At 34.2% G+C, this 72089-nt stretch overlaps 5 protein-coding genes across 13 annotated transcripts; 3 read left to right on the top strand and 2 right to left on the bottom strand.

The window, feature by feature from the left end:
- Positions 1–20248: 20248 nt before the first annotated feature.
- LOC140797924 (wound-induced basic protein-like) lies at positions 20249–26532 on the bottom strand. Its single transcript, XM_073151627.1, has 2 exons — positions 26364–26532; positions 20249–20579 (listed from the first exon to the last, which is right to left on the bottom strand). The coding sequence occupies exons 1-2, from the start codon at positions 26432–26434 to the stop codon at positions 20507–20509; spliced, it is 144 nt and encodes a 47-aa protein (XP_073007728.1). The 5' UTR covers positions 26435–26532; the 3' UTR covers positions 20249–20506.
- A 7898-nt stretch (positions 26533–34430) lies between these two features.
- On the top strand, positions 34431–44413 carry LOC140798052 (ethylene-responsive transcription factor-like protein At4g13040). 2 transcript variants are annotated; one of them, XM_073151777.1, is made up of 7 exons: positions 34431–34718; positions 37758–37813; positions 38205–38335; positions 41402–41486; positions 42479–42659; positions 43797–43918; positions 44013–44413. In XM_073151777.1, exons 2-7 carry the CDS (start codon positions 37771–37773, stop codon positions 44144–44146), a joined length of 696 nt encoding a protein of 231 aa, XP_073007878.1. In that variant the 5' UTR covers positions 34431–34718; positions 37758–37770; the 3' UTR covers positions 44147–44413. The 2 variants fall into 2 exon arrangements, with proteins under 2 accessions (XP_073007878.1, XP_073007877.1); XM_073151776.1 differs by having other exon boundaries at positions 34442–34718; positions 41402–41504.
- Positions 44414–58133: 13720 nt separating this feature from the next.
- LOC140797813 (15-cis-zeta-carotene isomerase, chloroplastic) lies at positions 58134–62364 on the top strand. Its single transcript, XM_073151484.1, has 4 exons — positions 58134–58654; positions 61381–61527; positions 61636–61845; positions 62001–62364. Exons 1-4 carry the CDS (start codon positions 58226–58228, stop codon positions 62334–62336), a joined length of 1122 nt encoding a protein of 373 aa, XP_073007585.1. The 5' UTR covers positions 58134–58225; the 3' UTR covers positions 62337–62364.
- A 118-nt stretch (positions 62365–62482) lies between these two features.
- Positions 62483–64133, bottom strand: LOC140797812 (nod factor hydrolase protein 1-like). Of its 2 annotated transcripts, none has more exons than XM_073151482.1 (2): positions 62841–64133; positions 62483–62757 (listed from the first exon to the last, which is right to left on the bottom strand). In XM_073151482.1, exons 1-2 carry the CDS (start codon positions 63982–63984, stop codon positions 62540–62542), a joined length of 1362 nt encoding a protein of 453 aa, XP_073007583.1. In that variant the 5' UTR covers positions 63985–64133; the 3' UTR covers positions 62483–62539. The 2 variants fall into 2 exon arrangements, with proteins under 2 accessions (XP_073007583.1, XP_073007584.1); XM_073151483.1 differs by having other exon boundaries at positions 62483–62751.
- A 561-nt stretch (positions 64134–64694) lies between these two features.
- On the top strand, positions 64695–71519 carry LOC140797810 (major pollen allergen Ole e 10-like). Of its 7 annotated transcripts, none has more exons than XR_012110717.1 (4): positions 64695–64815; positions 64903–65252; positions 68770–68803; positions 71092–71194. XR_012110717.1 is itself a non-coding variant. In XM_073151477.1 (4 exons), the coding sequence occupies exons 1-4, from the start codon at positions 66828–66830 to the stop codon at positions 71378–71380; spliced, it is 666 nt and encodes a 221-aa protein (XP_073007578.1). In that variant the 5' UTR covers positions 65898–66827; the 3' UTR covers positions 71381–71519. The 7 variants fall into 7 exon arrangements, 4 of the variants coding, with proteins under 4 accessions (XP_073007578.1, XP_073007581.1, XP_073007579.1 ...); XR_012110720.1 differs by having other exon boundaries at positions 64903–65171; positions 71092–71190; XM_073151477.1 differs by lacking the exons at positions 64695–64815; positions 64903–65252 and adding exons at positions 65898–67148; positions 68618–68647 and having other exon boundaries at positions 71100–71519.
- Positions 71520–72089: the final 570 nt, after the last annotated feature.

The following is a 72089-nucleotide window of genomic DNA, read 5'->3' as shown; positions in this document are numbered from 1 at the left end:
GCTATGAAATATGAAAGATTAGTAGTTATGCCCAATGGTTTATGGCACTATTCTAAAAATTAGGTTATGGCACGCAATAATATCTTAAGATTTTTGACCTAATCTAGGGGTCAAATGATAAATTTCCATATGGTAGAGCAAATAACATATTAGGTGTATCTTCGTATTATTGAGAAAAAGTATATGACACAAATATAATAATACACTTTAAGAAAAATCAACGCAAATAAATAAAGGCATTTACCTGGTGCGATATAGCCTCGTGTTCCAGCAACCATTGTCCAATTGGATGAGTCACGCTTCAAAATTCTAGCTATTCCAAAGTCTGACACACAAGCCCTGAATTCCAAATCAAGTAAAACATTGTTGCTTGTGATATCTCGATGAACTATGGGAGGAGAACAATCGTGATGCAGGTAAGATAAAGCATGAGCAACATCTCTAATAACATTCAACCTTTTGGTCCATTCTAACTCAACGGCATATGCATCATGTGTAAGAATGGCTGCTAAACTTCCTCTCTCCAAGTACTCACAAATAATAAGCCTATGTTGATCAGTTGAACAATAGCCATAAAGCTTCATAATATTTTGATGTCGGGTTTCAGATAGTGCTTGTATCTCATGAAGAAAGAGTTGGTTGTCTATCAATCTTTCTTCTTCCGTTTGATGAATTTTCTTCACAGCAATAATTTTTCCTGTTGGTAGTGTAACTTCTCCTACTCTCACTCCTCTTGGTAAAGTAATTTTGTAAACACTTCCATATGCACCTGTGCCAATGCAAAACTTTTCATCAAAATTCTCTGTTATTTCAATGATATCCTTATATAAATATTTTCCATCAATGTTTCCTAACAAGAACCCATTTTTACCAATCTCACTTGTATTATTTTTAGAGCTTTTCTTCCTCTTCGATAAGAATAAAGCAAAGCCAACGAAAAGAAGCACGGATCCAAGAATAGGAAGAACAACTAACAGAATAGTGTGACTTCGTTTACTCCTTGAACTTCTGCTTGAAATGCTTGAACTACATGGAGCCAAGCCAGGCACCTCGCCGCAAAGATCTTTATTATGGGTGAACCACTCCATTGGAGCTTTCTTAAAAACTTGGCTAGCAGGAAGAGGCCCCTCCAATTCATTATAGGATAAGTCTATCTTTGTTAAGCTAACCATATCTTGAAAAGATGTTGGGATAGATCCGCTCAATGCATTGTGTGAGAGATTCAAATCTTGTAGCATAACTAATTCACTTAGTTGTGATGGTATGCTTCCAGAAAATGAATTATGACTAAAATCTAGTAACTCTTGTAGGTTGACTAGACCTCCAATTTGAATGGGGATGCTTCCATTTAAATGGTTGTTGCTTAACTTTAAAAACAGAAGTTTATGACAACCCCCAAATTTGTCATGAATTGATCCACTCAAGTTGTTAGCTGATAGATCCAAAATCTCTATGTTGAGTAGGCTTCCAAGTTCTTGAGGTATCTCACCAGAGAGAAAGTTATTACTTAGACTCAGGTTGAACAATTGAGACAACTTGCCTAGTTCTCTTGGAATCTCACCTTCTAGGTTATTAGATGAAAGATCAAGCACCTGTAGCTGAAATAATTTCCCAATACTCGAAGGTATTTGTCCATTGAGCTCATTGTTGGAGATTCTTAAGCTCGTCAAATTGTAACATTCTCCCCAATGATGCGAAAGCGTACCAGAGAGCCTGTTGAAGCTCAAATCCATGTATACCAAATTGGGATACACTCCGAAATCAGAGATATCACCCTTAAACTGATTTCTAGCAAGTCGATTCCTGACAAAGCTTGTCATATTTGAGAGTCCTTGAGGTAAAGTGCCACTTAAATGATTGTCAGATAGTACAAGGTATTGGATGTTGCTCAAATTACCAAGACTCGAGGGAATTGGGCCTGTCATGCTATTGGTGGCGACTTCTAATGAAATCAGATTTGACAGCTTCCCAATTTCACGAGGGATGACACCACTCAACTTGTTATCATTTAGGCACACAAATTCAAGCATGGTCATGTTCCCTAGACTTCTCGGGATGAGACCTGTTAGTTGGTTCTCATAGAGCTCTAAATGCTTCAAGTGTACTAGATTCCTTATTTTATTAGGAATGGAACCAGAGAGCTGATTACCCCAAAGGTATAAGCTATTGAGCTTGGTTAAGTTCCCAAGACATGAAGGTATTGGACCTGCTAAGCTATTGTTGTTGACTCCCAAATCAACCATATTTTTTAGTTGTCCTAATTCATGAGGGATGACGCCAGTGAACTTGTTATCACCTAGGTGCATGGTTTCAAGCACGGTCAAGTTTCCTAAACATCTCGGAATAGAACCGATTAATTGGTTATCAAAGAACTCTAAGTTCATCAAGTTCACTAGATTTCCTATTCCATGAGGAATGGAACCAGAGAGCTGATTACCTGAAAGGTTTAAGATAGTGAGCTTGGTCAAGTTCCCAAGACATGAAGGTATTGGACCTGATAAGTTGTTTATAGAGATATTTATTTTAAGGAGATTTGCCAACTTTCCTATTTCAGGAGGAATAGAACCAGAGAGTTGATTACTCCCAAGGTTTAAGAGAGTGAGCTTCGTCAAATTCCCTAGACTTGAAGGTATGGGACCTATTAGGCTATTGTTATTTAGAAATAATTCATTCAAGTTGGAGAGATGTCCTATTTCATGCAGAATGGAGCCACTCAAGATGTTAAAAGACAAGTGCAAGCTTAATAGACTCTGCAGGCCTCCTAATTCATTCGGGATGGGACCTGAAAGATTATTCTGAGATAGGTCTAGGATTCTAAGATTGGTCAAGTTATTGAGGGGAGGGGGTATGGAAGTTGGAATTGATCCATGCAATTGGTTGAGGGTGAGGTTGATACTTGTTAAGGTCGTCAACGCCGAGAAGTCGAGGATGTCCAATGTCCCTACAAGACCCATCTCCGGTAGAGATATCGTGGTGATCATGCTCGGCCCTGAATGCATGGCACTACTGCATGTGATGCCAGTCCAATTGCATGGACTAATCTTAAGATTCCATGAGGCTATGGCTTCATGGCTCTTAAGGCTTGTTCTCCAATGGAGGAGGGCTCTCCCTTGTGAATCAAGTGATGCCAATTTCGCAACACTCGACAGAACTGGGAGTAGCAGTAAAACTGACAAGAGGAATGTTAGGGTAGACAACAAGGAATTCATGGCTAAATCTTATTGAAAGGCCAAAGACAAGAGGTTATTTTGTTGTTGTAGAAACTAAAAGAGTTCTGGGGTTTATATAGAAACTTTTGCCTCGACTCACTTAGAGCATTGCCCAACCCTAATCGAAAAGATTTTTCTTGCTCACATTGTGATGAGTAATAACCATAATCTTCAGATTCAATACTTCTTCAACACGATGTTTTGATGGTGAAGTGCTGTGAAATTCTCTAGTTTTGCCAAGTGAATTTCTGTGAACTCCACCACACACTTAAGAGAAGACTTGTGTTGAGTCCCTGCCCAATTTCCCCACAACTTAGGGGGTATCGAGAGAGACTCAAAGTCATCTCTCTACTCCAGACCTTGCAATTCCACACACTTGCAGTGTAATTACTTTTTATTGTAGAATGCTAGTTTGTCATTTCCCAAAAGGAAATAATATATATATTTTTTATAAGAAGGATATACTTAAAAAGACTATGCATTTAAGATATTCACATCAATAGGGAGAAAAACTTAATGTTATTTATTCATGGTACATATATTTCCAAAGATTCAGGATAAAGTTAACTAATATATTTGAATCGGCATAACCTTCCTTTTGAAAGTGTAGAATGTTCAATATTTGTTATTAATAATATAAGAAATATTGTGATAGTTGTATGTTAATCCAAATCCTCTTGTTCTTTAATATGGACTACCATTAGAAAGTATTTTTGACATGTTTCAAATAATGTATAACGATAGAAAGTTAGATTGACTACGACTAATAAAATTGAACTGAAAGGATAACATTTTCAAAAGAATTTAATACTTTTAATGAAAACTATTATATTTTCAAATGTAATAACAACTTTGATGTTTGAATTTTCTTTTTTGTTTCAGTTATGTAAGAAATAAATAAAAAATATCAGAATACTAAGGAAAAATTGTGAATGCTTAGGTATAGGAAATTTTGGAAAAGATATAAATCCCAATTATAAAGATTTAAAAGTCAAAGTCAAAGTCATAGTCAATATGACCGACAAAGCCAAACACAAAGTCTACAATTCAAAACCCAAATCAATCCGTCTATGAAAATCAAATATTATTAGAACTAGAAAAATCGAATAGATATAAGTAGAAGAAAGAAAATTGATTACAGGAAGGAAACGTAACATATTTCTTTTTAACGGGGAAAACCTCTTTTAGAAATGGGAAGATTAGTTTTAAAGGCTTATACTAGGGTGGCAATCGGGTCGGATTAAGCAGGTTCGATTCGAATCAACTTTACCCAAACACAAATACGACTTGATTAATAAATGTGTTGTATTTGGTAGACACGAACATGGTCCAATTATTAAACATGTAACACGGCATAACTCGTGTAAACCGTTTAATACACGGGTCATATTAATACGACACGATGACACGAGATGATGACAAGTTTAACAAAAAAAATTACAGAATACTAAGAAAAAATTGTGAATGCTTAGGTATACGAAATTTTGGAAAAGATATAAATCCAAATTTGAGTAGATTAACATAAATATAAAAATTTAAAAGTAGAAGTCGAAGTCATAGTGAAAGTCAAAGTCAAAGTCAAAGTCGAACTCAATATGACCTACAAAGCTAAACTCAAAGTCTACAATTCAAAACCCAAATCGATCCGTATGAAAATAAAATATTATTCGAACTTGAAAAGTCGAATACAACTTAGTATCAAAATCAAGTAGAAGAAAGAAAACTGATTACAAGAAAGAAATGTAATATTCATTTACAATGACTCCTCCCTTATTAGGTTGAGGTCCCTCTCTTGCTCGAACTCTTTCTCGATTAATTACTGTTTGAAACTAGATTGCTTCTACATCTAGTTTGTATCTAAGCTATGAATTATGTTAGAATTTTATAAATTTGAGTTTTCTATTAATGACTTAAATATAGATTTGGATAACTAAAATAAAGAAAATTAATATTCTAGACATACAATTAAGCCATACTGTGAGTGATCTTTAATTGGGATTATGAGCACTTTTTTTATGTGTATGATACGAACCAGATTTTGAACGATCCATAATAATATTTTATTGGAAGTTGATCTAATAGCTTTAGTTTCACGTGATTCTAAGGTCGTATTAAAAATATAAATTAAACCAGTGGAGAAAGATCAAAATTAGATAAATTGGTAATTATTAGACGTTGCGGTAGTCATCGGAGGGTGGCGGACGGCCAAGGGTAGTGCAGGGCGGTCGTAAGGTATGGTGGCTCCTAGAGGTGATGGTGGCTATGAGTTGGAGGTAGAATTAGTGTTCTAATTTAGATATACTCCTAGAAGAATAAATGGTTATAATTAATTTACTTATACTCTTGTATTATCTTACTCTTACTCCTATGATAAACTCAAGATTAAAATAATTTTTTAATGCTTGAATGCTTGGATAATTCAACAAAGGAGCTCAGCCCCACTATATACAGAAGTCGGGTATAATGAGTCATACTCAGACTAGCTCTAAAGGCTTATACTAGGGTGGCAATCGGGTCGAGTTATGCAGGTTCGAGTCGAATCAACTTTACCCTAACACAAACACGACTTGATTAATAAATGGGTTGCATTTTGTAGACACGAACATGACCCAATTATTAAACAGGTAACACGACATAACTCGTGTAACCCGTTTAATACACGGGTCATATTAATACGACGCGATAACACGAGATGATGACAAGTTTAACATGACACGAATAACTCAGTAATATTAACCTTACATAAATTTTAATATTTATTAATTTATTATATATAAATAGTATATTATACAAACAAAATAATAGATTTACAACTCAAAAATCATACAACATAAAAATTACAACTCTAATAATTTATCATAACACAAATCTATACAACAAAGTTTAAAATTTAGAATAAAGTTCTAACTCTTAAACCTAAATCCATACAAAAAATTATATAGAACAAAGTTTAGAACAATTAGAACATATACATACAACAAATTTTCATTCCAACTCTCAAATCTAACAATCTCATGCCAATTAGAATAAAGGTTAAAGTTTACAATTCATTTCAAATTATAAATAGCTTGAAATAATTAAATAACAACATTAAGCCCTTCATTTTATTGTCCAAAGCTCACGAACTTGTCAAAAAGAATAAAAGAGAATATAAATAATTAAGACACAAGATATAGAGAAAGAAAAAGTTGAGATTCTCGTTCCATTAAATTAAATTAAACTAAAATTAAGTGAGATGGACTTGACAAAATAGATCTAACAAGAAATTAAAAAGTAATACAACAAAATAAGTAATTAAGCAATAATCAGTAATTAAACACTTCAAATCAATTAAAAAGATCATACACATTTCACTTATCCTCTGTAGGGTGCTATGTTCAATAAATTCCATGGACTGAAGGTACCTAAAGAAGAGGGTTCAACTTTTACACTCGCATGGCAGATGTGGCCCAACTTTTCACTGAAACCAAAGACACCCATCCGAGCATGAATAAATGCATATAGATATGCAAGTGGAAATGAATTTCATAAAGTTGATACTTCCCCTCTATAGTTTATATATGACAGAGGTTGGAAATTAGTTCAGCATATACATTTATGATCGAGGGTAAAACGATTTATGGATAAAATGCCGCTATAGGATTAGTAAGATATTTGACAAAATAATTCTTAGGGAAACAATATTCATCAATTCTTCTTAAAACGGAGATTGCAAAGTTACAACAAATTCTAGTAGAGCAGATTCTAACATATTGCAAGAAACATGCTAACATATTACAAAGTTACGGTAGATTCTAGTACGCTTACAGTAAAATATGCTAATAAGTAGATCTAACAATGTAGTAAAACATTGGAATGTATAATGCTACTAGCAAATGTAGTAAAACGTTGCAGTAAATCAGTAATTAAGCAAATCTAACAAAACAATTAAGATCTAAAACATTGTAGTAAAATTAATTAGTGAAAAATGTAGTCAGCATAACATAGAATATCTCAAAGGCATCCTAAAAGCATGCAAGAATTTCTTCCCAAGGAAGAATTTTTTTCATACTTGATGTACCATTCTAGTTAAAATTCTCAATTCTGCCAATAGAGTTTGATCTACAACCTAGAACTTGAACTCTATAAAAACAACAAAACCAATTAAGTATCTAATAAGGCCAGCATACCAGCTCTTCTTGATGGACTCAGCCCCTTCTAGGTGGAGTTGAAGAAGGGAAGGATGCTGGATTGGGAGGAGGCGATGACCGTGTGGAGGAGTGGGAAGATCCAACGGCATGAGGAGATTCAACGGGCGTCTAACATGAGGAGCGAAGAGATCTAAGGGTTTCTTTTGATGGGTGAGGACGATAATGGCATAAGGAGATCCGGTGGCGTGAGGAGATCCGACGGGCGACGATGGCGTGAAGAGTGATGAGATTTGATGAGCAACGATGGCGTAAGGAGTGAGGAGATTTGAGGATTTCTTTTAATGGGTGAGGGCGACGACGTCATTATTCGTGATGTTACTAAGTAGCACGAGGAGATCCGACGACGAGATGGGTGAGGGCAACGATGGCGCAATGAGAGTGTGAGTGCCCTTGGGGGCTTAGGTCTTAGAGTTAGAAATTAGAAATATATATACCTTATATTTGTAGAATGGAGGGTCAATGGTATAAATCCGAATATGACCTGATTAATAATTAAGTCAGGCGGGTTGATCAATTTATGGCCTGAACTTGATTAGGCTAAATCCAAACCCGATTAACAATTGAGTAATTGTGTTGGGTTATCAGGTTGGGTCAATTTTTACTACCCCTACCTTATACAACTTGAACTAAACCTACCTTAGAGGCTTACATTACTTAAAAACTTGCCTTAAAAACTTACAAACTTAATTGGGCTTATTTTAGAGGCCTATATGACTTAATTAGATTTACCTTTTGAGGCTTATATGACTTAACTAGATTTATTGTAAGGGCTTACGTAAGAGATAAGCATAAACCAATTAAAAGATAAATAGACTCAATCCGTCAAGCCTAATGTCCTCATAATGCTATCCGATCTGACCAGGTTCGTATCCACCACGCTTCCGACATATATATGTTTGCAAAATAGACAAGAAAACCAATGTAAGTCAGTCATAAACTTGTGTTTTCCATAAAATCATCGAACGCATGAAATCTCATACAAACTCCCATGATAAGTTAGACTCAATAAGCCCAGCTATTTGAACACTTGCAAGGGTCGTTCAAACACCTGAATGTCATTTCTGCTCTCGAGCAAACGAATTCAAGTGTCTGTGGGGGTTATTCGAACGCTCGAATGGCTGAGTGAACAACTGAATGCAGGATTATCGTTCTTATGTCTTTTGGTATTTTTTTTCATATTACTTTAACCGTCATAACAACATTTGAGCACTTTAATAATTATTTTAAAATTGTTTCGAATACTTTAACTTTAAAATCAATCTTTCAGTTTAATATTCTAACCACACATCTTCTAACTTGTGCATATGTTCATATATAAAATCTAAATACATTACATAAATAAAAATTATATTTTAAAACACAATTTACTAATGATACAAGTATAAATGAAACCTAATAAATCTCAATTCCATATACCCGGGAGATGTAACTCCAGAAAAAAAAAAAGAGACATTTTCTAATCCTCCTATTGTTATGGGTGTAAACTATCTGAGCTGGAAGTGAGCTAAGGTCAGCTTGACACAAGACAAGACTTTGGTTTGCAGATCAATCAGAGAGTTTATAATTTATGAGATTTTCTGAATATGATCTTACTCTATGTCAGGAACATTGTCTGTAAGCTTTCATTAAGTTTGCTCTTATAGATTAAAAGTAATAATTCTTTCAAACTTACTACTCCAGAATTTATGCCTTAAATTTATTATCAGACATAGGAAAATATCCAAACGCATGTATCTACCTAGGTCTTTTTAATCTTTGGGATTTTGTAAAAATGATTCTTCTCTATATCAAGAACATGTCTATCAAATTTCATTTAAGGTTGGACTTATAGATTAAAAGTTATAAGTCTCTTATAAATCTGCTACTTTAGCAATTCTGCTGCAGACCTTTATTATCAGATATATGGAGAGATCTTTATATGCAAATCGGTCTAGACATTGATAATTTATAAAATTTTGTAAAATTGAATGAAGAAATTGCAAATCAATATATCCGTCCACCAAATAAGGTCTAATTTATTATTGTCCTAACAAAAACACTAAATATAGCTTCACTGAACTCCCATACTCCGATTGATTGTATGCTTGTTGTTAACTAATAAGCGTTTTTAAAAACGCTAATCAGTTCAGCATTTTTATCATTAGGTAATTCTTTTCTTTAGTTGCTGAAAGATTAAATTAAAGAGATTTATATACATAAAACTCTGAATTAATTAGCATTTTTGTTTAGAGATAAAATACTGATTTAGCGTTTTTATTTGAGCTACAGTAAATTAGACCATATTTAATTATAAGTTTTAGGGAGTAATTTATTTCGATAAAAATAAATTGGAATAGAGCTAGTTTGGTCAAAAACTCACTTTCAACACCGAGAGTCAGTCGAGATAATCTAAAGCCATAATAATAATAAAATTTGTAGATATTTAAGTTATCTTTCTAAATAACTGGAAAACCTAAATTGGATATGAAGTAACACTATAAATACTATACTATTATTCGGTAAGCTAATAGAGCTGCCTAACTCGAGATCTACCTCGCTTCAAGAGTGTTGAGAAGAAAAAGGAGGCATTTAAAACATGCTTTAGGGTTTCAATAAGATCTCTAAACAACTAAAAACCTAATTAGGGGTCCAAATTAAGTTAGGCTCTAATTATTCCTAAAAAGTTTAAATTAATCTCTAATAATTTGGTTAGATCTTTCCTTTATTAGGCTTGACCTGACCAAAATAGATAGATTTTGATGCACCTTTTCAATTCTTACATAAACAAAGAGTTAGTCAATAAATTAGAATATAAATAATTACATTCTAAATCATACTCAAAACTTGTAATCCCTATATAATTTTTTTAGATTTTTACATGTATACCTTTGAAAAAAAAATCTTTTATTTGCTTGTACGACTATCTAACGTTTATATTTGCATGAATATCTAGCCAGTTACTCTTTAAGTTAAATCTCAATAATTTAATAGAAAAAATAAAAAATTATATTTAACTAAGAGAAATTTATGAAAATTATAATAAGGATATTTTAATATTTCTATATCTGATATTTCTTTTAATTTCAAGGTTAATTAATTCAAGGGATATTATGCAATAAAAGAAAGCTTTAAAGAGTAAGCATGCAAAACCAAAAAAAAAACCAAGTGGCTGTTTGGTTGGAGGTTTCATAAATACTGCATTAATAGATACAATACTTAATTTCATGGTTCTCCTTCTTTGAGTTCTCCTTCTTTTTTCGCAAACGACAGTCCTGAGCACGATGCCCTTGCTTATCACAAATATAATATTTGCCCTTGAACTTCTTTGCATTGCCACTTTTAGAGCCTTCGCCGGTATGCTTCCTTTTCTTTTCCTTTGTGGACTCCACAACATTTGCCTTTGACACGTACTAGCTTCCAATTTTCTTTTCAGCAGTACGATTGTCTTCTTCAATCCTCAATCTGACAATAAGTTCTTCAAGTGTCATTTCCTTGCACTTGTGTTTTAGGTAATTTTTGAAATCCCTCCAAGACGGTGGCAGTTTTTCTATAATAGCCTCCACTTGGAATGATTCATTAATCACCATCCCTTCAGCATGAATCTCATGAATTATCACTTGAAGATCTTGCACTGGTTAATCAACTGGTTTAGTGTCAACCATCTTGTATTCAAGAAATTTACTGACTACAAATTTCTTTGCACTGGCATCTTCTGTCTTGTACTTCTTGTCTAAAGATTCCCATAATTCCTTAAACGTTTTTACTGAACTATATACGTTATACAACGAGTTGTCCAATCCATTGAGGATATAATTTCGGCAAAGAAAGTCGGCATGCTTCCACGCATCCACTACAGCAACTACTTGACTATCAGTTTCCTCTTTTCGGAGTTTAGGCACATCTTCATGTAAGAATTTAGCCAAATTCAAGGTAGTCAGATAAAAGAGCATTTTCTGTTGCCAGCTCTTAAATTCTGCACCACAAAACTTCTTAGGCTTTTCTCCATGAACTGTAGGTACTGGAGCAGTGATAGGGGAAATAGTACTCTTTACTATTTCAGCCATCTAAAAGAATGAAAAAAAATAAAAATCCGATCAGAAGAAAAGAACACTAATTGTAATTAGAGTAACAACTAAAGAGTTGGTCTTAAGATTGTTGGCGGTAACAATCTGATTCCAAAGAGTCACAAAAAAAACTGATCAAAATAAATAAATTAAATAAACTTACAGAATATAAAATTCTGAATAGTCGAGTGTAGTGTTGGACACTAGTCCACCCGCCCTCCACCGATTGCTTCTGGAACAGTGGACATCGGTCTCCCAGACTGACGGCCTATTTATAGACCAATTAACAGTTACACTGTGAAGGGATGCACCATTTCGGGTCGGGTTCAACCAACTAATTGGTTAATCACTGGTTTAGTGTCAACCATCTTGTATTCAAGAAATTTACCGACTACAAATTTCTTTGCACCGGCATCTTCTGTCTTGTACTTCTTGTCTAAAGATTCTCATAATTCCTTAAACGTTTTTACTGAACTATACACGTTATACAACGAGTTGTCCAATCCATTAAGGATATAATTTCGGCAAAGGAAGTCGGCATGCTTCCACGCATCCACTACAACAACTACTTGCCTATCAGTTTCCTCTTTTCGGAGTTTAGGCACATCTTCATGTAAGAATTTAGCCAAATTCAAGATGGTCAAATAAAAGAGCATTTTCTGTTGCCATCTCTTAAATTCTACACCACTGAACTTCTCAAGCTTTTCTCCATGAACTGTAGGTACTGGAGCAGTGATAGGGGAAATAGTACTCTTTACTATTTCAGCCATCTAAAAGAATGAAAAAAAATAAAAATCCGATCAGAAGAAAAGAACACTAATTGTAATTAGAGTAACAACTAAAGAGTTGGTCTTAAGATTGTTGGTGGTAACAAACTGATTCCAAAGAGTCACAAAAAAACTGATCAAAATAAATAAATTAAATAAACTTACAGAATATAAAATTCTGAATAGTCGAGTGTAGTGTTGGACACTAGTCCAATTCGCCCTCCACCGATTGCTTCTGGAACAGTGGACATCGGTCTCCCAGACTGACGGCCTATTTATAGACCAGTAATTTACTTTGTGAAGGATGCACCATTTCGGGTCGGGTTCAACCAACTAACTGACTGGTTAATCACTGGTTTAGTGTCAACCATCTTGTATTCAAGAAATTTACCGACTACAAATTTCTTTGCACCGGCATCTTCTGTCTTGTACTTCTTGTCTAAAGATTCTCATAATTCCTTAAACATTTTTACTGAACTATACACGTTATACAACCAGTTGTCCAGTCCATTGAGGATATAATTTCGGCAAAGGAAGTCGGCATGCTTCCACGCATCTACTACAGCAACTACTTGCCTACCAGTTTCCTCTTTTCGGAGTTTAGGCACATCTTCATGTAAGAATTTAGCCAAATTCAAGGTAGTCAGATAAAAGAGCATTTTCTGTTGCCATCTCTTAAATTTTGCACCACAGAATTTCTCAGGCTTTTCTCCATGAACTGTAGGTACTGGAGCAGTGATAGGGGAAATAGTACTCTTTACTATTTCAGCCATCTAAAAGAATGAAAAAAAATAAAAATCCGATCAAAAGAACACTAATTGTAATTAGAGTAACAACTAAAGAGTTGGTCTTAAGATTGTTGGTGGTAACAAACTGATTCCAAAGAGTCACAAAAAAACTGATCAAAATAAATAAATTAAATAAACTTACAGAATATAAAATTCTGAATAGTCGAGTGTAGTGTTGGACACTAGTCCAATTCGCCCTCCACCGATTGCTTCTGGAACAGTGGACATCGGTCTCCCAGACTGACGGCCTATTTATAGACCAATTAACAGTTACACTGTGAAGGGATGCACCATTTCGGGTCGGGTTCAACCAACTAACTGACTGGTTAATCACTGGTTTAGTGTCAACCATCTTGTATTCAAGAAATTTACCGACTACAAATTTCTTTGCACCGGCATCTTCTGTCTTGTACTTCTTGTCTAAAGATTCTCATAATTCCTTAAACATTTTTACTGAACTATACACGTTATACAACCAGTTGTCCAGTCCATTGAGGATATAATTTCGGCAAAGGAAGTCGGCATGCTTCCACGCATCTACTACAGCAACTACTTGCCTACCAGTTTCCTCTTTTCGGAGTTTAGGCACATCTTCATGTAAGAATTTAGCCAAATTCAAGGTAGTCAGATAAAAGAGCATTTTCTGTTGCCATCTCTTAAATTTTGCACCACAGAATTTCTCAGGCTTTTCTCCATGAACTGTAGGTACTGGAGCAGTGATAGGGGAAATAGTACTCTTTACTATTTCAGCCATCTAAAAGAATGAAAAAAAATAAAAATCCGATCAAAAGAAAAGAACACTAATTGTAATTAGAGTAACAACTAAAGAGTTGGTCTTAAGATTGTTGGCGGTAACAATCTGATTCCAAAGAGTCAAAAAAAAAACTGATCAAAATAAATAAATTAAATAAACTTATTAATTGTGAAGGAATGAACCATTTCGGGTCGGGTTCAACCAACTAACTGATTAATTGTTCATTGAAGGGACACACAATTTCGACCCCGAATTGGACTTGACTCGTGCATGCGAACCGAACCGGGCCCTTTTGGGGCCCAAAGCCCATAAGAAGTTTGTTACTTATATACCATACTAATAATTCTCAAATATCCAATATGGTACTAAACTCAATTTTTTTTATTTTCCATTTCCATGATATCCACTTTAGAGCCAATTTTCATTCACTTCTCTTCATGGATTTGACTAAGTGAATATATGACAATAAAGTACTTTTTGAGCTAAATTAATTCCACCATTAAATTATCATTAATAATGTGTGGGCCCTACTTAAAACTTAGCTCAAAATTAATAAAAAAATTCATGTCAAATACATGAAATTACCAACAATATCTATGGTAAGTCATTATCTCCTTAAATTACTCTCAAATCAAGCTATCATATAATATGATGTTATCAAGAATAGACTCAAAAAGAAATTCATCTCAATTCTATGCATCACTCTTTCGTTTAATTGTTGTACATATCATCTACATTTTGGAACTGGGTTTACAGTTGAACTCCTATTAACATATAATGATGCTACTATTGATTAGACTCATTTAATAGATTATATTCTAACTCATTATCAAATTGTCTCATGTCCTTTTGGAATGTTATTCTAGAATTAGATTCGCCAGCTGGTTGTAGACCAAGTAGCGCACCTTGCTGCTGCAAAAGACAAAGAGCATGTAATAATAGTTCTCTTAAGATGCTTTGCCATAGACAAAATAAAATGAGGGGTTAAATACATTTTATTTTACTGCTTTCTAGTTACACCTAAAATTATTTTACCCATTTATATTTTAAAAAGTTTCGGATCGTTAATTTTTCTGTTAAATTTAGCTGACCGCCATGACTATTTTAGTCATTTAACGGTATTATCTTATAAATATGCGTGTCTTATCTAATAAACACGATGTAGATATTTTGATCATTTTGGCGGTGTTCAGTTGAGTTTAGCAGAAAGACTAATGGTTGATTTGAGATATTTTGAAGTACAGAGACGTAAAGTAATTTTACGCATAAGTATAGAATGGTAAAATATATTTATCCCTAAAGAGAAAATTTTAAACGACATCCTATATTTTTATTATTTTTAAAAGTATTGGCATAACTAACTACTATTAGTCCTAATATATAATTTATATAACTCTACTGATTAAATTACCTAAATACCCTTTAAAGTTTTCTATATTAACTAAAACATCTTCCTATATCTAATTCACCCTACAACAAAAGAGGTGGCAGGGTCAAATTCTAAGGAAACACTACCTGACAAAATTAAATTTAAGAGTTAAATATATTTTACCATATTGTACTTATGTCTAAAATCACTTTACTCTGATGTGCTTAAAAAAGTCTCAAATCAATTTATGTATTTATGATTAAAGTGAGACCGTTAGTTTTTCTATTAAATTTAATCGAGTACCGTGACTATTTTAATAATTCTGCTGCATTATATCAAAATATGCATTTCTTCTTTAACAAGCACGATATTGGTATTTTAGTCATTTTGATGGTATTCAGTTAAGTTTAACGAAAAAAATAACGTTTTCACTTTAATCCTAAGTATAGAGTCTAGTTTGAAATTTTTTAAAGTATAGGAGAGTAAAATAATTTTAGAGATAAGTACAATAAGTAATATATATTTAATCCTAAATTTAATATAGTCAACTCGCCACTAAGTCTCAGTGAACCCGTGAACTTAGACCACTAAGTGGGTTCTGATTTGTTCTTAAAACGGAAATGTAATTATAAGTGTAAAATTATAAGAGTATTTTAGTCCTAAATATGAAATTATTATATTTTTAAAATTATAAGTGTAATTAAGATATGAAATTGCTCAGTCATATGGTTTGATGAACTTAAACCTAAATATTAGTCAGAAAGGCTAAATAATGGAACAAATACAACCTTTTATATTTTATTTTATTTTTAGCTTTTAGAATTAGAGATATTTGCATATAACATTTGGTCTTTTAGAGAAATTATAGTTTATACCCTATATTTTTACTATTTATAATTTGAGTGAATATATGTAGAAAACACATGCTGTTAGATCTATTAGTTAAATTTAATCAAACATCTAGATTAAATTAACTATACTAAAAATTGTAAAAATATCCTCAACTAAGTCATATTAAGAGCATTTTAGGTATTTTACTCATTTTTAAAATAAAGATATTTTAATTATTTTAAAAATAAAATATTTCTATAATGAAATATTCTTATGATATTAATTCAAATTTAACCCAAGGTATTTTCTGTATATATTTACTAAATTATGGGTTCGATTTATAAATAATAAAAATATGTAATTTTGTTTTTAAAAAAAAGGCAGAGTGTGTATATGCAAATTTCCCTTAGAATTATTTAGGACTCAGTAATTCAATGATCCGATCTCTAATCGCATTAATATCTGATTTATTTCTGATAATTGAAAAAAAAAAAAGAGTAGTTTTACAAAAGTCTGCTTGGCTTAGAGCCTCAGAAATCAGTTGAAGAACATTTCCTTTTTTGTACTTTGAACTACCATGGCCTAATCAGAGGTTGCCAAGTATTAGTGTGCAGCAACATCATGCATCTCAAGCTTCAGGCGACCTCCTCCCTGCAAAAGCCAGCATCATGATAATGTTGTGTTTTCCTTGAGCTCATTCGTACTCCTGACTAAGGTGGTCATGAGTTCAACTCTAACCCCAAATAATATTATGGAGAAATTGTTTGGCTTGAAGCAGGTCTCGATGGCGTTTGGTTCGAAGCAATTGTTCGGCGACGCATATAGCTTGAAGCCTACACTAGACAGCTAAAAGCTCGGTGGAGCCTAAAGTGCTTTTGTATCTAGAGAGGGTTGGCCCATTGTCCAACCCATATCTAGCCTTCAGGCTCATGAATGATCAAAAAAAAAAAATTTATATAAAAAAGAATGAGAGATGTGTGGTAGAAGAATCACCTTGCAATAAAATCACATGTTCCCAAAAATGAAGACATGGAGAAAGAGTGAGGAAAACAAAAGCAAGCGAAACTGGAGGAAATCACAATGGCTACTTCTTTCTGTAGCACAAATCATCACAAATTAAGACATCATCCAAAGCTGCTAAGTTTTTTATATGCATAGAGGAAAAAATAGAATCCTACTTCATGAGGTGATAATATTATTTATAAAGAAATAAAAGCATAAATAGTAACTTAACAGTCAAATCTTTAGTTTCCCCGGTTGGTGGTCTCTAATGTAAAGGAGATTTGGCGAGCTTTAATGATTAAGAAAAAGAGAATTTTGACTACTCATTTGTCAACAAAGGTCTTGTACCAACTAAAGCATGATAAGGATGAAAACTAAACTTAAAAGATTCACTTTTTGATTCAGTTTTTGATACATATGCATCTCTATCAACAAGAATTCTTTCAAATTATAACTTCCAACTCAGTTAGACCTACATGATAAATGACTCATCTACAGCCACAAATTTAATATTATTAATAAACACTAACAAGCATCAAAATAGCTTGTTACATATTGGAATAACTCCCGAAAGATCTACACCAAGTAGCTATTATTAAACAGTGAGTATTTTTCATTAACAAGAACAAGGTAGTAACTAAAACCTTTTATAGACATAGGATCACAAACTTACACCTCCAAACTTCTCTGTTTCATGCTCAAATTGACTGAAACCTCCTCTCATCTCTATCTATGCCATGAACTGAAGTCTTCATCCCTTTCTGCTACTGCGGCGGCGGCCGACCTGCGAAAACATTCTCATCCCTTTCAAGACCTTAGTGATCTTTGTCAGATTAGGCCTCCCAACACCAAAGCTCATCTTGTTTGTAGATAACCTCAATGCTTGTAAGCAACACAACTCTCCAACTTCACCTTCTTCTTCCTCTTCTTCTACTGCTTCTTCTCTAGTATGATCACCTCTCTTCTCCGCCTTATCCTTCCTCTTAGAATTGCATGCATTGCTGCCATTGATCTCATAGGCCTCCCATAGCATGTCCATCTCCTCCGCCCCCTCGACTGCCGTCTGCTCCTCGCAGAGCTGAGCCGTCATTCGCTCCTCGTAGAGCTTGCATGCCAGTGTCCTCTTCCACTCCTTCTCCTTCCTCATTGATCCATCCCTGTAAAGCCCCCCGGAGGCGCTCCGCATGTGCTCTCGCCTCCTTATCGAAGTATTCATCACTCTACTCTCTCCAGCATTAGCGTCTTGATCAACTTGGCGCTCCTCAGAGTTCAAAGCCACCATGGTTTTGCTCTGCTCTACTGAATGCATGCAGAGCTCATCAACCATGGAGACCAACTGGTCTAGAAGCCAAAGAGTGGTGGTGTTCTTGTCTTGTTCAGGCTTGGGGTTAAGGATGTCAAACACAATTGTGCATGTCTTGCCCAAGAACTCAGGTGGTTTGGGAGGGTGGTCATCGAGGTAAGGGGAGATGGTTAGGAGGGCAAGGAGGAGGAGGAGGGAGGTGGAGAGGAGGAGAGGGTAGAGGAAAGAGGCCAAGGAGAGGAGGTAAGGGGAGAAGAAGAGGAGGTAGGCAAGGTGGAGGGGGTGGGAGATCAAGAAGGAGAAGAAAGAGAAGGTGTCATCTAAGAGAAAGGATAGGAGAGGGGTGTCAGAGTTGCACAGCTGGGTCATGTCTTCTTCTTCTTCTTCTTCTTCTTCTCAGATCCTCAACATGCTTTGGTGTGGAGTGTGTGGGGAATGGGGGTGGAAAGATAAGGGAGGGGAAGAAGAGAAAGGAAGGGAGAAAGGGGAGGGTAATTAATTGGCACTCTTTGTGTGACTTCCTTTCTTTCTATAGAGAGAAGTGAGGAGGAAAATGAAACGTGAATTGCTTGCAAAAGAAGCGTGATTTGTGGGGGAGAGGATGAATCAAACAACTTTTCCAGAAGGCCAATGTTTTGTGTACTACTACTACTACCTTTTTTTTTCATCTTTTGGTTTTCTTTACCCTTTCTTCGCCCTATAATTTTTGTATAATTTTGCTATACATTATATCAATTAACGCATAGATTGAGGAAACATGGGTGACTAAGCATGCAAGGGAATAGAAGGCATGGAAGTGACATTAGGAAACCATGGTGACAATGTGATTTAAACCACTCAATTACGAGTGCCCTTCATTGGTAGTAGCTTTACTTTTTCTTTCTTTGTAACCCTACATGTTCCTGCCTTTGATTTGATTGGGTCTGTTAGATCCCCAACTCCACAACTACCACCTTTCATTCTCAATCTAGAACTCGGTACTTCATGACAAAAGAAGGCATCCCAATGTACAAGACGACCACCTGTAATTTGTAGTTAACTAATTATCTTAAGCAAATAGGCCAACAGAATATTGCTCTAATGATTAACGGAGCTCATCATGGTACAAATTCCGATTGGCACCGATTCAACTGGAACACCGTTAAGTTTCCACTTCTCTCAAAAGATTATCTCAAGCAATTAGACCCCATCATCCTTGATAGTGAGGGTTTCAGTTTCAGGATAGGGGCATGAGTCCACGACCAAAAATAAAAGAGAAGATAGATAATCCAGAGATCTCTGTCCTTTTTCTGTCAAAATAATACACTTTCTGTAGTAAAAAGTTTCTGTAGAGAATAGTGGGGGGATAAACATGCAATTGTGGGAAAGCATCACCAACCTAATAATTGAGTACGACGGCTAAGAACACAAGAAAAGCGACAATAACTTGCACAATCTCACCTCCACAATGCAGGGCAGTGATAATTTTGCATTGTCGTAGACTTATCAGAGATCAAAGTAATTTTGTGCAGTAAGACTGACAAGTTTCCTCCGATTGCGCTTGAATTCTGCAATCAGAATGGCAATAAATGCTGTGTCAAAAAAAAAAAATTACAGCTGCTGAGATTTGAGAGTAAATCCTTCCCAGTAAAACATGTGGGGCTAACTTGCTCTTGATGGATGTAAATCAATGGCTTTTGGCAGTAATAGTTGTACATGGAAAGGCACCGACAAGGACACAGAATAATGTGAGAAAGGTCAGAGAGCCGAGTGATTGGTACCTGCAAGAGTGAAGAGACTTTGGATTCCATGCAGCATATGAAAGTAGTCAAGCTTTCATATCCTCATACTGTGAGAGAAGCTGGGGGCTCCCACCATCCAAATCCACCCCTTTTTACTAAACAAAGATGGTGGAATCAACCCAAATGCATGGAGGGGCCCAAACCTCTGCTACCAACCAAGAACAGATGCCTCAAAAGACTAGCATTCATTCTTCTGTTTTCTTGTGACGTATTTTCATGGGAAAATCAAATTCTTATTTTAGCTTATGGGGATAGGATGATCAACTAAAACAGCAGAACAATAATATGCCAATAGACTTTCAAGTCTATATCCACATCAGACATCCACCGTGCATCACAGTTCGATATTGAGTGGCAATGCTAACTGGCTGTCATAATCAAACTGATACTAGAATACTAGATTAATCAAGAACAAGAGGTTACAAGAACATCAGGTGCAAGCATTAGGTCCTATGGAATGATCAAGTTGTCACTCTGTCATAACAGGCTTGTTCTCACTGGACTTGGGCCTCTGCTCCTTAGGCTTTTGTTCTTCAGATTTCCTATATTCAGCAAAAATTATGCACCAGCAATATAAGTGGAGTTGGCAATGGAAGACAGTAACAACATTAGCATGTTTTAGAGCTACAAAACAACGGCAACTATTACTTACAGCAATCTTAACTTCATTACCGCATCAAACTCAGACACTAACTTCCATACTCATCTTTAGAAATGCAGCAACTAACATATTCAACATGATCCAAAACCCAAGGAGACCCACCTAAATAATTGTTCTTGAAATTGTAAATAGCATACTTCGTATATGCTCAAGATCCATCAATGTTTGGTGTACTTACCATGGCCAAGGTGCAGCTCTGTGACAGTGGCCTGCTGGCCACCTCAAATAAATATGCATTCAAATTGCTCCAGCCTGTCCTTTCTTTGACCCAAAGCTAGGTTATGTAGTTACCTCATAATTATATTCTATATTGAATTCTGTGTATCTATTATCTAGAAAGCTCTTGGCAAAGAAATAAAGGAAGAGTTATCCTCAGGATTCAGAACAACTTTTCTAATATATGCCCCAAATCTCAGCATTTTCTGTAACTAACTATGGCCAAGGGCCAGCACTATAACAGCCACTTGACAGCACAGCAGTAAGGCAATCAATGGACTTTTTAACAGATAGAAGGTTGGCCTTTAATATCTAAGTTCTGCAACAAATTTGATCATAAAACCTGATAGGGATAAATGAGTAATTTATAAATGTAATGTAAGTTCTAGGTTCAGATTCGAGACACTTGTTAGAAACTTAACAGAAACACAGGTAACAGAGAAAAGGAATAATAAGTTGACAAAGTGGAAGTAGACAGGAAATGGAAACAAGAAAATGAATGGTTCTGAGGACTGACTTGCACATCGTTTTCTATCAACTCTACTAAGCAAACTAAAAAACTAAGTCAACCCTACTTCCTATGTGGGTGCAGCAACACCCAGTGAAAAAGGTCCGCGGTATGTAGGCAGTCAAGGGCATAGTGCATACATCATATGGGTGGACGACTTTAGTCAATAGTGATCTGCAACAAAAGCCAACTCAATAATCTTGCCAGATTTGGCCTTGATCTATGAGTCTTGGACTTAATTTGCAATAAGTTTCGACCATTACTGTTCTGACTCGAGCAGACCTTCAAACCATAAGTTGAAACCAGAAAAGATTCCCACCTTTCCAGGTCTGATACTCTCTAAAGCTCGGATATGGGAAAAACAGTCGCTCATCCATATCTGATACATATTGTAAATGGATATGGGCCAGATATGCCTTCTAATGCATATCTGGAATATCCAGGATAAAAATAAATCAATTGTAATACCGGATATGGGTAGGATACGGCTGGATGTGCTCAGGATATGGCTGGATACATTTCGGACATATTTTTAATTTTGTTGGTTAAACAATTGGCCAGTGAGTGAGGGAAGAAAGAATAGGGCACAATTAACTGTGAAATTCTAATTCCTAAACCTACCATGGCGTAGCTTCCTCCCGTCCTCAACGAAAGTCCTCCCTTGAAGCCGGTGCCCTTGCTTCCTCCTCTCAATGACATTCCTCCAACGACATCAGTGACGCCTTTCTTCCTCTCTCGGCAACCCTTATTTATTCCCTCAACGCCACTCTTTCTCTCTCGGCGATGCCTACTTCCTCCATCAATGTCGATGGGCTTCTTAGAAGGTATCAATCCCTCCTCCACTTCTCCCTCCTCCTCTCTTCCCATGGCTTCCACTCCCTTGACATCCCTTTCTTATCCTCTCCACTACCAAACCACCATCAGTATCAATCCCACGCTGGCAGATTTCTTAGAAGCATTTTTCTTGTTTTTTAAGAATTGCATCAGTCCCTTATCTATTTTGTTTTCTTCTTGTGTATCTATCCCTCCGTTTATGTTAAATTATTGTTAAAATACTTAGTGGAATGCTTAGTAGAAAGGTTGTCTTAAACACAGCTAGAATGCTTAGTAGAATACTTATGTTTGCCTCTGGTTTATGTCCCATATGTCCTTTCATCCTCAATATCTATGTTATCTTTTACTGTTGGCATATATATAATTATATATGTATAGATTGTCATTAGAATATAAATATATATTTTTTATTAATTTATCTATTCCCATCTCCCAGACATATCATACTTTTTTTAGGATTTGCCATATCCCCATATCCACATTGTATCCATATTCCATATCTGTATCCGTGCTTCCTTGTTTATACTCCTCTAGTAAACTCGTCCCACGATACCCCTCGCTCCTACAGTCTACCTCAATCTTATCGACACTAACATGCATCAACCTTCCTCTTGTCACAATTAGTACCAATAATGTCATCCTAGCTACTAATGCTATCATACTCAGTAATTACTGATTTTTATCTTTTCACCTCTGACTTAATTGTGTGCCCTCTAATCATCTAGCAACTCTCGCTATTAGGAGCCATCAACATGGATGAGGCACTGTTGGGGGCTATTCTTGACTGTTTGCTGCTATGTAGCCACTTTTGTGGGATGCAGGTGATAAGGTAAAGCTTGAGATAGCAAAGGCAGTCTCAATAAAGCTTGAGATAGCAAAGGTAGTGATAAGGTAAAGCTTGAGATAGCAAAGGTGTTTGCTCCTGTCTTATGGGTTGTCTCAATAAAAATCATATCGCCAACAAAAGTTAAGAGTTAAAAATTAAGGGGGGGGGGGGGGGGATATATAAAGTTATAAACTATATAGATCACTTGAAAAAGGATGAGCAGCATAACAGAGCTGTGACTTGGTTTTCAATTTTTCATCACTATCTAGTAGGTAAACTGTCAGGATGGGGCTTTCAATGTTCCCCAATTAGTAAATCCAACAAGGCAGCCAAACTAGATATTTTATTCTGTCCTCTTCAAGGCCCTGTTTGACAATGACAAAAATTAGGAGATAAATTTCCTCCTCATCCAAAAAGATTAGTACTAAACACTCAAGGGCCAGACCTGAGAATAAGAAATTATACCAAAAAGGGGGCAATAGGCTTGACCGTCTATTACTATAATTTTAGTGCAATACAACTAGTGAAGATCCCTGAGGTTTCAAATACTCGTCCTTGGATATGGATACTGAACCAGTAGTCAATGGCTAAATCCATGATATATGTTGGGGCTTGCCATCCTTCAGGAGCATCCAAGTTAAAATTGGGGATTCTATTTGACAACATAGAATTATAGTTGGAGTACTAAATCATATATATACCTTAAGGATCTTTTAGGACGTCAACGTCATAATAAACAAAGAATGAGAATTAAGGACATCAAAGTCTTGGATTGTAATTAGTTCATAATCTACACTTCTCCTAACTTCTATGACACTGATCCTAGGGCAATAACAAGATCTATCAACAAATAGATTTTTGAAGAGAAATAATAGATAGGGGCAAAAAGTACTGCATCAAGCACTCAAGAAAAGAAAAGAAAAAAGTTGACATTTATACTGCATATTACAAAACAAAAGCAGAAAATAAAGCTGAAGAACAAAACCAAATCAGATCTTTTGCTTACATGGCTTCCTGACTCATACCAAAACATAATGTCTCTTACTATAAGACTATTTTGTATTCAACTCCTAGGCCTTTACAAGAAAAGAAAACTTAGATACCAACAAAGACCTCCATAAACAGAAACCTAAAATTTCCTAGAAAAGAAAAAATCCTAGTAGTTTTAGAAATACCAAATACAAGAATAAAGTAAATAAAACCTAAAAAATCAAATTTCACTCAAAACAGTATTCTACAGTCCAAAAGTAAATAACTAGATGAGTTCTAAAAATGCGCCAAAATTTCTAATTGACTCAATTAAATTAGTAAACCTAATAACCTAACCGGCACTTTGATATCTTCTAACAACATGAGGGTGTTCGTCATTGATCTGATGGCGCTGACACTTACAAAAACCATCAATTGGCTTGCACCATGCAAAGATTTCTCATGGACCATGTCAGCAGAACTCTCAAGAGTTACTATACTAAAAAAGGCTGACAAAATTCTACTCGCTAAAAGGCTGAGTTATCTAAACATTCCCATTTGCTATCAGCTTGAGAAGGTAAAACTTTTTTTTTACCTTTTTTCAGTTTTCTTATCATAAAATTCAGAATAAAGGGAAGATTTAACATGGTGCTTATGTGAAGTGGCTACCATGCTTACCATTGAGCTACTGCCCATTCTCTGAGCAGCTACACCTATTTTTAAACTCTTTTGAATACTTTGTTACTACAGATTTTGAAATTCCTTGATCAACTAAAACCATGTCTTTCAAGGTAACAAAGCTTGTTCTTTTGACTCAATATACTTAAAAAAGATGGTCCTTGTGCTTCAACAAACATCAATTCTTGACTTAATAAAACAGACATTTGGCAATTATACCTTGATTGAAGTAATTAATACTTGATTCCTTATGATACCCCTGGCCTCATAATAGGGATTATTTCTTGCATCGTGATTTCAATAATAATTAAAAAAGAATTTGTTAGTTCTTAAGCATGCTCTTTTTCAATCTTAAATTTTTTGCAGATGCCTTGCCTACTGCTCCATGCATTCCTCCATTGCTTTACCACAGGCATGTTGGTATTGCACTGAAGTAAACTTGATGATTTTTTTTTATCTTTGGAGCATAGATAATGGATAATCATGCAATGCTTTTGTTATCTTTAAAAAGTAAATATTGGAGCTGAAATAAGACATGTTGGACTGGAAGAATAAAGAAAGAAAAGAAAAGAAAGAATAAGGGAAAGAAGAGAAGAGAAGATGCAAACCAAAAAGGTTAGTATGTAACTTCTTTTGTCTCTTTGAAAGTTTGAATTTGGCCGTGAAATCTCTAGAATAATTTTTTTTTTTAAAACAGACTGCCCTAAATGATTGGAGAACCCATTTCACATGCATATTGTATGGCACCTGACATGCCACGTATGATGCAAGGTGATATAAGGAAAACAGAATGTCAAAAGAAATTATCCACGAGGAAAAAATTGTTTCGTACCATACCTAGATATTAACTAATGGAATTTACAATGGGATATGCTGCAAGAATCACTCATCAGTAAATGAAATTCAAAATTCATGAAACTAACTCAAAATGGAGAGACTTTATTGTAGCACGCAATTAACAAACTTACTCCTCACTTTGCTTGAAATTTACAAATGCAGTAAATTACTGACCATGACTAAGTTACTCTATCGAGGAACGGAGGCACACAAATATCCACCAGCTTAAAAAAAAAAAAAGCACAGCATCACAATATCTTAACAACTGAAAAGGTCTTGTACAAGTAGCTTGTGTATAAGAATAAAGAACACCACTAATGATAAGCATTATCTTTATATCTTTCTAAGTCCATAACATATTAGAAATCTCTATACCCCCACATCAAGTGGACAACATTGCAGTCGCAAACCATACTCTATTGATAGAATTTAGCCTTTTTAACAGATAATAACATTTATATGAATAAGCAATTTTATTTGAGAAACAAAGAAAGAAAGAGCCAAGTGTTCAGATCTATGAGATGATTATATCGCTCTTAGATGGTGCATTAATTATGCCAAGTCAAATGTTACCAATCAAGTAATAGATTTCAGGAAAGAAATGAAAAAAAAAATTCATGAAATCCAAAAACACAACCCAAATCGCATAACAGAATCACAGCATTACAGTCATGAGAATAACCAGCACCTGATTCCATATTTTAGCACGAAACTAAACTAACACGACCATCCATATGACTTTGTTCGGATCAAACGGCAAGAAGTAAGCAAATAATTTGTCAGGACGACAAACGTACCGCTTATCGGAGGCGCCACCCTTCTGGCTGAGGAAGGAGCGGAAGAGAGGGGAGTTCACGTCGTAGATCATCGCGTCTGCCGCTAGGGTTTCTACTCGAAAGAGAACCGAAAGTTTAACTACGCGATCATATTTGACATCCTAGCCCTCCTAATTTTGAGTTATAATTAAACCCCGAGGTTCTAACTTCCAACCAGTAAACAGTTATAAAGTGTTTCTAGCGAAGACTTTATTATATAATTTAATAGTATAACAGGGAAATTTATATTTTAAAACCCTATCTTTTGATTATTATATTTAACACCCTTATAATAAAAATATGAGAACTTATAAGACTTGACCTCGTTCATTTTTAATAGACCCCTTACCGAAATTGACTACCCTCAAATTTATTTACCAAATCAGATTTAATTTATTGTAGCCCTAACAAAAATGTTGAACTCTACTCAGCTCAGCATTTTGATATAAATCGATTCAAATCGGATCACATCAAGGGGAAATTAGGCTTAATGGATTAAGTCTAGTTAATTTGGTTTAGTTAGAGCTTTAGTAGGTTAGGATTTTATTTAATTAGCTAAATCTAACTCTGTACAAAATATTCTCAGAATATTCTACAGACATCAGAATAATATCAAACTAACTGAATAAGATCGTCAACGTCTAGTTCTACAACTTTCGTATTCACGACGTCTCCAAATTTGGAATCTATGTGTAGCGGAAACGAAAGATTAATTCAAAAATATAAGAAAGGCTGATTTAGTCAAATTAGTCAGTTAGCTTTATCTTATTATTTGAATTTCAATAAATTAGATAATATGCATGCGGATCCGATCCGTTAAGAATTTTTACTACTATAAATAGGAGTGAACATGTGTTGATAATAATTGTTGAATGGAATAAATCTAAGGTTAGCCAAGTTACTATTTTCGTTCTTATCTTTTATCGGAGCCGTTAGATCGTTTTATCTTTCTAATAATAGATCATAGCCGTAGAAGTATCTCGACCTTCCAAACCCTAGTCACCTCCTAGCTCCAGTCACCGGTTCGCCACCCTCAGACGACCGATACAACGTCGAATAATTATTATTGTGCCCTCCTTCGACTTTGCTCCACTCTTTTATTTTTAACTTTTCATCCCGACCTTCGATTTAGGTGAAATTAGAGCCGTTAGAACCTTAACTCACGAGGCTACTAGCACCTAAATTTTTTATAATTTTATTACATCCGAATCAGTCCAGATCTATCTGGTTCGTAACATATTTTTATTGCTAAATAATTTTTTTCCTAAATTATTGAAAGACTAAGTTAAAAAAATTTATACACATAAAACGCTGAACGGATCAGCGTTTTAGAACCAGACAAAAATACTAAAGTGGTCAGCATTTTTGTTAGGGCTACAGTAAATTAGACCGATTTGGTAAATAAATTTGCGGATAGTCCATTCTCGTAAAAAAGTTTTGGAAGAAGGCTAGTTTGGTTAAAAACTCGTTATTTACTCAAGTACTAATAAAAGTCTGAAAGGAAGTGGTGGGTTGGGTGTAGGATAAGCGGGTTGGAGGTGAGGTGCAGCGGAAGAGGAGACAGTGAAGCGAGTTGAGTTTCTATTCTAGTGTCCTTGTGCGGTTGATATTTGTGATTCCAGGGGGTTGGATGCAAAAAAAGTGATATGGGTAGGAGGGGAGGTTGAGGGTTGACCTCAACTCAACCTACCAATCAAACACCTTTTTTTCCACTTTTTTTCTTAATATTTTAATTATGCAAGTGTGAATTAATTATCATACTTGGCTTTATAAGAGGGTAAACAATTAAAACTAGATAAACTCAGCTGCTAATTAAATTTCATAACTTGATTCCCTAATTAAAATTTGAAGACCCAATCAATTTTTATTTTATTTTTGGTCAAATGTGATATGTGATGTAGATTCCCTAGTTTAAAGCTTAAAATGAGCAGCTTGGGTAGGTTTCATTTTAATTCCTAAACTATCATATGTTTTACATGCCTCCTCTAAATTCTTTTTATTATAAAAAGATCTCTTGAACTCTTAATAATATCTCATCCCTCGAGCGTCAAAGATAAAAATAAAAATAAATAAAAAGATAAAAATATCCCTCTATTTATAATGGCAGGAGGGTTAAGCGAGTCAGCTAATAAAAGAAAATTTTATATTCTTTATTAATTCCTTTAATTGGCTTTGTACCCTAATTCCTTCTTTCTCATTTTATATTTCGGTCTAGGTCGAGTTTGAGTCTTAGATAGTTCAAGTTCATGAGTCGATCGAGTCATTTGCTTATTGTATAAGTCATTTTCTATTATCTTTCATTTGAGTCCATGTATGGCTCAGTCCAAGCCAAATATGTTATTAAGTTCTTAGATCTTATATGTATGTTATGGAGTCATGATATCTTGATAAATTATTATGAAATATATGAGATTGATAAATTATTGTGAAATGATAAGGATAAAGAATCTAGGGAGTGTTATAATATTCAAGATTGATAGGGGTGTGCCAAAAATGTAGTTGTATTTCAAAAATTGTTTGTATCATATGTTGCACAAACTTAATATTTTATTGATAGTTGTAGGACTATAATAGGACTTGATATATGCCATTTGAAACTACCTTATGTTGGCTATCTTATTCACGCAATTAGGAGAGATAGAAATAATCAAATATTTGGACAAAATCTAAAGACAACTGCACTTAATTTTAAACAACTTAATCTCACTAATTGAGAGATTTGAAGAAAAGGGGTGGTGTTTTATTAGTTGCAGACAAAATATATGTTTACATATCTAATTTAGTTTTACATTTAGATTATATGTTTACTGTCACATTTTAGTTAAATATTTACATGCTATTAGTTACATGTAAATTTAGCTTTACAATTACATAATTACTATTACATGTTATATATATTTTTTGTACATAGAGCACAAATATTACAATCGCAGAGAATCATTCGATGCTTATATTAATGATACTTAGGATAAGCATATTGTTATTACGATGGAGATGTTAGGAGAAAGTTTATGTCATGATTCCATTAGCAACTTGAAGTTGGAAACAAGTTTAAGACAAGATTATGTCATAAAATTCAAAAGAAATTAAAGAAAAGAAAGGCAAGTGCAAGTCATAGTCATGTAATTTATATAGGTAATAAAGTATTTGAGGTTATAAACAACACCTTAACTCTTAGGACTTATATTGTTGACCTGGAATGACACCTGTGCACATATAACGAGTTAGAGTTAATTGCCCTTCTTTATTCCTATGCAATTGCTTGTACCTTTTTCTAGTAAAAGTCAACCAAAATATTATCTCAGCTTTTACTATCACAAAAACATATTTATTAGAACTTACAATCATATAATTACTCTTATTCCATATTTATCTATATGGGGACATATAAAATGTGACCAAATATTATTATTAAAACTTCAAAGGCTTGAAAGATCTAAAAAGTTGAGAAGAAAATAGGAAGATAAAACTAATATATCTAAAAATTCTAGTACTCTCAAAAGATAACACACTATAATTATATATATATATAATATAAGTATGTTAGGGGATAATTTAAGGGCATGCAAATAGCCAGCTACAACAGTAACAAAACCATCTTAAGCATCTTCAACAATATCACCTTCTAGAGTTTGAGGAGATGATATTGCTGAAGTAAAAACTTATTCCAAGCACATATATAAGGAGTGCAATATTTTACTAAACTTCCTCTATATCATTCAAGAAATAGCATCAGATTGGAGGGTACAATATTTTCTACCTCTTCTAGAGTTAACCAAAGATAAATAATTATTTAAAATTTTTACTTAATACCCTTTAAGAATCTTAAGTGCTATGTATCTAATACAGTTAAATTAGCATTATTTACTTACTGGTTTCCATAAGAATTATTAGAAATACATTTGCCAATGGTAGACAATGATCCTTGAGTAATGCTAACTTGTAAGGATAACATATTATACCTCTAATGTTGTTGGATGGCATACTTTTGTATTTTGGATGTTGTTGGATGGCATACTTTTATATTTTGGATGTTGTTGAATGATGTTTTTTTGGATAATAATTGATATACTTTAGGTGGTGTAATCCAATTAAGAACCTAATGGGATGTATTTTGGATGTTATTTCATAAATGATAAATTAGATTATTTTCTCAAGTGATGCACTTTGGCACATTATTTCTAATATGATTTATTTGGTAGATTTTTTTTCTAGTTCTATATAGTATGCAACATATATATTCTGGTTATATTTCATGTAAATTTAACATATCTGATTACAATTATTTGGTGCTAGAAATCTACTTATGCAATAAGAAATTACATCAGAAAGGCTAATTCCTTTCATAATAATCATATTGCATAGAAACACTAGAAACTATCATTAGCATACTGTATAGAAACATCAAATTAGGAATTGTATATTATATATTTCAAAATGATAATTCTCCTTACATATTGCATACCCAAAAAATAAAGACTACTACAAAGAATAAAATATGTAAGGAGAATTATCGTTTTGAACTAAAATAATAAAAATCCTTAATTTTTTTATTAATATCTTCAAGTCTCCTCAATTGCTTCTTTAATAGATAATTCTCTATTTGCATTATTTTCAGTTTAATTACCATATCTTCTTCTCTCTTTTCTAGCTTCGCGTTCATAATTAATAATACATTTGCAAACTCTTTTCTTATAAGACATAGATGGGATCAATCTAGCAAATGAATTCATAAGAAATTGATCTATGCACATCAATTAAGATTTTTGATGAAGACATAAGAGCCAAACTACCATAACTAAAAAATTTTACCTTGAAATGTTCACATCCAATGAAGCTTGTTCGAAGTATAGCTCTCGTTCCACAATGGCAAACCACTTTGATAGATGACTATAATCTTCTTTGACTATTGGTGCTACCACTTGAAGATGTCATGTTGTTGTGAGTGATTGTGATAAGAGGAGAAATGTTACGGTTTTCTCTAGCCATGCATAGGTAATTTGTTGGAGAAGGAACGTATGCATAACTAGTTAGAGAAAGTTGATATTGTGAATGGAGAATGTTGGACATAACTAGTTGGAAAAAAGGGTTGGACATTGTATCTTGGATTGGAGAATAAATGATTTTTGAATAGAGAAAGTTGGATGTAGAAAGTTGGAGAAGAGAAAAGTAATATTTTATTTGATAAGGTAAGGGTATTTTTATCAACTAAAAATATAATTTAAACAATCATTATAACTTAGATGAAACATATGTTATTATAAGTAAAATATGGCACTAAATTTGTTAGACACAAAAGATCTGCAAATAAACTAGCTTTAGCAGGAATATAGGAGAAAATGACTTGATCACTAGTAGTAACATCACGACCTTCACTTCCCAGTACCCTGCATTCACCACTGTACTGCAGTGTAAAAGTAACATAGATAATTTGTAAATGAAGAAGAGGGAAGAAGGTTTGCTAAACTGTCATTCGATTAGTGATAGTAGAAGGAATCCTAGAAAAACCCTATGAAAAACTAAAAATAATAGAAAAGACCTAGGAGATAGATCTATCGCATGCTATCAATAAAGTAATATGAAAATTAAAGCATGAAAAATAATTATAGATACAAAATTTTACATGGAAAAGCCCCAATCTAAAAAAATAAATTACAAATTTAAACTCGGATCGAAATCAATTACTAAAACATGTATCAGTTACAAGAAGCTTACAGATCACTCACCAATCACCACGACTCAATTTGTAATAATCTTACTTGCTATATTCTATAATATACCGCTTCTTGTGATTAGTTCCTTGATCTTAGTAACTTTTGAGATTGATCATTTTGTCTGAATGACCCGCAAGATATAATTCTTCTAAATCTTATGTATATTTTCTTTAAAAGCCGTCATAGATATCTAAAAGTCTCCCTAAAAAGTAATAAAAATAATCACTAGAGTTAAGTTTCCATAACTCTTAAATACCTCACGGTGATAAGGCAAAAAGATATCTAAAAAGATTTTATGAAATCCTCTAGATTTGATAAGTTTTGCAATGTTATTTGAATATGATGACTTAAATTTCAAAAATCTTTATTGCAAGTTCAACCATTACACCTTAACACCTTTAAGAAAATTTATTTTTTGCTTCAATTTTTTTTTTCACTTAGATTTTTTTTTTATCAACCTTCACAATACTTATGAATCATATAAAATTTCTAGACATAGTTATCCAAAATTCATCTAAAAAGCACCCTTATATAGATTGTAGAAAGCAAAGAGGCGGTCGCCCTCCAACCTTCCTCTACTTCCCTAGTCTCTGGCTAGTATGGAGTAGAGGTAGTTGAAGGTGGAGAGCCTCAAACATCTCCTATGCCTTTTTGTTTAAATGAGCACCAGTAAGGAGATCAAGCTCAAGCGTGTGAAGAGGAGATAGTGAAGGAAAGGAGAAGGGTATAGACTGACAAGATGAAGTATAATGCATGTAAATAGAGGATAAAAAAAGAAAAAATGTAATGTAAAGAGAAGGGAAGGAAAGAGAAAGGGCCTCTAGATGGACCAAGGAAGAATTTGTATGGATGTTATAAGTTGGAAGTTCTTGTAATATATTTTACCACTTAAAAGGCATAAAAAAAAACTAAATCAATCCCATTAACTTGCAAGGTTTAGATTATTGGATTTCTTTTTATAAAAATGAAAAAATATATTATATTAAAATAGAAGAAATTTCTAGATTACATAAGTTTGAAGAGGAAGATATACATAACATGACTTTTGACTAGTCGAGAATTTTCTAAGATTTTCGGTAAGTACCTCTTTAAAATTTAAATAGTTTAAGTGTAAAAAGAAAATATATCTTTAATTTTAGTTTTTATGTATTTCTCTTAGTTAACGATATATTTATTCTTTTTTCTTATTCAATTGTTGAGACTTAATTTAAAGAGTAACCACGAGAATATATATATGAATAACATATATTTTTTAAAAATATTCATACAAATGTTAACTTTAGAGGAGCATATAAGAAAGTATGAGATTTTAAACTCATAAATTTACCAATAGCTAATTTTTTTCCCTAATGTTTTATAGCTCGTGAGCCCAAAGACTATTTATAATCTACACAAAAAGATTAACACTTATATATATAGGATAACTAAACTAGGTTAATTTGGCAAATTTTTTTAATTCGAGGTATTCTGATGACAAAAATAAAAGAAAGAATTATAGAATTTTTCAAAAAAAAAGTAACTACGGAAAACAGATCATATTTTGAGTGCTATATATATGTAAATATCAACTTTAAAGAGGCTTATAAGTAAATAAGAGATTTCCTAAGGGCATATATACAAAAAAACCATTTTTTTTATCCATAGTATCTTCTTGCTATGTTAACGTCAATTCTCTATTCCTCTATATTAAATGATTACATTGTGTGCATAAGCCATGGTCAACCTAACACCGGCCAAATGGACGGCTGGGATGGAAGGATCGAAGTTGGTGCCGTTTAACGGAGAAGGTGTTCAAGAGGCGCAGGTTAGTCGGGGGTGCGGACGTTATCCGCACGCCTTATCGCCACCTTTCGATCCAACCACCACCCCGTCGGTGCCTGCCGTCTTCCCAAACCCGAAGCCAATTAAAACCCGTCCCGTTTAAATTACCAAAATACCCCTACATCTTCCCGTATTTACCCCCACCACCTCCTCCTCCCCCACGTGTTTTTCTCCCCCTGGATTGCCGGTTCTACCCCTCCCTAGGGTTCTGGGCGAAATTTCTTTTTCTTGGGTCAAATAAATTCGCCAATTTTGAGTCCTCGTTCATCTTTTAAATTATCTTTAAGAATATTTATTTATATCGGAATTCCATTAGATTGCGAGGAAACGACAAGGGAGACGACGATTTTTCCCCCTGCAAACAAAAGCGGGGACTTTTTTGGGATTTAATCTTATTCTTTTCTCCTATGAGAAGTCCACGAATCACGTCGGTATTTCGGATATAATCCTCAGTTGTTAGGGGTAGAAATGGGAATTTACGAGGGTGAGTAGAGAAAACAACACACAGCATACCATACGTTCCCCAATCTCTTCGAAGAGAAGAAGAGGTGATAGATAGCAAAGGAGTCGTCTTTAAGAGGAGATTAAAAAAAAAAAAGAAAGAAAGAAAAGAAAGAAAATAGAGAGAAGGAAAAATAAATTAGTAATTAGAGAAAGGTGGTAGATGTGAACCACCCTCCTCTTGCATCCTTCGCCAACTTCTCCCCCTCCCCCTTCTTGATATGCCCCCGAGGTGTCCATCAACCTTGGGTGGTCTTCCTTAAATACCCCTGTCTTCGCCGGCCGCCGGGGGTGGCTCCTGGTATGGACTGGGCCTTGCTCTTTTTTTATTTTTTTATTTTTTTATGGGTTCTTCTTGTTTTGCTTGTTTTGGTTGTCTGTGTGTGCATTTATCTTGGTTTTTTTTTGGCGAAGTTGGTCTCTGGGGTTGAGGGTGGTTGGTTGGTGTGGCTTTTGTATTCGGTCTTGGATGGAGGGTGGAAAGGTTTGGTGCTTTGGATTGGAGGTGGCTGATTGGGTGGTGGGTTGGCTTTTGTTCAGAGTGGAGGTGGAGAATTTTGTTTCCTGGATGGTTTTGGGGTGTTTGGATTATGTCTTTCTTTCTGCAATTTTAGATGGGGATTGGGTTTACAGGCTTAGGAGTGCGATTGTTAGAGATTTTATGATGCTGGGAATTGTTGTTTCTTTTCTGCTCCATAATGTTACAGTGGATTTCAATGGCTAAATGATTGGTCCATCACTATCTGGTTCAGATTAAGGTGGTAAAGGAGTTTGGGACTTATCTTTCTATTTATCTATTGGAAGGTCCAGAGAGACAATCACAGAGTCATAGTGGTGATATATCTAATTTGCAATGTTGCATTAGTGAGCTGGTATGGTTTTGGTTATTTTGTTTTTCTGAGGATGTGAAAATTGTAAGTTTGGGATTTGATTTTTGAGGTCAATGATGGCAGATGCTTGTTCATATCTATTTAAAATCTGTTGGAAAGAACTTGGGATTATATGGTCCCCTTTCTCGGCTAGTTAGAATGCAGCAGCAGCGCCTACATCATTCAAATTTATCTTTCCTTTACTGCTTTTCCTTCTTGCATCTTCTGTTATTCCTGTTGTTCTTCTTTCTTCGGTGGAGTCCACAGTCATAGGGTTAATGCAAACTTGCGTTGTCAACCAGATAGCCAGTCATTTATGTTCTTGTCTGTGTGTATATTAGTATACATAGAACTGCTTGTTATCAGCATCTTTTCTTGCTTCTTCATGTTATTGTTCCAATTTCTTCTTTCCATCTTTTGGTGAATTTAGTCTGCCATTCCTCATAATCTCCCAAGTTTCAGCAGATTGCATCTTGATGCAGTTAAACTAATTGAGTTAAGTATGACATCTAACTTCTTCTAAGTTTCATTATGTCTAGCCTAGGAGTATCTATCTGTTTCGCAAGATTAGTACTCTGCCACGCTACCTGATATATACATTATAAGGGTACAACGTTTTAGATTCTCCTACAGAGATTTTCAATATGCAACTTTCTATGTGGAAGATAATGTGCGTACAGATACATTAAACCTGTATTATGTCTTTAATTAACCGAAGCAGAGGCCTCATGCTTTGACTTATTGGTCAGACTAAGTTCATGAAGTTATAATTCCTTTTCTTTTCATTTTCTCTATATACATGTGAATTTTATATGTATTTAGAGGTATATATATATAATTTATGATTATCTTTGTTTATATGTAATGTATATGTGTTACTACATAGTACATATCTATATGTGTGTTATATAAGTTGTTTGTGTGCATATGCATGCACATATCTATATTTACCTTCATATTTATAGTTGCACTGGGAACTTTACTTTAGAAACTTAGATGAAGTTTTAACAAATTTCTAACTTTACGTGTGCTTAAGGATTGTACAAAATAAATTCGAAGACCCACTTTCTAAAAAGTTTACTAGATCCTTCATTCCTTCTAGTGATCATGGCCCACATTTAGTGGTTGAACATGTTTTCGACTGCTGAGTAATCCTACTATATTTTGCATACATAGAAAATAAGTACTTATACTAATACTTGTAATTCTAGGTCGATTGTTAAAGGGAATTAACAAATCATCTAAAAAGCCTATTTATGACATAACTTGTTATTTTCATTAAATGGTCTTGTGTGGTTATGTCAAGGATAGTTGTGTCGATTGGCATGCCTTGTGCCAACGGGCACTTGCTGTGCCAATAGAGTACCGCGGCATGGGCTGTGCCAGTCGCATAGCCCTATGTCGAAGTGTGCTGAGCTGTGCCAACTTGTGATGGTTGGCATGGGTTTTTTAATATTTTTTTGCTTTGTACTTCAAAAGCTAATTTTGGTATACAAATGATAAATCTAGGCTCTATCTCAATTTTGCTAGATTTATTATAAGGATCGTTCTATATAGAGCTAACATTTTGGTGCTAGATCTATTAAAAAGGTACTCTTTAAAATATATGAATCAAAGAGAAAATTTCCCCCAAAAGTTTCCCAAAATTTTAAAATATCCAAAATTAATATGTTAAATTCAATTAATCGGGTCAAAATTGATATATGAACATATTAGATTAACTCCATATAAATTGATTTGAATCCAATTTTTAGAATTTTTAGCTAAAATTTCAGCATGATTAGGTTTTCTTTTCCCTAAATAATAAAAAATACAAAATTATTTTGTCAAATTCATTCAAATTGGGTCGAAATTGATATAGTTACATGTTGGATTACCTACGTTTAACTAGGTTTTGCTTTTAATTATTAAGTTATTGTTAATTAATTAATGTATTCAATCATATTATATGCTCAATCATGTTTCTATTTGATTTTTGCAATATTTTTAATAAAATATATTATTTATAACATTATCTAAGGATAAAGACTCTAATGTAGGCTTTAATATATATATTTTTAAACCAAAGACCTATATAAAAACCCTAAAAATATAGTGCCACTGACACGTAGGATGCGCCAAAGAGTGCCACTAGCAGGCAAGGGTGTGCATTTGGCACGGCCGTGCTTGGTTATGATGGCCCATCTGCGACTGTTTGCATATGTGTGATCCTCTTTGAAGGTCAAGTTTTCAACGTTAAAGCTTGTTATTCTACTAGAGTGTAGATTCCTTATTTTTTGTCCCTTGAAATTCGGTTGACTGTTTTTATGATTGTACTTATTAGGTTCGGTCTTATTGGCTTTCATGATATACTTCTGATTCTCTATGTGACGGTCGCTAATACTTTTTTTGCCATTGGTTTTGACTTTCCACTGTAATATACATTTTTCTTGTTCTCTTTTATTGAGTTATTCTATTGTTTTCAACTGAAGATTGCAGTCACTCATGGTTAGCATAAGGAGACGCAGATATCTGGGGCTCTGTTCTGGTAATACTTGTTAATTATGATATTCCTGACCCATTTTTTTTTTCATGGAATGAGGAAAATTTACATTTTTCGTGCATTTTTTCATCTTCTACATGCCGATTTAGTGTAGTTCAGCATTCTGTGGACAATTGTTCATTAATTTTCATGTGACAATTTGATTTTTAATTGATCATATGTAACAAAAGGGAATCTTCTAATCATCACTAACTCCATTTTTTTTTCCTTGGAGATACTTTTGCCAACTTGATAGGTTTGCTTCTTCTGCTTTTTTCGCATCTGCTTTCTAAGCATTATATTGTACTATTGTCATTTCTTATTCACATGAAGTTTTACAACATTACTGTTAGGCTTCTTAATATTTGCAGAAGATATTTAACTTCATTATTTTCAGGGAAAAGTTCCTTTCTAGTTGATAATCCCAAGCCTACTGAGAATGGAAAAGCTGTGGAAAATCCTTCTTTGAATATTAAGTCATTCAGCGTGCATCCACTGCCTCCAGTTAATCTAGACCTTCAGACACCAGTAAGAATTGGGTCAATGTTATTCTTTGTTTATTTTTAACAGTCACGCTGCCAAATATTTTTCTTTGTTTATTGATCAAGCTATTGTTTCATAACTTCATTGTGAACATAATATTCATAAAAGATAGCATTTGAGAGTCCTGGATGTACAAAAGTTTCATTCAATTTAAGTCCATATATATATATATATTGATATTTGATTATACATGGAGTATCATCAATGATGATATGGTGCCTCTGCTTTTGTTAGGCTTCGAGGATATTTCTCCAAGATGAGTATTTGCCATTATGTTGGCTTTTAATTTTCATCCTGTGCATAAATGTTAGTTGGAAAATTTTCACCTTGATTTTTGTTGTAGTAACAAAATGTATGATAGCTTCATAGTTCCATTAAAAATTGTAGCCCCATAGTTATCTGTCAGGTACCATCTGCAAGGAGTATACTTTTTCATTCAGATTATTTCAGAATCATACCTTTTGCATCAAAGACCTTTAGTTTTTATCACCTTCAAATTACATTCCAAATTTTGTCCTCCTGATGAATTACCATCCTTACCATGCCTAACTCCTTGTGTCAATCGAATTTGAGAGTGGCTTATTTAGCCAAAAGTGGAAAATTGAAATTTGCAACTTTATTTGCTTGAAAATAGATAATCCAAAAAAATTGATTTAAATAGTCAAATAAGTGAAATTGATGATAGTTCAATTGTATATTGTGTATACTATTCAGTGGATCACTTTCATAAATTTCTCTATACTCAGGGAGTCTTTTGGGCCACATGGGTGAAAAATGTTTTCTCCTTTCTAGTTTACTCATGGATTCCCAACTACTCATATTTGATGAGTTATGCTATTGCAATAAAGCTGGCCCATAGCTATTTAACAATTTTTTACTCTTCATAATTTTGCTGTATTTTCTATGTGAGGGATCTAAAATTGCACTGCTTAAACCTATTTTCATAGATTTTCTCCATAATATCTCTACTTATTTGTCAAAAAGAATGAGTGCAACAATGGATAAAACAATCTTGCTATGGAACTTGCTGAGTTTCTCTATTTATATATGGAGACTTGTCTTTACATTATCTATAGTAAAGTGAGATTCTAGGGACATTATTTTTGCATATCATTGCTAGAAGTTCTCCTAGTGTACCCATTTTAGAAACTCAGATCTATCTTGGTTCATATATTTCCACTTCTTCCCTGTATGTGTTTTTGCACTCTCTCTTGCACTCTCAGTCTTAGCATATTTATCTAAGAAGGACGGACACTGATATGACACGATACAGACAAGGGGATATGGAACGTCTTTAAGAAATAGGACACAATAAAACAAATATATATATTATTATTGATATATGTATAATATATATATATATATATATTATTGATATATGTAAATAAACATTTTGCTAACTTATAACGTATATAGATAGGTATGCATAATCTATTCATGAGAGAAAATCAAAGTGCGCACAATATGACAAAGATATTTTAACAAGTCACAAGCAATAATGCTAATACGTGTCCGAGAGTGTTTGGCACGTGTCTAGTGTCGGTTTGGACATGGAAATGGCATGTTGAAGTGTTCGTGTTTCCTAGATATCCATTGAATGGATAAATTTGATTAAACATGGACTTTCGATATTACTTCACAATCACAATTGCTAGTTTCTCATTGATCCTGAAAGTATTATGCATCACTGAATGATGTACTGTCAGCTTGGTTGCATCAACTTTAGAGTGCTGGATAAATGCATTGATGGATAGGGGTTACATTTGGTTTTATTTGGGTTTGAAGTATGCAATGCCCTGATCAATATTTATCTACTGCAATATGGATTTTAAATTTGAGCCAGAAATATCAATTCACATATTCATGCACTAGATGTTTGGGCACTAAATAGAATATTACATGGCAGCTGTTGATGTATGATATTCAGGATGTGAATATGATAAATTGGGTTGGCCTCAGATCATGTTTGTTCCATTTCTACCACTATGAGAGTAACTATCAGAAAATCACATAATCCTGTAACATTTAATGTTCTCAATCTTTAGTACCAGCCAACTTCATGTAACCCAGTTGCTGAGATCTGATATCTGGCAAACTGGGGTAATCCTGTCTTTACTTGCATCTATTTTATGGCACAAATTGTGGTCATCATAGGACTGCATTTTATACATACTAAAACATCTGGAAACAAAAGTCAGCCCTCTCTCTTTTATATGATAATACAATTAGGAAATATGAAGAAAATTTTCAAGAAGGTATCTCCGGTGCTCTGGAGTGCTTTTGTTTCAGCTGGAATTTGCATTTTGGTGTAGTTCTTATACTTAAAACTTTTTTCCCTTATAGAGCTGTTAATCGATGATATGGTTTTACATTACTATGCTGACTTGCTGAGGAATCACAGAGGTGTGCATGAGGCACTACTAAGCTTCAAAGAATTCATGTAATTCTAATGCTGCAACAAGTTCCTTTTCTTTTCTTTTTGTGCTTTTGCCTTTTATTTTCCATGTATATGATATAACTACTAAACTACTAAATATGCCTCCTCTTGGTGCACGTTACAGAACTTTACACTTATTTTTGTAAATTACTCGTACAATATACCATAGGAGAAAATTAATTTGTGAAATTGAAACTAGATACTTCAAATTTTTTGTCACACATGCTAATTTCATCAGGCAATTGCAGACCACAAAACTTTCTGATCCTATAAATTAGTTTTCATTTTGTGCTCTTCCATGTTTTGTCCATCTTGCTCCACCATGTCTTTTGTTCAATTTCCTAAATGTGATACTGTTTGCACATACGGTCAGTATGCTCTGTGTTTTCTTATGCATAATGCCTAATTGCCTACTGTTCCAAGTTTTATACCTCACTGGTCACAGCTTGTATTTGTGTTGGTTGTTTTATTTATTTTTGTGCAAGATTGCATTCCTGTTAGTGTCGAGGCTTTTTTCCATTTATAGACTGTACTGATATTTATCATCTTATCTATACTGAAATTTGATAATCTCGTAATGGGATTTTGATGATGTGACTTGTTACATTTGGTAGATAAACAATTCTGAAGTACTTCCTGGATCCTCGAGTGCATCTGGTTCCAGCTTGGTGAAGGAAGAACCAGATCATTACTATCCAGGTTACTTCTATTCTGAAGGTTGAAATTCATACTCAATTACTTGCTTTTCTAGGAGGCATAAATTCTAAATTGTCACGCAGTTACTGCCTGCTGCATATTTTTGGAGATGTGATGTTTAAGCTCTCATGATACAGGATGTAGAAATTTAATAATGGAATTTTAAAATAGTTGCATTCTACTGAATAGATAGTCAGTCATTCATGGGAGACAATAATTTAGTATGCAGAAATGACAATTCTGTTCATGTATGTTAATTCATCCTATGATTTTTGTCAAATTTATCCACATTTTTCCCAACTCTGTGTTGGGTACATGGAACCATCTTCAGGCTAAAAAAATTTTTAGACATTTAAATTAAATCTTGCAATTTTGTTTTGAGAAGCTTGGTTAGACAATGATGTCATGACAAGTTATATTCTTGGAGAAACAACAAACGCTTTGCAATTTATAACCTTTGTCTTGTCGGAGCTCAATAAGCTTGACATATCTGTTGAAAAATGGACTGATTTGGCTATTCTTGCTTAATAACCAAAAGCATTATGCAAAGCTTGCATTTAAAGCTGTACTGTTAATGTTGATTGGCATGTACTGTGCCAATAACGTATCAGCAGTATGCAAGGTAATCGGCATAGTCTTGTGTCACATTGGTAGGCAGGTCGAGCTATGTACCTTTTCAGGCATTACCATTTCAACCAGCCTGTACTTTTGTGGCAGGCCTCATGGATATGCCAGCAGCTCTTAAAACCTTGATGTATATTATAAGTTGGTATATTAATCTTATAATTATAGCCTGTGTTTCTATAAAGTATCTCCATCTGTTGATGAAAAGACAAGGAAGAAATATTTGCTCTTCTAGGCTCTGGTTGTTTATCAGAAATTTTTTATATTTCCTTGGCTATGGCATTTTATGGTTGATAAATGATAAATTGTTCCTTTTGTTCTGAACCACTGTGTTCTTTTCTTTCTTTTCTTTCAATCTGTTTATTCTGCAGGTAAAGAAATCAAGCGTAGAAAGCGACACAGGAGAAAGCACTATGAGGACCAAGAACCATGTCTAATGAGGGGTGTGTATTTCAAAAATATGAAATGGCAAGCAGCTATCAAAGTTGACAAGAAACAAATTCACTTGGGTACTGTAGCATCACAGGAAGAAGCAGCTCGATTGTATGACAGGTACTCACCCTATTTGGTTAGTTATCTGCCTTTCATTTATTCTGACCTAAGAATATTGGAATTATACAGTCTGCTTCCATCATCCCTCTGACAATGTTTTGCCTCATCTTCAAGAGCATGACAATTTACTATAAATTATGTGCATCTAACTGGCCAACATGTCCAGTTCACTTAAGCAAGTAGGGTATTTTGCATTCTGAAGATAATTTTTTTTTGTCAAATCATCCTTAAAAATCTTTTGCTCTGTGAATAGTCAGTGAAATATGAGAAATATTTTAGGTACAAATGCTAAATCTTTGCTGATGTTTAACTTTGGGGCTTCAGACATATGGATAAAAGCAGAAAAATATCAGTGTGGTGTTCCTGTCTAAATTATCTTTGCTATTTCCTTTGCTTCTTATAAGAATATTCAATACTAGTGGGTGCCAAACTGTGAGGTGCAGAAAAATAACAGTAGGGTGTATGTGTGCCTCAATCTTCACTAATGTTTTAACTTTGCGCTCCTTGCTTATGTTAACATGGTAATTTAGTGGGTGCCAAATTGTGAGGTGCTGCTATCCTGTTCTTGTTTTGAGAATATGAACACATCACAAAACATGAGAAAATGATGCACCTGCACCGTAATTCTTTCCAGACAATCTATGTACACTTAACCCATTTATTAAAGATAAGTTCTCAAGTTGACCTATAAAGCATCAAGTTTGCCTGCAAGTACTTTTAAGTTAATAACCATTTGTTTCCTGATTAAGTCTATGAGTTGCTCATCAAAGTGGATTTGCATCATAATAAAACGATGCATGCACATATTTTTGTTTGTTTCACTGGCATGCGTGGAAGTGGTATTACTTTACTGAGACTATAATATTTGACAGAGGTGAGATGGTAGAGAGCCTGTGCTTCTTTACAGGGTTAAATCAAACTTAATGTGATTTGAGGACTAATATAGAATCATCTGACTGGTTTCATTGCATTGTGGAAAGAATTTTAAATTATTACCTTCATATGTATTAGCTAAAAGTTGTTCTTCTTCTCCCCTCCTATGATGAAGAATATCAACCGATCATACTAGTATTATTTGTTTATAACTTCTTTGAACTACCACTGTGTTGAAATTTAATTTACATTTTCATGTACAAGAGCGGCTTTTATGTGTGGGAGGGAACCCAACTTTGAACTCCCTGAGGAGGAGAAACAAGAACTCCGTAACTACAAGTGGGAGGATTTCCTGGCAATGACTCGCAGTGCCATCACCACCAAGAGTAAATTGACATCTTATATCTGTCTATATAAAATACTAAAACACATCGTAAGTGGAAGTACCTTTAAATGGTTTGAATTTATATTGGTTCTCAGAACATCAACGGAAGCTTGGCATGGGACGACGAAAGAAGCCAGAAACTCAGCTTCAAAGTGACGAGGAGCATGAGAGAGGCACTGGAGGCTCATCACTCTCGGAAGATGGAGATGCTGATACGTCGGCCTCTTGATCCTTGCAAGGGAGAACCCCATCGTGATATCTTGCCCCATTTTTTTTCTCTTTCATATATAATTAATCTATAAATCGTGCTTCTCATTAACCTGATATATCTAAGGCCCTTATTGGGGCTGGTTAGTGTTGATAAGACATTTTCTACTGATTAGATAACTGTCACAATTTTCAGGTCAATAATATGTCTGGATTCGTAGTTTCTAATCCATTGTAACTGTATTTCACTGCTATTGTAATCCAAAAATATAGTTTTATCTTGTTGGCATGCTCGAAGGTGCTTAAATTTCGTAGTTGCTAAGCATTTGGTGGCAGATAAATAACATCACTGCATGGCATTCATCTTTCGCTGACACCGCTAAATAGGCGTATTGAATTTATTGTATCTACTGCAATAATGTATGTTCTTATATATTTCAGGTAGGCATGTAGTTCAAGCTACTATCACAGATTTTGTTGCTCACTTGTGTCTAAAGTTACAGATTTGAGATACAAATGTTCTGTGAGCTGCTAACTGAATCCTTTACAATTCAATCACTACTATATATTAGGCAGTGGCAAGCTTCTATTGTGGCTAAACTTCCTTGATCTTTGAATCACATTATACCTGGAATTATAATGCAATATTTCTTGTTAGGTGTTAGCAGTATTTTCATGTGTGATTGAATGAACTCTTATTGGTAAGTAAAGCTACCATCAAAAGATGAAATGTCTTCATTATACCAATTACCAATGTCTCAAAATGGAACTTTTTATTCATCTAAAACAATATTCATATTTGCAGTACCTTTCTCAAGATAATCTATTATAACCCTTACTTCAATAGTTCAACGGGATAAGACTTTTGGTACAATTAATTGTAGGAAACTTTAAACTTTGGTGGAAACTATAATGAACTAAGAGCATATCTAGTTTTTGACTAAATTAGCCCCTTTATTTATCCAAACATATCACAACCAAACTTAATAGTGAAAGAGTCTATTTCACTGTAGTTATAAATAAAATGCTGATCTATTAAGTGTTTTACTTTTAGATGAAAATACTAAAAAAATTAATGCTTTATTAAGGAAAGAGAATATACATAAAACGTTGAACAGTTAAACGAATATACAATAAAAGTAATAAAATTTATTTTTCCTCTAGTTTGAATAAAATTTTAAATCACATATATTAGTATGTGTAAGTTCTTGAGGTTCTGTATTTCGTTCAATAGAATAAGACGAAACCTTAGCCAATTTGGCTTCCGCACATATTTCACATTTATTATTCAAATTAATTTAAAAATTAGGCAACATGTTAAGATTAATTAATCTACGCAATATATTATAATTAATATGTCCTAATTTACTATGCTAAATTTCACAAGACTCAAGCAATTAAGAAGAAGAAGATTTATCTTTATTTGGAGTCATAATTATTACATTTATCTTAAAGAGACCATTAGACAAGTAGGTTTTGTACATACATGTCATTTTTTATAAGTATAAATTTATCATACTCAAACACTAGCTTAAAAGCTTTCTTTACTAAAAAATGATTCCAAAACTAAATTCTTTCAAATGTTGGGCATATGCATAACATCATTGTGAGTAAGTTCTTTTTCTGAAGTCAATTTTAACACAATCTTCCTTATTCCTTCCACCTTGGAAGTTGTTGAATTATTCATGTAAAAATTTTCATCTGTCATAGTTTGATAAGATGAAAACATCTACCTATTGACACAAATATGTTGAATAGTTGTAGTGTCTACCCACCATTCTTTAGGATTACCACCAATCAAGTTTACTTCGAAGACGACAGCAGAGAGGTGTAGTCATCGATATTAGAACGAAGGTATTCCACTTCAGTTACATTGGCTTGTGGCTTCTTCTTCTCAGAATTCTCTTTCTTTTTGCGCAAATGACAGTCCTGAGCACAATGCCCTTGCTTGTACATACATAGTATTTGCCCTTGAATTTACATCGCCACCTTCAGAGCCTTCGCGGATATGCTTCCTTTTTTTTGTCCTTTGTGGACTCCACAACATTTGCCTCTAACACATACTAGCTTTCACTCCAAGATGGTGGCAATTTTTCAATGATAGCTGCCACTTGGAATGATTCATTAATCACCATTTCTTTAGTATATATCTCATGAATTATCATTTGAAGATCTTGTAGCTGGTTAATCATTGGTTTAGTGTCAACCATCTTGTACTCAAGAAATTTACCGATTATAAATTTCTTTGCACCGGCATCTTCTGCCTTGTACTTCTTATCTAATAATTCTCATAATTCCTTAGATATTTTTACTGAACTATTCATATTGTACAACGAGTTGTCCAGCCCATTGAGGATATAGTATTGACAAAAAAAGTCAGCATGCTTCCCACCATCCACTACAGCAACTACTTATTTATCAGTTTTCTCTTTTCGGAGTTCAACTACATCTTCATGTAAAAATTTATAAAACAATATATTTTCTACTGCCATCTCTTGAATTCTGCACCATAGAACTTTTTAAGCTTTTCTCCATGAACTGTAGTCACTAAAGGACTATTGATAGGGGTAATAGTACTTTTTACTATTTCAACTAGCTAAAAGAATGAAAGAAAAATAAAAATTTGATCACAAGAAAAGAATAGTGACAGGAATCGGATTAATAACAAGAATTGGTCTTAAGATTATTGGCGGTAACAACCTGATTACAAAAGTCATAAGAAATTCGATCTAAAATAAGTAAATAAATTAAATAAACTTATATATTACGGAATGTAAAATTTGTATAGCCAAGTCTAGTGTTTGATACTATCTCCTTAAAACCAATTCCCCCTCCACTGATTGCTTCTAGAACAGTGGACATCAGTTTCCTAGGATACAACAATTGCCTTACACTCGAAAGAAAACAACTATTTGAATGTCTTGTCGAACATAAACCGTGCTATACTATCTTAAATGCAAACTTACGACTCGAACAGACTTAAAAGGAATGAACCAAAATTTAGTCTAAAAATAATATAGACTTACAGCCTATTTATAGGATTAAATTGGCTTGATGAAGAGATGCAACTGGTCACGAATTGATACACATTTTTGGGTCTGAACAGAATAACAGTTTCAAAGTGAAGGGATGCACCAACTTGGGTTCAACTAACTAACTGTTCTAATTGAAGGGACACACCACTTCGATTTCGGGCGGGTTCAACCAACCGAACCAATCCGAATTAGACCAGATTCAAACCTATATCATACAAAAATTAAAATTGGACATGATCCGTGCTCTTAAACCGAACTGAGCCGTGCCGGCAGCACGCGTGTGTGAGTTAAGTTACATAGTATCATTTACTCATAAAATATGTACTCCTTTTGGGGCTTAAAGCCCATAAGGAGTTTAGCACTTATATACCATACTAACATTTTACAAGTATTAAATATGGTACTAAACTAACTTTTTTTATTATTTTTTATTGCCATGATACCCACTTTAAAGCCAATTTTTATTCACTTCTCTTCATAAATTTGAATAGTTAAATATATTTTTGAGCTAAATTAATTCCACTATTAATTTATTATTAATAATATGCGGTCTCCATTTAAAACTTAGCTCAAAGTTAATAAATATTTATGTTAAACCTATGATATTTCCAACAGGCATTTCATTGTAGTCATATAATGCATACCTGTTATAGTATTATGTCTTTGATTATCTCATGACAAGTCTCCCAATATCCAAAACTTCTCTAATGCCACCCCACTCATTTATAGTTGCGCAGATAATAGCCCTAAATGTATCCTCCATGACCAGGGTTTCTATGCAAAAGTCAGAGGATTTGATGCTCTCTCTCCTAGTTAAACCTTTGAAAAGCATTTTGTACGTATCCTCAAATATCCCAAATTGAAATTCAATTCACTTTTTATCTTCCATTAGCTTTCTTATTTTCCAATACTCCCTCCCTTGTATACAATAAGTCTATTATCTAAGATATAATAAGTTTTGACTTTTTAACCAAAATAGTCCTCCTTAGAAATTTTTTGAGATCATTTGGTCTATCAAATTATTACCAAAAGATGGCCTATTTTAGTTGATTCAGTTGCCATATCATAAGTTGCCTAAAAAACTAGTAAATTATTCAGCAGTTTATCTAGAAGATAAATCACTAAATAATTCACTAGTTTCACTATTACATAAAACGACAGATAATTTATTGCTTTATATATAAGAAACTAGTATTCTATTATTTTTCATATGGTACGATGAGTTTCCTATCTGTTAAGCATTTTACTTTTACAGAGTATTTTATATGTGAATCACTAAACTGTTTAGTATTTTCACTATTTATGAAAGCATTGAATTATATAGTAATTTTTTAAGCTATTTATATATAAGAAACTAGTATTCTATTATTTTTCATATAGTATGATTTTTTTTATCTGTTAAGTATTTTACTTTTACAAAGTACTTTATATGTGAATCACTAAACTTTTTAGTATTTTCACTGTTCATGAAAGCACTGAATTATATAGTAATTCTTTGAGTAATTTATGACATAATAGCTGAACTGACCAATCTATACCACATTTAGTAATAACTTTGACGGGTAGACCATTTTGGCCACCTATTTATCTCAAAATATCATTGAGTTGTATAAATTAGTACAGAAAACTATGCACAATAGGATAAGGGAGATCACGAGAGACTCCTATTCCTCCCAAAAAATTTCCCTTAATTTTCTGATTCAATTATAAGAGCTCACCAACTCCTAATCCATCTACCAGAGTAAAGGCAAGGTATTAATAATCATAGTCAGGTTTGGACTACTCGTGAAGATGCCAAACCCAAACTTCTCAATATGAAATATATATATATATATATATATATAGTTATGCTAAAATCCCTTAAACTATTACTTATTTTTATATGCACCTCTCGTTGTTTTTTTCAATATATGTTAACCATCTTAATTATGAAAAATCTCTTACCCCACTTGCGGTGTTAAATGGAAAAGATTAGAATACCATTTTATTCTTATTTTTCTCTCTTTATTTCACCTAAAATAAGAGTAAAATAGTTCTTCTGAGGACCTGCAATTTATCGTGCAATACTCACATAGAAAAAAAATCTAAGGGCTAACTAATAAAAGGGGCCTTTAGAAGGTTTTTAAGGTGAAGGTTTTTAAGGTAGCCTATATAGAAATGAGCACTAGTTAAGGGTCTAGATGCACTACTATAAGAGAAAAAATTGTTAATTAGCTCTCTTATGAATTATCACTGTTTTACATACTTACTTATTTAACTTTTCTTTTTCACATATAGACTCTCCGCCCTAAGAAAATTCTTAATTAGTTCAAGAGTCCATATAATTACTTTTTTTCCGTATTTGAGAGGTTTATGGGTATATTTTATTTTATTTCTGAAGTTTTACGTGGATATTAAAAAAACTCAGTGAGTGTATATAAAAAAAACCGTGATTGTTCATTAGGTTAAGTATAATTATCTTTAAAAAGGAGATCAATTGCGGTGATTAATCTAATCAAGAAAACAAACAAGATCTGAGTGTTGGTCCAATGGAACCTAGTTCATATGATTCAGGTCAGATCTCCTCAGACCTGGGTGTTTCCCCCCGTCCTCCCTTTGTGGTCCCTGCCCATCAGAATATGCTAGCTAACTAGTAATACTAGTAGTAGCAGCAGTCATGCACACATCCAACACCTTCCATGTTCTCCTAACACAAGAATACAAGAGATAGCCATCTGCCACCCTTGGTCATTAACTCATTACCCTTCTGCCCATCTCTGCAAAAGGACACTGCTCAAGAGAGTAGTCTAGTGGTTTAGTAGTTCATCCTCTCATTCCTCCATCTCTGGCCTCCTCTCGCTCTCTTAGATGGCTTCCAGTACCTCTATGCTACATCTCACTCACACACTAACTCTCCTCTTCCTTCTGATGGCTTTCCCTCCTACCATCACATCAACTGTAGCTCAAGTGGGTCTTCTTCTCCACTGTTAGCATCTACTTATGCACTCACTGTGATATATACCAACGTGGGCTAACTGAATTTTGAACAGGAGGCGGCACCGGCGCCGATTATGAGGCCGATGTCGACGCTTATCGACGAAGGCCGGCGGCGGCTGGGGAGCTTTCAGATATGCGCACTCTGCACTTGCTGTGGAGGGCCAAGAAGACTTTGCTTGCCTTCTCCTTGTTGCTATGCCATCAACTGCAACATACCAAACAGGCCCTTTGGCTTCTGCTCATTCACCCCAAAGACATGTAACTGCTTTGGTTGCCATCTCTAGCACTTCTGTATCTTTCTTCTTAGGATCTTAGTCTCACTGTTCATTGTGTTGGACTTCTCAATTGTGGAGAGAGATTATATGTCCCTAAATGTTTATCTCTTCCATCATTGCAATTGGATTTTCTTATAACCATGTTCATAGTCACTCTTCCTTGATTTTGCTTGAGCAGCACAGAAATGCTAAGGTTGGTGGGAGTTGGATAGGAGCATTAAACCAAGACTTTAATTATTTTGTTGCATATATGGTTTATTTGAAAAGTGAGATATTCACTAAGGGGGGCCATTTTATGTGCTCATTTTCTTACATACACACACTCTCTCTCTCTCTCTCTCCTTTTCAAATGAGTTATATTTTAAGGGCAATTTGCATAGCATTCAGATTCACTCCCAAATAGAAAATTGCCCTACATCTTTTCCTCAAGGCAGGGGTAAAGTTGGTTGGAATGACTTGAGGTAATTGTAGTAGGGTAGTACCTCCTAATTTATAAAGATGTAGATGGGGTGAAAGTTATGATGCTAATCCTGTGCATGTGGATTCTCATGGCATTGTTTTGGAATGAGGAGCCCACTCTCCCTTTATTGCAATTTGTTTTACAGTGTGTCTCATTGAAGAGGTTTTCTAAGGGAAAAGGGGTCCCCAGGAATCTCATTTTGACCATCTTCTGGATGCATTGCCCCCTCCATGTGCACTGTGCACAAAGGCTAGCCATGGGGTTACTATCACATAACCAATCCATCAGAAATTGTACTAATATAGTGATTTAGGTTTAAAAAATAAAAAAGAAGGGAAATTTTTATATTTTACCCTCTTGTAGTTAGACGAACATTTAAAGTGCTAACAACAATTTTTGTGTAGTTTTTTTTTCTAGTTAGAAAGATATAGTAAGACTATTACAAAACTCTCTCTATATTGAGGGAGAATGAATTGTTTTAGCTTTCGCTAGTCGGTTGGCTGCACTATTAACTTTCCCTATAGGAAACCTCTTACGTAGTTTTAGCCTATTTATAATTGATTAGTTATTCAGTTTTATTATTGTGAGTTTCTACTCTATCCTAGGTGCTATCTACTATTATGTGCTATTGGATGTACTACTTGCAATAGCTTATTCTCTAGGCGGAAAATACAATTACAAGTATTAAGAGAACAAGTACCCTATATGCAATGTTTTATTAGATGATCCCAATAGTGCATTTGTCATGGTATGCAAAACCTTGCTACATGCATTCTCCATTCAACTCAGGTGGTGGTGGTGGTGAGAACAACATTCAACTCCCCAAGGTCATCGTCTTCAAAGCTTCTCGTTTTTTCTCTTCTCTTGGAGGCTAATAGGGTTTTCTTTGTTGTGAAAGATCTAAATAATAAAGCCCTAAGAATGCCCTTATATGGTTTGAAAAGTTCTAGGCCAGTGCCACCGGTAGAACGTAGCAACGCCATTAGGGTTTCCAATTCCACCATTCGATCAATCTTTGAATTATGGTTTTGGACTTAGGGTTCCTCATTGTCGCTTAGTAACTAACCGAATGGTGGCTCTATCGTTCAACCACCTTCTGAAGAACAACTATTCTATTATTAAATTCTAAGACTCTGATTTTTTATTACGAAATTCTATTAATCTAAGTGAAATATGCCTTGACCATGAACATATAAACTAAGATTGTATATATGATCTAGAGTGTGTTAAGTTTTTTTTTTACTTCTTTCACCCAAAGTCCCATTTATTTCTATTTCTAAATTTTGGAGGTTATGAACATCATAAGAAGAGGTAAGATGAAGAGCTAAAATACGAAAAACTCCACAACCTTTAATAGAGAATCATTCTCACCATTATCTTTCGAGAAAAAACTAAATGTTGTAAGTAAGTCAAAATTACAAGAGGTTAACTGTAATAAATGAGAGCCCATGGTGCACTTTGAATTTTGCCCAAACTAAAAGAAGTAAAATATTTTCTTCCCACAATAAAAATCCTATAGATTTTTGTAACACCCACTCTCAAAGCTCAATTCTTATTTATTAATTTTGTATGTATACCTTCTGAAGTAACTTATTTGAATATATATATATATATATATATATATATATATATATATATATATATATATATATATATATATTCTAAACTTCATGTTTTCATGTATATCCTTCAAATTAATTGCTTTTATGTGGATATTTTTTAGGTTATTTTTTGACAAATATATGCTAAAATCTTAGTAACATAATAGATGAAAAAAAATAGAAAAACCCTTAAGAAAACACATATATTTATGTCGAGTTGATGTTTTGATAATTAGATTTATAAAAATTCTAAAGGTTAATAGCTTTGAGATGTACTCAAAAAGAAAAAAAAGAAGCTAATTACACCTCCTAACAGCTATTTAATATATCTCACCCCTTGATAACGTTAATAAAAAAAATTCTAAATAGTCATATTACTCTTAACCTTCTTTTTTTCCCCTCTAAAATAAGAGTAAAATAGTGCTTGGAATATTAAAATTAATCACATATATATTTTTTTAACGAAAAGAATATACAGGCAACTATTGAAAAAGATATTTCAGTGGTTTTACATAGTTAAGTGGGTCAATCATCAATGTCTCAATGAAAATAAATATGAGGGTATGTATATGAAAATAAGCAAAATTCTGAGAGATTTAGATGTAATTATTCTAAAAGAAATAAGTTTTAAGGGTAAACACACAAGAAGAAATTTTAATAAGATATACATGCAAAAAAAAAAAAAAAAAAAAACCTATTTCTTCCTCTTATTTCCACAGGCTGTGGATATACCAAAAGTTCCTTTTAAATCTATTTGTCATGTCATCTTCTATGTCCTATGTGGGGTTTTGTGATGTCTTCTTTGATTTCATTAATTGGGAACTTTTGAAATATAAATATATATATATATATATAGTGTCATATTCTCTTGTTTGATGTCTAATGATATTATAAGAAATGATTCTCTTGTCTTGGAGCCTAAGACAAAGGTGCCATTTCTCTCATATTTTTATGTTTTATACTTGGCTTCAGTATTCTCTCTCTTATGATTGATAAGGACATGAAACTCAAAAGAATTAGCGGTATCAAAGCTACCTGAGGAGTCACCACTCTCGCATCGTATGTTCTCGGATGGTAGTATTCTTCTCTTTGGCAAAGCCATTGTAAGAGGGATATCAACATTTTCATAGGCATTTCTTGCAACTTCTCAAGGCAGGATATCAACATTGATAAATTTGCCATTCATTTTAGCAGACTAAGTGTGCCTCCCAATCGCAGCATTGCCATTGAGGCACTTAGGATGAAGACGCTGGCCATGAAGGACATGTATCTCGGCTACCTAGGGGTGTAGACAAGTCAATGACCTGATCCGCTATCCAATCCGATTCGAATAAAAAATTTCTATCCGATTCGGATACGGAGAGAATTTTTTAAAAAAACTCGGATACAGATTTAGATACGAGTCGGATATAATATATGGATTCGGATATCAATATCGGATATCCGTTTACCTGCATATTTTTTTGAATAATTTATAGTTTTTAGTTCGCTTATTTAAATAGTAAATATTAATACTATTACTAATAATGTGTTATATATTATTTGTAGAGATTAATTTCTCTAATTTTATATGTGTTTAATATACAAAAAATTTATATTTTGTGAAACTCTTAATATTTTTGTGTTAATTATGTCTAAATAAAATATCATAATCTGTTTAAAATTCTATCAATATTTATTTAAGATTCGATCCTCTATCCAAAAATTATCCATATCTCTTTAGTTTGGATATAGTTTTAAATTTTGTTATCCGTCCAATATTCGTATCCGAGTTTATATCCGGACTAAGAAATATAAATCCGAATGTGGATTGAGCACTATCCGATTCATATCCGATCCATTTTCACTCCTAAAATCACTGCACCAAGTGGCTTGTGGCCTGTGGGTAATGAAACTTCCATCTCCATTAAGCATGGCTCATGGCTCATGGCTCCCCCTTTCTGGATTAAGGATCTCATTTCGAGTTCAGATTAAAGCAGTAACTTTATTAAGACCATTTCCTTGCCCGGCATTGTTAGGCCATTCTCTGCTTCTGTATCGAGTCAGCTACTACAGGGGTATTTTCAGTGAAGTTGGTATTGACTTCTCTATCCAATGGCAAATGAGCTAGCTATTCTTTAAATGTTATAAATAGAAAACTTGGAAGTTAATTTGGCATTGGAAGGACGCTATACCTGGAGTCAGAACGTTCCTGTGGCATTATTTTGGTTGGTGCCAGCCATCCTGGTGAGTGATGTCCTTTGATGCTGGTTGCTTGACTTTGAGGAATTGGGCATTATATATCTGTAGCTCTAGGATAGAAGTAGTTGAGCACTTGCTATTGGATTGCCATTTCTCAATTGAGCTTGACCTCAAGGTGGATTGCCATTGATTGCTTGCCTGGACCAAGTACACAAACCTATTGATATGGCAGGGCTCTGTTCAAATGAGTTGCTCACTGTGAATTCCAACCTCATGCTCTGCATGGTGATTTCACTTTTAGATAAGCAGGTCATGAAAAGGACATTTTGTTAGTGGTATTGAACTCATTCTGTGTCAATTCCTCGGCCTAGTTTGGTTTGAAGTTAAGTGCCGAACTTGATTAGTTAGTCTTATTTTTTAGTCTTAATATTTATTAAGTAAACTTAATTAGATATAAAAAAGATTAAAAGATAGTTTGTTATTGAATCGATTTAGGGGGTCTCTGAACTAAGTTCAAAAGGGAATCCTAAACTCAAAATAAATAAGGGCTCAGCTATTTCTATCTCTCGCTAATCAATTTTTTTTAGCGTTATGATTACACTCTTGATCAACCTTCGAGTTTGGATTGTAACTTTGAGTTTTAATGAATTTTATATGTTTACAGACTTTTATCCAAAATAAAAGAAAGAAAAGAAGAGCAGACATAATACTATTCTTTCACATAAGCAGCTTGGTTGAATGTTAGGAATTGAAAAAAAATAATATAAAGAGAGTTTTACATAATTGCAATTGAAAACTTTTGGATCTAGCTGAAGTCAAGTTTGATCACAGTTAAATCAGTTTAATTTGATTTAAAATAGACTGAAATTTGCTTAGTAAGCAGCTCATGATAAGCCTAAATTAAACATACTCAATTCATACTTGGAATTAATGTCAAGCCAAGCTTAAACATTGCTTGGCTTGATTACACTCCTGATCATATCAAGTCACTTGCATTTGGATAACAAGGATAAAGGGGTCAAACATAGGGGAGAAACTCACTTTTATCCTAGAAAAATCTTGTCAAAGGGATGCCAAATAACTCCAGTATGAGATAAGGAGGGTGAGTTATCCTCTTTTACCTAATTATTTATTTACATTAAATAATTTTTTATTTATATATTATTTATGATGATGTATGTATTGTGCCACATTTTAATATTCATATAGAATATTATAATGCTATGAAAATAAAATATACTTGGTATGTATATTTGATCACTAAAATTAATTTTGGGCAGAGATTTCAAAAGTAACTATGAGTAGGCAATATAATAATTGTAAAATAAAATTATAAAGATCTATGTATATTAAACCAAGGATAGGGCAATAAAATTTTATTTAATTATTTTTTATTCTTTATTCTAATTATCACAAGTAAATTCATTCTTATATCATTTTTATCCCTTATTGTTATCCAACACATCATTACATGTATGTCTCAAATTCAAGATCTTTCGCTGCACGAATTACTTTTTCCTTTTCAACCACCGTCTCTTATCTCACGATAAGTTTCTATTTTATTTTTATTTCACTTTTATCCTGTAACTAAATGACTCTTGAGATAATATTAAATGTTTTGTTAAAAAATCTATGGTAACATTGCGATTCACAGGTGGTAATGTCTAGATAGTTATCATAGCATAAGTTAGTAGTGACCAACTGATTCGACTCACCCAAGCCCAATACAAACCTGTCTGAAATGAGCTGGGCTAAGCCCGGCATTGGCCCTAGCGTGGTTTAGCAATGAGTGATACAGGTTAGGTCTTTGCTTGCTCGGCCTAGCTCGATAACCCGACCCATTACACTAGTTGGTAGCTTGCTCTAAAAGCCCTTATGTTGTCCGCCTATTTTTTATGGTTATTTAGTCTCACATAAAAAGTTAGTTAATCGAAAAGTACTATATTAACATTTCTGTATGAGAAGTAATAAACATATTTTGGTGGGATAGTAATATTGCTAAAATATTTAAGATACATCCTACCATTACACTCTATTCGAGCTCAACATTCCCCAGGCTAATGGATAGTAACAGGGTAGAATATTCTAGCCCGACCAGGCTAAAGTGATTGGCAAGTGGTTTGACAAATAAAAATCCATCCCAATCAACTCGGAGAGCTCAACCTAAACTCAACTTAGTTGTGGGATGCTTGCCTCTACCTATAGTTGAGGAATGCTATGAGATTCTCTCTCCCTCTATTATCGGGCCCACCCCCTCTCCTTGCCTTATCAGCGGGGAACCATTTACTTTTAGTTTCCTCAAACTCAATATCGATGACTCTTATTCTATTCTCAACGAACCTAGTGGAGTGGACTTCATTTGGCACACCTTACTGGGTTCCTCAATTATCATGGGCATTCAGTATAAGGTCTGCCACTCTCCTCTTACGATAAAGGCACCCTCCTCTACATCCATCAGTGTGGTATCACCCATCTTATATTTGAAATCAACTCTTTGCTTCTCGTCAATATTTTGAATGGTTAATATCCGGCTCCTTGGGCTATTGTTGCGATCATGAACGATTGTATTTCCTTTTTATCTTCTTTTATTTTCATATTCATTAATTATATCTACAACGAGGCTTATTAGTTAAGTGACAGTCTTACAAATTATAGTAGAAATATAGCTTTCGGTTATACCTGGGTGGCCTCCTTGATGCATGTTTTGGTTGCTATCATTGCGATCATTAACGATTGTATTTTCTTTTTATCTTCTTTTATTTTCCTATTCATTAATTATATCTACAATGAGGCTTATTAGTTAACTGACAATCTCACAAATTACAGTAGAAATATGGCTTTCGGTTGCACCTGGGCAGCCTCCTTGATGCACATTTTGGTTGCTATCACTGCAATCATTAACGATTATATTTTCTTTTTATCTTCTTTTATTTTCCTATTCATTAATTATATTTACCATGAGGCTTATTAGTTAACTGATAGTCTCGCAAATTATAGTAGAAATATAACTTTTAGTTGCTCCTGGGCAGCCTCCTTGATGCACATTTTGGTTGCTAGCGTTCGTAGTGCTTACTATAACTAGGGTAGCTAATTAATTTAGATTTTTCCTAAAAAACAAAGGGTACTCTCTAATCTCCATAGTGTATTTTAGTATTTTCAAACTAAGAGAGGGAGGAATAATGAAATACGCCAGAGTCCTATTCTTATTCTCTTAGTCGAACTAGACCCGAACTCGGCTAGGCTCGATTGAGTCAATTTCACATCCTGATTGAGCCAAATTGGGATTCGATACGAGCAAATCTTACACAGGTCAATCTAGTGCTTAATTAGATACATATTAAAATGAATGCATCAATTATATGGCGATTAAAATTGACCCACATAAAATAAGTAGTCATCCAAAACCCCCTTGCAAAGCATTCCACTACCAAGATGCCATATTGCATCCATTTTCTTTATAAAAGTAATAAATAATTCCTTCAAAAATCCTCATCTTTACTCATTACCTCTCTCGCTCGCTCTCTGCACTTCTCTCGTATTTCTCTCACTAATTCCTTCAAACAAGAAAAAAAAATGGCGTCTTCGCTCCTCCTCTCCCTATCTTCATCTCTCTCCCTCCCCTCCAAACTCCACAACCGCCCAATCTCCTCCTTCCGATCTACCCGTGCTATCCGCACCTCAAAGCCCTTCAAAAGCTCTAATCTTGGGAGGCATTCCGTAGCACCCAGCTCGGATAGACCCCTTCTAGTCTCCGGTAGAATTCACGCGAGAGGAACGTCCATAGGCGATCCCGAAACTGAGGATTCCGTCGCCGACGACGCTCTCGTCGGCGAGGACTCGGCGGCGTTCGATTTGGGGGAGCAAAAGCTCGCTTCTTGGGTCTATTTCACCGGAATTCTCGGCGCTGTGCTCTTTGGGTTGAATGTTGTGTGGATTGATCCTTCCACGGGATTCGGGTCGGCGTTTGTGGATGCTGTCTCGGGCGTTTCGAGCAGTCACGAGGTGAGTTCTATCATAAAGTTCCAATCTTTAGGGACTTTGATGGATTTAATTTGTTGAATTGTATGTCGATTAGATTATTGGGTTATCCTTGTTCTCATTGTTATGGGAATTTTATTGAGTGTTGGAAACTAAGCTAAGATGCATTACATTGGCTTTTATATAGTTATATGAATGGATTATTCTTGGTGAGTTTTTTTTGTCGTTTGTTTTCTTTATCTAGTCTGCTCTGAACCTGACAGTGCAGTGATAAGCCAACCACTTCAGGTAAAAGATGTAAATTAATGATAATTAGTGCAACTTTAAGTTTAAGTGTTCAAAGGTCAAGTGATGTGAGGCAGAAGAATATATGACTAACTGCAACATCATCACATGTAATTATTCATGGGACAGTGACATCAAATTGTTTGCCAGAACCATGATAATCTGTGGGAGAGATGATCGTGAAGTCTTTTGGACATGAGCAATAAAGGGAAGGATGGCAAACCTATCCTGTGGATGGTTTTTCCAACAGAATGTGAAGTAGTTGTCTCATGTTGTCTGGTGGTACATTCTGTTTTGAACAATATTCTTTTATTAATTTTGACAAGAGTTGACCTCTAATTTGAGCTGAGCATGACTATACAATCATCTGCAATTGCTTGATAATGGCTTAACTGCTTAAGTTTATATTCAGATGGTTAAACATGAAGTTTCTACTTTTACTTATTCAGAATTCTGATAGAGAATTTTAATCTATAACATGAGAGAGGGCTTGTGAAATATCGAAATTTGCATAGCCCGACAAATTGATGATGTGGACTGAAACAATAGTCTTGGGTAAGAAGTGACTAATCTTCTCAGTATTGAATTTCTGTGCTAATAAACTATTGTTGATGCTCTTACCTGAGCAGGTTCAGATTTAACTGTGAAGAGGCAGGGCAGTACGGATTAACTTAAAGTCAGACTATCTGAAATGAAATCCTTTATAAGTAATTGATATATGTGTTAGTTGTAAGTTTCCTATGGTTAAATTTTCTGCTAACATCTAAAAATATGACTAGCAGTTTGGAGAAAATTGTACTACTTTAGACATAGTATGACAATGAGGATGAAGCTTGATGGGCCAACATATTTGGGGTTGGTTATTTAAATTAGTCGCACATGTCATTTAGTACTACTAACAATTTCTATAGACATGTCATATCCACTATTCCACCACTTTCATGTATTCATGATAGAGGGAGGATAAGTGGGAAGCAAAAGATTTGGATATCAAAAAGGCAGAGCCTTCTAGTAGTTCATATAGTCATTTTTAGGAGCTCCATCAGATAAAAAATATTTGATCAGAAAAGCTGATACTGCAGATAGAAACAGAAAAATTAAAATAAAATATATATGTGGAATTAACTGCTTTCACATTCTGCAATTCTCATTGCAGTCGGACAATTATCTGATCAGCCATTTATAAGTTGTTCGGACCAATAAGGTCTGGCATAATGCATGAGGCTAAGATGATGTTGCACTATGGTACAATAAATGTTCTTTCTATGGAACAAGTAGATTGAGCAATGTGCATACTGCATAATTGAGTTGTTCAGATTGATGTAAAAAGTTTATAGGGTATTTTAGATGAAGTCAAGTTTGGCCTCAAGTTTGTGGTCAAGCTTGTTGTGAACTAATGTAGCAATAATTTGAATGACTCTGATATAAGATGCAGTACCAATTTCTGGTGTGGTGCAAAATGTCTTATTCATGTAAATGTGGAAGGTTGAAGATTCCTAAGCTATTGGTGATTATTTACCCAATCAGTCATTTACGGTTCTCTGGATGACTAGTGGAGAACTGAGAATAGGTTAATCCATCCCTATCCACATCTAAACATTGGAATGTGGGGGACAATCCATCTTGACATAAATAATCCACTTGCACTGAAAAGAATATGTACTCATTTGATTCAAGTCTAGCCATGACTAAGTTACTCATAGAACACTAATATTAGTCTTATTTATCAAAAACTTAAATGAAGATCCTACAAAATAAACTTTCATAGAACACTAATCTTTCAGTATAAAGTTATTTGAAACAACTGTTAGAGAAGCTTTTGATTGATACATAATATAATAGTTTAATAATTTCATCTCCATGAAGTGCAGGTAATTAAGCTGTTTGTTTCTCTTTCTCTTGCAAGAGAACAATTTCTGTTATTAGTAGACAACCAAGGGCATAACCCTTTCGTCAGATTGGTCACATGTACGGTTGTACCTTGATCATCTCAAATTATGGGGTAGAACTGTAGAAATGATATGTCTTTCTTTTCTCTTTTTTTTCCTGTAATTCTCTCCTCTTAATGCCCTTATCAGGAGATACAGCATCATAAAATGGATTGCTTAGTAATTAAATTCTTTGCTCTGTTTTCAATTCTTGGATATCAGGATGGTAGATGGTTGGTTGATTCGCAAGCAATTAATTGGCTCTCATGCCAAAGAGATTCGAAAATAACTTGTCATTAAATAGAGCACCATCATCATTTATAGTGGGAGACAATCCATATTTATGGAACCTTAAAATATCCATGCTAGTTCAACTTGGTGTCCTTTTTCCAGAGAAAGTGTACTGGTTTCTTGGTGGAAACTGTTTCTTATCTAGTCTAATTATTTTATGCACTAGACAAATCTTGCTGTATTTGTTCCAGCTTTATTGGGATGTTCAAAACTTTAAATGCTGATTCTTCTGACATTTTTATGCAGGTTGGAATGTTGATCCTCATATTCATTTTCGCCACTGTTCATAGTGGAATGGCAAGTTTACGTGATGCTGGTGAAAGACTCATAGGGGAACGGGCTTACCGTGTTCTATTTGCAGGAATTTCCCTGCCTTTAGCATTTAGTACTATTGTAAGGTTTTCTCCTCATTTTTGTGCAGATAGGAGAGAAAATGGCATGTAATTTCTGCTTGGTTGTTCTATTTGTCCTCTCGATAATTAATTATGGCCATTGCTATAGGTTTACTTCATCAATCACCGTTATGATGGTATTCAACTATGGCAAGTCCAGAGTGTCCCTGGCATCCATGAGCTTGTGTGGTTTTCATCATTCATCTCTTTTTTCTTATTGTACCCATCGACATTTAACCTATTAGAAGTCGCAGCTGTCGACAAGCCTAAACTGCATATGTGGGAAACTGGAATAATGCGAATCACCAGACATCCTCAGGTATATGGTCCTCTAATTATTCCCTGTTTCCCTTCTCTATGTTGGCAATTAAAGTTCAAAGTTATATAATTCTTACAAATTTGAGTCAGCACTTCCTCAGTTGGCTGATTTTATATAGTCAACACTTATTAAAATATAGTCTACTCCATTCTCAGATGGTCGGCCAGGTAATCTGGTGCTTAGCTCACACTCTCTGGATTGGTAATTCAGTAGTAGCTGCGGCTTCCATTGGCTTGATTGCTCATCATCTTTTTGGAGTTTGGAATGGAGATAGGAGGCTGGCATCACGATATGGTCAAGCTTTTGAAGTCTTAAAGAGAAGAACAAGCATTATTCCTTTTGCCGCAATCCTTGATGGACGTCAAAAGTTGCCCGAGAATTATTACATGGAATTTGTTAGGCTACCATATTTAGTTATCACAGTTTTTACTCTTGGTGCATATTTTGCACATCCACTGATGCAATTGTCCAGCTTACGTCTTCACTGGTAAAATTGCTGACTGATATATATATATATATATATATATATATATATATATAAACTTTTTCTCAGAGAAGCTGTGATATTGCAGCATTGTCAAAATGAAAATTTTTGCTTTAACAAATATAGCAAAGGATAAATATTGAACACACCATATACTTTGAATCAAGATGCCTACGGTCAGATGGATTTCTTTTTACACTTTTGAGGTACTTAGACAATTGTTTGGTAAAAGAAAAGAAACAACAGAAGACACAGATGTAGGTGACGATTGAGACCTTTTAAAGATGCTTGCTTTGCTCTAGATCCTGCTGCTGATGCGGTGGTGGAATCGTCTAGTGGTGGCAGTTCAAATGGAGCTGCTGCTTGTCTGAAGAGATAACCATCCTTGAAGTATGGAGAATCATAATACTTAAGCCAAACATCTGATGCTGCAAGAGAAATCAGATGTTCTTAGCAGAGATGCCAAAGGCACAGTAAGCATCTCTCGGTTTCAGAGTTATAGGATTCTTACCTTGTTTTGATACTGTACAATTTGAATTGTCAAAACTAATTGGCCAGAGGAAGTAGCCCAGCAATCTATTGTACAGAGCAAATTCTATCTTCTCCTCCACCACAGCCAGACTGTTGAAGCTGACCCAGAGATTGCTCGAGGAAAAATATGCAGATACAGTCGAATTATCATATGTGACAACCACACTTGTATCAGTTAAGAGCTCTTCAATCTCAGAGTAAGCCATCATCCCAGTCTGGTTGCTCATCTTCTGCTTAGGTCCACTAGCTACAACAGGTGCACCTATGCCATTCTTCACTTTGTTCTTTAGAAACCAAGATCTTCCATATAGTGGGACACCCATGACCAACTTGCATGGAGGGATTCCAGCATCCAGCCAAGATATAATGCCGTAGCTTGCAGAGAAATGGGAGGCCTTTTCAGAAAGTGGGGCATCAGCAGTGGTGATGTTGCTGTTCTTGTGAAAACCAAATGATAGAGTATTGAGCCAATCAAGGTTCTTTGAGATTGCATCTGTCGGGTAGTCAAGATTGTCCGTTGGCCCCTCAAACAGGTGATTGGAAAAGTATGCTGTGGCTGTTAGGAGGAGCGGCGGTGATGCATTCTGTGCTTCCTCCTCGATACGAGCTCTCCATTCTTCAAGCAAGATTCCAAAATTGGCCATGTCGATAGACGATGCCGGGAGCTGCCATGCCAAATCCAATCCATCAAACGCATTTGCCCTGGCTAATTCTATGGTGGAAGTGATGAATGTTGCCCGAAGGTTTGGATCAGCTGCCATGGTGGAAAATGCAGCATTTGATGCACTACTTTGATGTTCATCAGTAGCAATGGACAAGAGGGTCTTGAGGGATGGATTGCTCGACTTGAGGGTTGCAGAGAAGGTGGCGAAGAGTGGAACTTGATCAGGTGGAGGGAGCGCGACGGTCGAGACCGCAGGATCAATGGTGATGTAGTAGTAGTAGAGATGAGTGTAAAGAGAGGTGTTGATGCTGGAAATTGGGGAGTAGTGATTAGAGCTAGAGAACCAGTAGCCAGCTCTAACCTGATCAGGAGATGTGCAGTGCCTCTGAGATGTTGAAAGAGAAGCAAGTGGGAGTATAATGAGGGAGATGAAGGCTAAGGTGAAGGATATTTGACCCATCTTGAGAAGTTAAAGAGTGTGAGGATGTTAATGTCAGTATGAGGACAGAGTTGGCAATGGGCATTGTTTGTGAATGGAGGAGATCAGGGAAAGTTGCAGAGGAAGATAGAGAATCTTAGTTGTGGGTAGAGAGTGCATATATGTTAATGTGTAATATTTGAGCACCTGAGGACTGAAGGCCAGCTAAAAGGAGAAGGTGTTTAGTTTGTGGAGTGCAAGTGGTTTACTTTTAAAAGATGAATTCAGATCACTTTTCCTTATAAAAGTTTCCCAGTAAATAAGTGGGACATGAGGATCACTGGATCTGGATAGAAGGCATGACAACCTTATTCAATTTCTCATATACAGTTATACTCGGATTTCCTGGAAGCCTATCACCCATTAACTCTCACTGTAGACAAACTCAGCTTGGTTGCATGTGCCCACTCTGCACCTGCTGCCTCTCCCCCAGTAGTTTAAAATTGTTTGGTAAATTACAGTTTACCAGTATTTTGATTTCAATCTAGCATATTATTTTTAAATTTCAGCACTTTAACCCCCCCTGTGGTTTGGGCTAAGTTGCTTAATTGTTTATAGGGATGTGAAATAGACATTTATACAGTCTCATCTGATAATTGTAACTAAACATCATAATAACTTAAACCCATGTAAGTTTTTATTTTTTTATGAAAGTGTAAAATAAATTAAACTAGTACAAAAGTTATTCCACAGGTGAAAGAGATAGTTTTCACTCAACTGATTGTAGTGCCATCAATTTGAAGAGTCAAAGAGGCACTCCTTGAAGTTGGTACAATTTGGTTGAAATGTTAGCTGTTATACTATTGTCGCCAGGTGGGTGGCAGCTTGTTTAAGACAATTTGAAATTTTGATGGCATTCTTTAAAACACAAGCTGACCTACACTGCCATGTGCCTTGCAGTACCAAAGCTAGCTGCTGATGGAGGAGAGGAAAAAGGCTGTGTCTTTTGTGCAAGATAAGTATTGAGAAGAGAACCTTTGGCTCCTCTGGAGATGGTTGGAAGAAAAGAGGCCTGCCTTTTAGCATCTTTCCTTTTACTTCCTCCCTATGGCTGACCACTTCATCTTGTTGCTGCTGGTTGCAGCTGGAAGGCCCAGTTCCTACTTCCAGATGCTTGGGTTTTGGTAAAGTTTAATGAATCAATGTGCTGGAGGAGAGAAAAGAAGAAGGTTTGATCAGTTGCAGATGTATTTTCTACGTTAGGCATCCTTTCCTACCAATAGGCCTGTCAAATTAATCAAACAAGCTCGGTAAGATTCGAAATAATTATAATATATATATATATATATATATATATATATATATATATAATATAAATAATATTTTTTTATATTATTTTATAATTCTGTTATATTATAAGATTTACTTAAGTTGATTATTATGTGAACTTTGATCTTATAGAGTTTAGTTCTGAATTTTATTTTTATCATATTTTTTTTAAATACATAGATATTTCTATTAGTTTATATATTTAAATTAGATTTTATTTTAAGTTTGATTCAAGCTTAAATCAGCTCAAAATTTAGCATAAATTGGTTAAGATTTGAAATTATTTATTGATCGACTTATTTAGGCTCGAGCTCGAAATTAGCTTAAAATTAGATTGAATTGAAATTATGTTGGTTTAAATTTGATATAGGCTCGAAATTATTTTTAATTTAAGCTGGATTAATCTCGGCTGGATTAATCTGGGCTCGATTACGCCCCTACCTATCACTAAAGTCCTTAATTTGGGATATTGCCAAGAGAGAGAAATGCTTTAGATGTACTGTAATATTCTTATAAACACATCCAATGAGTAGTATACCTTATACGGCTTATATTTAACTGACTATTTTGTTTAAATACTAAGTATCATTTTTTTATTGTATTTTTACTTCTATTTGGCACTCATCATTTTTTTTTATGTATTGCACTCTTACTCCTGCTACAAAAGACATCTTTACTTATTAGACTCATTTACGAGAGCATAATGCTACTTATCTAATTAAGAACTATCTCTTTAACTTATAGGACATATCACTACAGATTTATTTGATCAAAATCTCCAAAATATTAAATCTAAGGGTGCTAACATACATCTCTAAATTCTCTTTTCACTTCCTAAACTATCATATTTTTTCTACCAATAACCTCATAATGACTCCTAATAGAAAGGGCCAAATAAAATATTTTTGATATGGTTAAAATATAAATTATAAATGAAAACAGTCAAATAAATTAATATAAATGCAATAATTCCTTAACTAATTTATAGACCTTCATATTTATTTTATATTAATATCCTTTTCATTAATTTTTCATTTAAACTTTTCTTAAAACAAATATCATGTAATTATTACTTTTAGGTGCTCTAATGATTATTTTTACTTTTATTTTATTAAAAAAAGAGATAAAGTAGTTGAGTGTAAAATAACCATTTGATGGTTGTATATAGTTTTTACTTTTTAGACGACTAAAAATGTCAAATAATAGTTCACAAGGGACCAAAGTGTAATTAATCCATCCTCCATCAGTGAAACTCCATGCACGTACGCCACGTGTCATCTCCCTCGATCTCGCTACTCCCACCGCGTGTCTCAGCCGTCCATCCAATCCTCTCCACCCTCCCTCTTTCCCCAAACTACCCTTCCCTCAATCCCATCTACTACCACTACGATGCCATCTACTAGACCTCCCCAGACCCAAGGGCATTTCCGTCCAATTAAACCAAAGAAAAGAAAAAGAAAAGAAAAGAAAAAGCCAACGTTATTCCTTCCCTCCCGTCTTCCCATAACCTCACTCGAGAGTCGAGAGTGGGGGCGTCTTCGGCGGTGAGCGTTGGCATGGGATCACCGGCGGTGCTCTTCGTGGGATTGGTGGTGGCGGCGGCGGCGATGGTTATAAGGGAGGGGGAGGGGGCGATGTGGTGCATCGCTCGGGGCGGCGGGAGTGCGGCGGCGCTGCAAGCGGCGCTGGACTACGCGTGCGGCCCCGGCGGCGCCGACTGTGCGCCCATCCAGCCGAGCGGGCTCTGCTACCTCCCGGACACCCTCTCCGCCCATGCCTCCTACGCCTTCAACAGCTACTTCCAGAGATCCAACGCCGCCCCCGGCGCTTGCGACTTCGCCGGCGCCGCCACCGTCACCGTCTCCGACCCCAGTTCTGTACTACCCACTCTCTCTCTCTCTCTCTCTCTGTTTATGTTCACTCAAATTACGGTTTTACCACTGAACTTTTTTTCAGTATTTTTTTGTTTTCTTTTTTTATAATTACATGTGAACCCAATATTGCTCACTCATAGACCTCTTATTTATTTTTATTTATTTTTTTACAAATTAACTCCCTTAATTACGAAAACCTCCTATATGTCACGGTCTCTATCGATTAGATTTTTCTATGAGAATAATAATATATAAAAATTACTATTTAATTTTAGGCCTTCTAAAAACTAAAAACTATTTTACTCTGATTGTAGAGAAAAAAAAACTAAAATTAAGAGTAAATAGTCATTTGATAAATTTTTTTAATACAGTTAGAAGAATTAAAGATTTTTTTTATAGTTTAAAAGGTTAATACGGATGTATATAAAAATAGGCAATAGTTGGAAAAGTCTTGGCATCATTATCTCTTTCTTTCTTCTTTCAAGTTACATTTTTGCCCCTGAACTTTGTTTGAGTATATATATTATATATATTTTTTAAATGACTCAGAATAAAAGCTTAGAATTAATTTACCCTCTGAATAGCATTTACATCAGCTTTTCTTGACATGTTACTACATTTAAACATTTTAATTTACAATTTTTTATTTATTTTAGAGAACTATGTTTAGTAATAATAATCCAAGATTCTCTATTCCATTCTCTATATTATTGAAATATTTTTTTATTTCTATATAATATTTTTTGTATTAGTAGCTTAAAAGCTATGTCATTAATGCACTGAGAAGATGATAATATTTCAAGAAATAAAAAAAAGGAGCTAAAGAGAGATTCTTTCTCTAAAGAATGAATAGAAAAACTAAAGTGGGAGGTTTTTAAAACAAAATTAGTCTTTTTGTTCTTTAAATTTTGGAGTAGAGAATGAAAGAGAAAGGAGATGTAAGCTCTAAGATTATGATGAATTGTATAAGAGAAGATTTTTTGAAGGAGAAGAAGAGAGGAATCAACTATAGAGGGTTTTTTTTTCTTATCAATCTTGTTTTTTAAGTAAATTGATCTTTTATAATAATAATTTCTCCTTAAAATATATTGCTACATAAAATACTATCTCAATAAGCCTATTTATCTCACTGATGTGGAGCTTATACAGCAGCAACCATAGTATTTTAATAAATAATTTGAGAACCATAGAAAAAGAGTAATATTCTTTTTTATCAAGTATACTAGATTGGTGAAAATAACTCTCTAATTATATGCTTTAATGCTAATTATGCTATGATATTATATCACAAGCAAAGTGGCAAAAATGTAATTTAGCCCATAAATTTTGTATTTTTGCTTGTATTTCATTTTTACGTAGGAAAACTCTAAGTAGCCTATTCTCCAAAATGACAATAATACCCTCTTACAAAGGTGACGGAGACCAAATGACGAAAATACCCCTCTCACTACTCCTTTATTCTTCATTTCCAGGTGGAATGCGTACCACTTGTGCATGGAATTGTACCTTCAAATGCTTTTTAGTTTTTATTTTATTTTACTTGTAGTTCATGTTAGGATTATTTTTTAGTTTCTTTTTACTTTGTTTTATGGTTTTTAATTTCTTTTTTTTTTATTTGTTATAGGTTATGGGACATGCACATTCCCTTCATCTCCAAGGTATGCCTTTTTCTCTACATGGATTGACTTAGATTCTCTTTTACTCTTATGTATATTATTAAACTTCAGCACTTAAATATTTTTTAGTTTAGACTAATTTATAATTATTAGTTAATCGTTAATGAGATATACACAGATTTAATTATTCTTGACGATGGTAGGAGTAGTTTAGTCATTTATGAAAAAATATTGGCGCCGCGAATAATAAAGGATAATTATTATTAGTTTCAAATAGAAAATCTATAGTTATAATTCATGCGTTTGTTTAATATAAGGGAATAAAGATGAGATTGAATTAGTTATCCAATAGGTGGAAATAAATTTATATATATATATAACTAACAATCTTAATTACACAAATTTTATTTTTATTTTTTTATTATACGTATTTTATATCTTATACTTATTTAAAGTATTTCTATATTAAAAAATTATAATTTTTATTAAACATTTTTATATAATTTATTCTACTATTTTGTATTTCTTTTTATTTTAATTCTGATTGCTTTAAATTGAACATGACTAATTATAATTAATATAATATAATTTAATGATATTTAATGATATAATTTAAATTTGAGATGATCAATAATAGTTTTAAATAGTAATTGATGTTACTATTTTATTTTATTAAGAATAATAATATAATTTTGTTTAGTTATCTATATAAACTAAACAGTAGATTAAAATTATAATATAAGATTAGTAATCCTAAGAGATATATTATCACATTATTATTTAATCCTACAACCAAACGCACTAAGTAGGATAAATCATAGTTCTGGCTTTTTAAGGGGAGAGATTAACTAAAAGAATCCAAGTAATTATTCTATCTTTTCTTCTTTCTTTTTTCAAGCAATAACATGGTATGAGATCATCAAATCTGGGCTATTTGCATTAAAAAAAAGTAAAATTTTGGGCTTTACTAATTACAAGATTGAGCTTTTAAAGCTTAATGTGTTTGTTTTGTATGCAAATACATACAAGGGCTCATTTTTGCTATTTTAAAAATTAAAATATTTTTTTACGCAAATGACCCCATGAAATCTTCGTGTCAACCTGTGTAAAGGATATTTTAGTTTTTATTTTTAAAAATAAAAAAAATTATTATGTCAGTATATGTTTTTAAGCATTAAAATTAAAATGTATCACATAATAGGTTGTGAACAAGAATTCCAGTACTCGGGATCGGCGGAAACGGATCAGGATCGACTATAGCCGATCTCGATCCAGGCTAGTTTCGACCTGTACACCCACCTACAGCAGCAGCTGTAGGGTGCTGCAGCAGACAACTTCCTGCTGCAGAGAGAGAGAGATTAAAAAAAAAGGGTGAGAGAGAGAGAAAAAAAGGAAGAGAGAGTGAGCGAGAGGGAAATGAAAAAAAAGGGTGAGAAAGAGAGAGAGAAAGATAGGAAAAAAAATATGGGAGAGAATAGATATTTCAGACTAAAAGTTAGAGGGATAGGAAAGAAGAGAGGGAGTAATTATTATTTCTTATTTTCTTATAATTTTTTCTAAATTTTTAGAAATTTCTCAATATTTTTAATAATATTTAGAATTTTACTTAATTAAAATAGTTTGATTCGATACAGACGGCCGATACGACCGATACCGACGGCCGATACGACCGATACCATCGATAAGTATTATTTTTCTGGACGGCCAATCCGGATCCCGATAGAACCTTGGTTGTGAATGATAATAACAAAACGTTTAGTGTTTTTACATGTATACCCCTCAAATACTTCTTATATATATATTAGTATACATATCTTTTAAAACAAATTTGTTTTACTGTTATATGAATCAAACTTTAACTGTAGATTAATTTTGGAAGGATAAAGACAAACAAAATTTCTCTTTATTCCTTGAACTACCGTAATTTTTCAAAATAATCTCTACATATTTTTTTTAGTATAATGACATATAAATTATCAAAAATACCTCACTTGATCCCTTCCGTTGTGTTATAGAGTTATTATGTTACATAAAATTATTATAAAAAATAGTAATAATTTAGAGGATGAAAAAAAAAATTATCTGTAAAAAAGATAAGGTATATATACGAAAAAAACTGATGTAAGTGTATCTTGGTCAATCCATAGGATAAGTGGATGACAAGAGATATATATATATACAGAGAGAGAGAGAGAGAGAGAGAGAGAGAGAGAGAGAGTTCTTTCCTTTTCTTTTACATGTTGATAAATTTTCCACTCATTATTTGCCTATATATTAACGAGTTTTTACCAGGTAATGCTATTGAAAGTGTTAACACTCCTTAGCTGCAGCACTGCAGGAGGTTCTACTAACGCACCTAAAACTAACACACAGCCGCCGCCGCCGCCGCCACCACCGCCGACGACGACGCAGATGACACCAACAATAACACCACCACCACCAACTACGACAACACCGACAACAATGCCGACACCGCCCGGCCTTACCGGTGGTTTCGGTGGGTTAAATCCGCCAGGGTTCGGCTCGACCATGCCTAATGTTGATATCTCTGGCTCTCCTTCCTTGCCTTCTCTTGTGCTGATGCCTACTTTCCTGTGTCTAATCCTGATGTTCGTTTGAAAGAATGTACAATTTTGTAAGAAACCACCTTATGTCTGAGATGGAGAATTTGTAACTCTAGATCCTTCTAACTTGACCACTGTAATGTATAACATGCAAGGATGGGTGGATATATAGTAGATATTGGTCATGAAACTTATCTAGCTCTTATTTATATTGTGTAGCAACTCTTTACACAAGAATAATGGCGTTGCCTCCTCTGCTTTTAATTTGTTGACTTGCTTGCAATGAACAACATCATATATCCATGATTAATTGTTCAGAGGAGCTTAGTCCAGCTGAGTATGAGAATGTAAAAAATTATCAAATATTAGCTCCTATATTTATGGGAGGAATCAAACTCAGTCTTTTATCTTAGGGTTGTCAAAATGTTCAAGCCTTCTCGAGATTGCTTTGATCTAGGCTGTTAAAATAATCGAGCCGGCTTGAGTTTGGCACAATTATAACTTGTCTCAAAAATAAAGTTTAGTGTTGAAACTAGACTCGAAATTAAATTCGAGCCTAGTTTGATCTTGAGCCAGCTCGAAATAAAATTATATGTACATATATATACCCTATTAAATATAAGTAGTATGAACCATTAGCTTCTCTCTCCCTAGGTTAGAACTCTCGCAAGTCCCAATTCTCAAACCTACTACTAGCGGACGACGTTGACCTCTACTCCTCCGTTGTTCTCCAACTAACTTCGCACTGCGGCACCTCGGCACGC

The sequence above is a fragment of the Typha latifolia genome, chromosome 11, assembly GCF_019914945.1.
Source record: "Typha latifolia isolate L0001 chromosome 11, TyphaL0001v2, whole genome shotgun sequence".
Classification (NCBI taxonomy): Eukaryota; Viridiplantae; Streptophyta; class Magnoliopsida; order Poales; family Typhaceae; genus Typha; species Typha latifolia.
This window is presented reverse-complemented; position numbering and strand designations above follow the sequence as displayed.

Excerpts from the sequence above, each read along its gene's own strand:
- LOC140797924 (XM_073151627.1), bottom strand. The coding sequence starts at position 26,434 with ATGATCTACGACGTGAACTCCCCTCTCTTCCGCTCCTTCCTCAGCCAG. Across the intron at positions 20,580-26,363 it reads GGTGGCGCCTCCGATAAGCG|GAAATCTGAAGAACAAAAGC; the intron begins GTACGTTTGTCG and ends TGCTGAATATAG.
- LOC140798052 (XM_073151776.1), top strand. The coding sequence starts at position 37,771 with ATGGTTAGCATAAGGAGACGCAGATATCTGGGGCTCTGTTCTG. Across the intron at positions 37,814-38,204 it reads ATATCTGGGGCTCTGTTCTG|GGAAAAGTTCCTTTCTAGTT; the intron begins GTAATACTTGTT and ends CATTATTTTCAG. Across the intron at positions 43,919-44,012 it reads CAGTGCCATCACCACCAAGA|AACATCAACGGAAGCTTGGC; the intron begins GTAAATTGACAT and ends ATTGGTTCTCAG.
- LOC140797813 (XM_073151484.1), top strand. The coding sequence starts at position 58,226 with ATGGCGTCTTCGCTCCTCCTCTCCCTATCTTCATCTCTCTCCCTCCCC. Across the intron at positions 58,655-61,380 it reads GCGTTTCGAGCAGTCACGAG|GTTGGAATGTTGATCCTCAT; the intron begins GTGAGTTCTATC and ends ATTTTTATGCAG. Across the intron at positions 61,846-62,000 it reads GAATCACCAGACATCCTCAG|ATGGTCGGCCAGGTAATCTG; the intron begins GTATATGGTCCT and ends CTCCATTCTCAG.
- LOC140797812 (XM_073151482.1), bottom strand. The coding sequence starts at position 63,984 with ATGGGTCAAATATCCTTCACCTTAGCCTTCATCTCCCTCATTATACTC. Across the intron at positions 62,758-62,840 it reads TTGTACAGTATCAAAACAAG|CATCAGATGTTTGGCTTAAG; the intron begins GTAAGAATCCTA and ends TTTCTCTTGCAG.
- LOC140797810 (XM_073151477.1), top strand. The coding sequence starts at position 66,828 with ATGGGATCACCGGCGGTGCTCTTCGTGGGATTGGTGGTGGCGGCGGCG. Across the intron at positions 68,648-68,769 it reads TACCACTTGTGCATGGAATT|GTTATGGGACATGCACATTC; the intron begins GTACCTTCAAAT and ends TATTTGTTATAG. Across the intron at positions 68,804-71,099 it reads ACATTCCCTTCATCTCCAAG|GAGGTTCTACTAACGCACCT; the intron begins GTATGCCTTTTT and ends GCAGCACTGCAG.